Source organism: Aureococcus anophagefferens, assembly GCF_000186865.1.
Source record: "Aureococcus anophagefferens unplaced genomic scaffold AURANscaffold_5, whole genome shotgun sequence".
NCBI lineage: Eukaryota > Pelagophyceae > Pelagomonadales > Pelagomonadaceae > Aureococcus > Aureococcus anophagefferens.
The window spans coordinates 1196340-1260824 of NW_008705565.1; the positions used below are offsets into that span (position 1 = coordinate 1196340).

The 64485-nt window shown below is 71.5% G+C and overlaps 14 protein-coding genes across 14 annotated transcripts in view; 9 read left to right on the top strand and 5 right to left on the bottom strand.

Moving 5' to 3' along the window:
- Positions 1–4112, top strand: part of AURANDRAFT_71154 (hypothetical protein) — a gene marked incomplete at both ends in the record, with an annotated part of 13851 nt that extends 9739 nt beyond the window's left edge. Inside the window, 2 exons of the mRNA XM_009036659.1 lie at positions 956–2867; positions 3952–4112. Of these exons, the coding sequence (XP_009034907.1) occupies positions 956–985 (30 nt within the window). The remainder of the gene's footprint in view (positions 1–955; positions 2868–3951) is intronic.
- Positions 4113–6472: 2360 nt separating this feature from the next.
- Positions 6473–8550, bottom strand: AURANDRAFT_71155 (expressed protein; the record flags this gene model as incomplete). Its single annotated transcript, XM_009036988.1, has 4 exons — positions 6473–7225; positions 7407–7501; positions 7705–8044; positions 8091–8550. Coding segments are annotated over 4 exons (1647 nt in total), but the record flags the coding sequence as incomplete, so codon positions are not given.
- A 2487-nt stretch (positions 8551–11037) lies between these two features.
- On the top strand, positions 11038–11412 carry AURANDRAFT_16535 (hypothetical protein; the record flags this gene model as incomplete). The annotated part of the gene is made up of 1 exon (XM_009036660.1): positions 11038–11412. A coding segment is annotated over one exon (375 nt), but the record flags the coding sequence as incomplete, so codon positions are not given.
- Positions 11413–14003: 2591 nt separating this feature from the next.
- On the top strand, positions 14004–14189 carry AURANDRAFT_9460 (hypothetical protein; the record flags this gene model as incomplete). Its single annotated transcript, XM_009036548.1, has 1 exon — positions 14004–14189. A coding segment is annotated over one exon (186 nt), but the record flags the coding sequence as incomplete, so codon positions are not given.
- Positions 14190–14356: 167 nt separating this feature from the next.
- AURANDRAFT_59946 (hypothetical protein) lies at positions 14357–15500 on the top strand (the record flags this gene model as incomplete). Its single annotated transcript, XM_009036661.1, has 5 exons — positions 14357–14507; positions 14572–14648; positions 14712–15025; positions 15052–15173; positions 15237–15500. The coding sequence occupies 5 exons, from the start codon at positions 14398–14400 to the stop codon at positions 15433–15435; spliced, it is 822 nt and encodes a 273-aa protein (XP_009034909.1).
- Positions 15501–17086: 1586 nt separating this feature from the next.
- On the bottom strand, positions 17087–18016 carry AURANDRAFT_12967 (hypothetical protein; the record flags this gene model as incomplete). The annotated part of the gene is made up of 1 exon (XM_009036987.1): positions 17087–18016. A coding segment is annotated over one exon (930 nt), but the record flags the coding sequence as incomplete, so codon positions are not given.
- An 8957-nt stretch (positions 18017–26973) lies between these two features.
- Positions 26974–28541, top strand: AURANDRAFT_36732 (hypothetical protein; the record flags this gene model as incomplete). The annotated part of the gene is made up of 3 exons (XM_009036662.1): positions 26974–27012; positions 27070–27196; positions 27287–28541. The coding sequence occupies 2 exons, from the start codon at positions 27113–27115 to the stop codon at positions 28427–28429; spliced, it is 1227 nt and encodes a 408-aa protein (XP_009034910.1).
- Positions 28542–31332: 2791 nt separating this feature from the next.
- Positions 31333–32268, top strand: AURANDRAFT_62624 (hypothetical protein; the record flags this gene model as incomplete). The annotated part of the gene is made up of 1 exon (XM_009036663.1): positions 31333–32268. The coding sequence occupies one exon, from the start codon at positions 31333–31335 to the stop codon at positions 32266–32268; it is 936 nt and encodes a 311-aa protein (XP_009034911.1).
- Positions 32269–33400: 1132 nt separating this feature from the next.
- Positions 33401–38208, bottom strand: AURANDRAFT_62625 (hypothetical protein; the record flags this gene model as incomplete). Its single annotated transcript, XM_009036986.1, has 2 exons — positions 33401–37039; positions 37165–38208. 2 exons carry the CDS (start codon positions 38206–38208, stop codon positions 33401–33403), a joined length of 4683 nt encoding a protein of 1560 aa, XP_009035234.1.
- Positions 38209–47016: 8808 nt separating this feature from the next.
- Positions 47017–47292, bottom strand: AURANDRAFT_16583 (hypothetical protein; the record flags this gene model as incomplete). Its single annotated transcript, XM_009036985.1, has 1 exon — positions 47017–47292. A coding segment is annotated over one exon (276 nt), but the record flags the coding sequence as incomplete, so codon positions are not given.
- A 659-nt stretch (positions 47293–47951) lies between these two features.
- Positions 47952–48506, top strand: MsrA4 (selenoprotein; the record flags this gene model as incomplete). Its single annotated transcript, XM_009036664.1, has 1 exon — positions 47952–48506. A coding segment is annotated over one exon (555 nt), but the record flags the coding sequence as incomplete, so codon positions are not given.
- A 978-nt stretch (positions 48507–49484) lies between these two features.
- AURANDRAFT_59947 (hypothetical protein) lies at positions 49485–50084 on the bottom strand (the record flags this gene model as incomplete). The annotated part of the gene is made up of 1 exon (XM_009036984.1): positions 49485–50084. A coding segment is annotated over one exon (600 nt), but the record flags the coding sequence as incomplete, so codon positions are not given.
- A 953-nt stretch (positions 50085–51037) lies between these two features.
- On the top strand, positions 51038–52816 carry AURANDRAFT_62627 (hypothetical protein; the record flags this gene model as incomplete). Its single annotated transcript, XM_009036665.1, has 1 exon — positions 51038–52816. The coding sequence occupies one exon, from the start codon at positions 51038–51040 to the stop codon at positions 52814–52816; it is 1779 nt and encodes a 592-aa protein (XP_009034913.1).
- A 3837-nt stretch (positions 52817–56653) lies between these two features.
- Positions 56654–60118, top strand: AURANDRAFT_62628 (hypothetical protein; the record flags this gene model as incomplete). Its single annotated transcript, XM_009036666.1, has 2 exons — positions 56654–57960; positions 58231–60118. 2 exons carry the CDS (start codon positions 56654–56656, stop codon positions 60116–60118), a joined length of 3195 nt encoding a protein of 1064 aa, XP_009034914.1.
- Between the last annotated feature and the right edge of the window lie 4367 nt (positions 60119–64485).

A 64485-nucleotide genomic window follows, 5' to 3' on the forward strand; every position in this document is an offset into this window, starting at 1 on the left:
GCCATTGGTATGCGAGGAACTTGCACTTTTTATGCGCGCTACGCAACCCCTCCACACGCGTCATTGTTTATTGTGTTTATTTAATTAATCTGAGGGCTCCGCCATCCATGGTAGGAGCGCGTAGCAGCCTAAACTATTATAATTTATGCGCGGAAAGACACCCAAATCCGTGCCAAACAACAGCGGACACGAGCGCCGTAACGCTCGCGGAGGAAGCGTCGTCGAGCCGCGTAGCGCGGCGCGAGCGCCCGGCGCGCCTGTGCGGCGCCTTCAGTCTCGAGGAGGGCGCCGCACGAAAGGAGCGCGTAGTACGGCGGGCACGTGCACACTGGGTCTGCACCATGGACGGCCGCGCGTCTCGCGGCCCACCCCTTGGCGTCGCGCACGGTGTTGACGAAGACGACCCCGTCCCCGAGGCTCGCCAGCAGCTCGGGTACAAGGATCGCATACGGCACATCACCGAGGACCTCGAGACCGCGCGTTAGCACCGACGCCAACAACGCCCGGGCCTCGTCTTCGGCGCCCCGTCGTCCGAGCCGCTCCTCGTACCATCGAACGAGGCGCTGGTGCGCCTCGACGGCGGCCGGCGGCGCGTGACAGCACAGCCGAAAGTGACAAGAGGCCATGCCCAAGGAGCGCGATCTCGTGGACCGCATGCGTCGCTGTCGTGCCGAGCCCCGTGTTGACGAAGCGCACTACCGACGCGTCATTTGTCGCCGCGACACACGATGATTCTTCAGGGCCAAGACAATTTGTGAGAGCATCTCTGTTCCGTCTCGCCAATCTAACATCTGAACATAGCGCTCCATAGTATTTTGTCTGCTAGAGATTTCATTCTTTGAAATTTCTCGAAGGCGCCTCAGCGTGAGACGCGGATCGCGAGACCATTCATCCTCGGAGACCGTGATGGCAATCTCCGCGTAAGGTAAAATTTTACTACATCAGGAAATGGCAGGTCGATATTGTCGCTAATTATCACTGGTAGGCAACCAGCGATCATGGCATCAAAGAGTCTGCGGCTGTTTGGACTATCTCCGCGGGGGACAAAACACCACTTGGCGTGCATCATGGTTTCAGCATACAAGGAGGCCGTTTCGGTTCTCGGGTCTGCCCATTTGATCATAACATCTTGCTCTGATGCCAACTGCACTAGTGCACGACGCACCCGATCGGTAGAGCGGGTTTGATCCCTGCGATTCCCAATAAATGCAAAATCCACAAATTTTGGATATCGATTCCGTCGAATCTCGTGGTGAGCAGAGTAAGGAACAACGATCCCATATGCTTTGACATCGTGCCGCCAGTTAGTCCGTTTAGGATTTAATTCATTGATGAGCAATCGCGCTTTGCGCTGTTGTAAAACTCTCCATTGTTCATTTCGCAGTGCAAACCTGCATCTCCATGATCCACATATAAACGCAATGCGAGCAGTCACCTTTTTGCGTTTCAACCATTGCAAAACCTCCTGCTGTCTACTGTAGTGTTCCACGCCACGGCACTTCCCTACGGCATGGCTGAGCACAGGGAAGGTATCGAGTATGACCACATCAGCTTCGGAGAGTTCGGAAGTTCTCCAGCCGGAATCGACGATTTGCTGGTGTAGATAGTACTCGCCCAAAACTTCAGGAATATGAAGCTTGAGCCGGGGCAAATCCGCTTTCTCTGAAAACGGGCTCGTGTTCCAGCGGTCTTGAAAGCAGCCGAGCAGCGTAGCAACAGGCTGGGTAAAAGTCTTCAAATAAATCTTATGGATTCGAGACGACGTCGTGTTACATTCGATCGCGGTACTCTTATCGCTTTTGAAATTGTGGTTGTTGGAGCGCTTCACTCGAGTATAGGCGCAATCCTCATCTCCCACGAAACGAAGTAGTTCGTTGAACCGGCTCACTGAAAAATTCTCGAGAGGCAGATCAAAATGCTTGTATGTGGAGCTAGTGAGCAAGTCATTACGTAATTGCAAGTCGTGCTCTTCGATTCCTTGTTTTGCAAACATAGGCTTTGACGAGAATTCCGCATGGACATCTAATCTATAATTGTGAATGAATCGGGCACAAGGAAAAACACGGCGCAGCCATTCAAGTCTCTGCCTGCTGATTGCTGCATGCAAAGTTTTGAACCCAATCAGCCTGGTATTGGGTGGAATGGGCCCAAGAGCTACCTTCACCGCGTGCTGAATCTCGCAGAGAACGACCTCTTCTTCAACTCTCCCAAGCGTTTGGAAAGGCCCACTGCGTTGATCTTTATACGTGGCAGTCTCGTAGTAATCGAAGAGCACATCTATGACATCGTCCTCGTTTCGGGACACACGCTCGCCCGCGATGTACACGCCGGGAAGTTCGTTCAACATATCCACGATGGTAGTGCTCCCCGATCGCCCATTCGCAAGAAGAACAACCCATTCGTCCACGCATAAATCACAGCTCGCCTTGCTTGCCGCGGGCTCCGCGGTCAGCTTCTCGTCCAGCTTGACGCCCCCGCCGCCGTGGCGAAGGTGAAGGCGCAGGAAAGTACGGTCGCGCGGATGATGACGTGCATGGTCGAGATTGCGGGTGCCTGCGGGGGAATCGACGCGGTTCGGCGGCGACGATCGACGGACGAGGCGCACGAATCAGGGGTTGAAACCTTTCAGGTACGTCCGCCGACGGCCGGGAGGCCGGCCGCCGGACGCGCCGCGGAAGAGCGACTCGCTCTTCGCCGTCGTCGAGGTGCCCGCCGCGGACCACGCCGCCGGCGGGCCACGACGTCGGCGGCCGGGCTTGCATGCGCTTGGCGTGCACCGAGGACTCGAAGACGTAGCGGAGCGGGTCCCGGCGCGCCGGCCGCCGGCCGCGCCGCGCAAGAGCGAGTCGCTCTTCGCCGTCGTCGAGGTGCCCGCCGCGGACCACGCCGCCGGCGGGCCGCGACGTCGGCGGCCGGGCTTGCATGCGCTTGGCGTGCACCGAGGACTCGAAGACGAAGCGGAGCGGGTCCCGGCGCGCCGGCCGCCGGACGCGCCGAGTCGCTCTTCGCCGTCGTCGAGGTGCCCGCCGCGGACCACGCCGCCGGCGGGCCACGAGGTGGGCGGCCGGGCTTGCATGCGCTTGGCGTGCACCGAGGACTCGAAGACGTAGCGGAGCGGGTCCCGGCGCGCCGGCCGCCGGCCGCGCCGCGCAAGAGCGAGTCGCTCTTCCGCGTCGTCGAGGTGCCCGCCACGGACCACGCCGTCGGCGGGCCGCGACGTCGGCGGCCGAGCTTGCATGCGCTTGGCGTGCACCGAGGACTCGAAGACGAAGCGGAGCGGGTCCCGGCGCGCCGGCCGCCGGACGCGCCGAGTCGCTCTTCGCCGTCGTCGAGGTGCCCGCCGCGGACCACGCCGCCGGCGGGCCGCGAGGTGGGCGGCCGGGCTTGCATGCGCTTGGCGTGCACCGAGGACTCGAAGACGTAGCGGAGCGGGTCCCGGCGCGCCGGCCGCCGGCCGCGCCGCGCAAGAGCGAGTCGCTCTTCCGCGTCGTCGAGGTGCCCGCCACGGACCACGCCGTCGGCGGGCCGCGACGTCGGCGGCCGGGCTTGCATGCGCTTGGCGTGCACCGAGGACTCGAAGACGAAGCGGAGCGGGTCCCGGCGCGCCGGCCGCCGGACGCGCCGAGTCGCTCTTCGCCGTCGTCGAGGTGCCCGCCGCGGACCACGCCGCCGGCGGGCCGCGAGGTGGGCGGCCGGGCTTGCATGCGCTTGGCGTGCACCGAGGACTCGAAGACGTAGCGGAGCGGGTCCCGGCGCGCCGGCCGCCGGCCGCGCCGAGTCGCTCTTCGCCGTCGTCGAGGTGCCCGCCGCGGACCACGCCGCCGGCGGGCCGCGAGGTGGGAGGCCGGGCTTGCATGCGCTTGGCGTGCACCGAGGACTCGAAGACGTAGCGGAGCGGGTCCCGGCGCGCCGGCCGCCGGCCGCGCCGAGTCGCTCTTCGCCGTCGTCGAGGTGCCCGCCGCGGACCACGCCGCCGGCGGGCCGCGAGGTGGGAGGCCGGGCTTGCATGCGCTTGGCGTGCACCGAGGACTCGAAGACGTAGCGGAGCGGGTCCCGGCGCGCCGGCCGCCGGCCGCGCCGCGCAAGAGCGAGTCGCTCTTCGCCGTCGTCGAGGTGCCCGCCGCGGACCACGCCGCCGGCGGGCCGCGAGGTGGGAGGCCGGGCTTGCATGCGCTTGGCGTGCACCGAGGACTCGAAGACGTAGCGGAGCGGGTCCCGGCGCGCCGGCCGCCGGCCGCGCCGCGGAAGGATTTCGAGCGCGTCGGTCGTTGACGACTCGCCGGGTCCGCGGCGGGTCGGGGCGCCCGGGAGGGCGGGGGCGAGGGCGGATGCGTCCGAAGGATACGTCCACGGCCCCTCCCGGGCGCCTCGATCTCTCCCAAAAGATTACAAGCTCGGGGCGCCGATCGACGAAGCTCGGGGCGCGACCGTTTGCTAGCGCCAAGTCCGCCGCGCCCGCGACCGCGACCGGCCCCGAGCCGCGGCGATGGACGGCCGCGCCGCCCGCGCGCCGCCCGCCGGGCGCGGGCGCGTCGTCGAGTCGACGCGGCGCCCGCGGCGCGCCGCGTCGACGGGACGCGCGTCTCGCCGAGGGGCTGCCCCAACTGCCCCAACGGCGACCTCGGGCGATGGCGACGGCCCGAAGGCGCGGCGCGCGTCGCCGCGGCCCGGCGCTCGCGGCGCGTCCCCCGCGCGCCGCGCGCCGGGACCCGGATCGCATCGTCGAGGCGGCCGACCGGACCGGACCGTCGCGCGGGGCTCGGCCTCGGGGCGACCCCCGGCGCGAAGCGCCGGAAGAAAATTTTGCGCACGCGCCGGACGCCCCGCGCGTCTGGGTCTCGCCGCGAGCTCACGCAGCCCGTCGGATGACCGGTTACGGGCCGCGGACCGTCGCGCCACGGCGTCGTCCCCTCGGCGCGCCCGTGCAACCGTAAAACGGTTGTACTTTCGGACCGACGCGGGCAACAGCCCGCGGTCGAAGGCAACCACGCGGAGGACAAGGAGTCCATCGACATGCAGCTCGTGGACGTCGTCCGCGAGGAGTCCTAGCACCTCGACTACCTCCGGGCCTTCCGCGGGCCTCCGGCTCGCGCGCCGACCGTGCCCGAGGACTTCGAGACGGCCGCGTCCACGACTACAACCTCGACGAGTGCCCACGGGACTCGGAGCGATGGACTCCACGCACGCGACGGCCGGCGGGCGGCGGGAGATCGACGAAGATCCCGGCGTCGGCGTCGGCGTCGTCCCCTCGAACGTCTTCGAGACCGTCGCGCTGCTCGGCCGCGCGAAGCGCGGAGGAAAATTTTCCGCATCGCCGCCGCCACCTCGATGCTCGTGACGTGTCGCCCGGCCTCGGCGACTCGACTATCAGCGCGGAGTCTTCCTGGCTGCTACGCGGGCCGTTGCCCGGGGTGCGAAGCTCTGATCACGCCGCACCGCGCGAAGCGCGGAGCCTCTGCCACCGCGCTGGTGCTGCCCCGGCGCCTGACTTGCCCCGGCGCCTGACTTGACCGCAGCGACGAGGGCCATCGATGCCGCGGACGCGTCGCCCAGCTCGGTGGGTCGTCTGCGGAGCGGACCCGCGACCTGCCGAGGCGCGCTCGCCGGCGCTGTCGTGCTGCCGGCGCTGGGTCCCGAACCGGCCGCCTGCCCGAGCTCGCCCCGCCTCGCCATCCTCGCATTGCCCGACCCGCGGCCTGACATTCCCGTGGCGCGGGGCCGTCGCCTCCGCCGCGCCGGTCCCCCGCCCCGGTCTTCCCCGCCCGGGCCCCCCCGCCCCGGTCTTCCCTGCCCGGGGCTCCGGCCCCGGTCCTCGGGCTGGCTCGGGGCCTCTGGCTCGGGGCCTCCGGCCCCGGCCTCCGAGCGCCTCCGGCGCTCGGGGCTGCGCCCCGAGCTTCGGGGCTACCGCCCCGAGCTTGTAATTTTTCGGCTCTCCGAGAACGGGAGCGAGCGCTCGACAAGATCAAGGTTCTCGAGCGACGGACTTCGACGAAAGGGGGAGGACGCGGTTTCGGACGCTGAGTCGCGCGGGGGTATCGGTGTCGGTCTTGAGCGTCAGTGGCGGGTACCGGGGCTCGAACGGGCCGCGCGCACTCTCTCTCTAGCGCATTAGGCGACGCCCCGCCTAGAGCTACGCACAGGGGGGCCTCGCTAAAGCCGCACCGGGCCCCGGGGGGGCTCCTTTTGAGGGGCCGGTCCTCTCTCTCTCTAGCGCATTAGGCGACGCACCCCTCCTCTCTCTAGCGCATTATCTCATTTGTCGCCGCGACAAGCCTCGGACCCGCAAAGACTTCGCACGAGGCGCGCCCCCGGACGACTAGCGCAAGTAGGCACACAAACCTCGGGAAACCAGATTCTACGAGCCGTCGATCTGTCGTCATCATCGCGACTCGTCGAACGCGTACGTAGGCCTCGAGCCCGCCTCGACGTGCCGCAACGCGCACGCTCGACCGGATCGCGCCGACTTCCGCACCGCCGCCCGCCCCCCTTACTCCACGTCGACGCGGAACGCGGTCTGGAAGTAGAAGTTGTCGACGGCGTCCTCGTCCGCGTCGTCGGGCCCCCCGAAGCGCGGCGACACTTTCGCGGCGCCGTCGAAGAAGAACACGGTGCCGTGGTGGCCGCCGAGGAGCAGGTCGTCGACGCCGTCGCCCGTGAGGTCGCCGAGGGCCGGCGCGGCGCTCCCCGCGGCGTCGAGCGGGAACGACCGCGACACGGCGGCCGGGTCGACGTCCGCGAGGACCGTCGAGTTGAACGGCGGCTCGAAGAACACGAGGCCGTCGTCGACGAGCCGCGCGAAGGCGAGGCCCGCCGCGGACGCCACCACCAGCGTCTCCGCGCCCGCGACGCGCCCCGCGGCGACCTTGGCGAGCGCGAGCGAGCCGCCGCGGCCGAGGACGTCGAGGCGGAACGTCCGCGCGTAGCCCAGGCCGTCGACGGCGAAGGCCGGCGCGTCGAGCGTGCCCTCGTTGCGCACGCCCAGGGGCCGCCGAAGCTCGGACGTGAGGAGCAGGTCGAGGTCGCCGTCGCCGTCGAGGTCCGCGAGCGCCGGGCTGACGCGCCTGAGCTTTTTGAACCGCAGCGGCGGCAGCAGCGGCGAGAAGGTCTGGTCGAAGAAGGCGACGGCGCCGTCGACGCCGCCGACGGCGAGGTCCAGGGACCCGTCGCCGTCGAGGTCGCCGAGGGCCGGCGCCGCGAGCGCCGCCGCGCACGGCGCGGACGACACCTGGGTGATTCAACGTCGCTTCAACGTGAGTGTTCCGCGCGCGCGCGTTCCGGAAAAAGCATCCACGCTTCGAGACCGTTCCGAGAGATGATCGCTCGTCCAAAAATCAGCCGAAACGAGTGGAAACTGGCCGAGATCGGAGCCTTTGAAGTTGGCTCTCTTGTGCTGCCCTGGACGACACCTCCGCGAAGGCGGGCGCGGACGCGCCGCCGACGTTCTCGAAGTAGGTCACGGCGCCCGTCGCGTCGCCGACGACGAGGTCGAGGTCGCCGTCGCCTAGATGCGGCGCGTCGAGGGTCCGGCGGGGGGGTCGACGCCGGCGCGCGAGCCGTCGACGTCGCCGAGCGCCGGCGCGGCCGCGTAGCCCACGTCGAGCGCCAGCGCGCCGTAGTCCAGGTCGACGCAGCCGCTCCCCGGGACGCTCCGGCGGCCGGGCGACGTACCTAGTCGCGAGGTCGGCACGATGGCGACGTCTCGACGCCGGGCGACCGCGCAGGCCTCGTCGGCGCAGACCCGGCCCTCGACGGCGCCCGCGCGCGCGCGGAAGCCGTCGAAGCCCTCGTGGGCGCGGATGTCCGGGCAGGCCGCCAGGAGGTTCGGCGCCGGCGCCGCCGCGCCGTCGGCCTTGGCGCGGACGCCGTCCGGGCCCCAGAGCCGGGCCTCGAGGCGCTCCGCGGCCACCGCGCCCCGGAGCGTCCGGCCGTCGCCCGTCGCGACGTAGGGCACCCAGCCGCCGTAGTAGACGATGAGGTCGCCGGGCGCCGTCTCCGCCTCGAACGCGTCGACGCTCGCGTACGCGTCGCCGACGGGCACGCCGACCTAGGGACGCGCGTCGCGGACGGACGACGCGAAACGCCCCACTCACCTCGGCGGGCGACCGCCGCTCGAAGGTCCAGCGCGTCAGGCCCGTGACCTGGAGCGACCAGGACGGCACGCAGGCCGCGTCCGTGCGCGGCCGGCGCCGCGGCGTCGACCGCGCGGCGGCCACGCGGCAGCCGCCCTCGCAGCCCGCCGACTCGTTCCGCAGCGACGCGGCGCCGTCCGCGGCGACGGCGAGCTCTCCGAGCAACGCGTCGACCCAGGCCGGCGGCGCGTCCCAGCCCTCGAGGCCCGCGAGCCGCGCGACGTCGACGGCCGACGACAGGACGACGGGCACATCCCGTAACACGAACTCCTCGAGCAGCCGCGTGCCGCTCAAGGTCGCCGCGTCGACGCGCGGCACCGGCGACGTGCGGCGGCAGTCGCTCGTCGCCAGCGGCAGCGTTGCGACGAGCAAAACGATATGCGCGAGAGGGATGGACATCATGCTCTGTGCAAAGCACCTTCGGTGCACTTGGCGTCGTAATTGCACGCCAACTTCGGCTTACACGACGTAATTGCAGCAAAAACGGAGCAAGGCATGGTGATGCCAGCCTAGTTTAGGCAGTCCTCCTTGGACGATGGCGTCGGAGACGCTGGACGACGCCTACGAGGAGATCGTGGCCGGGCGCAGCGAGGTCGTCGCCGCCGCCGGCGACTTCGTGTCGCTGAGCGCTCCCGCCGTCGTCGTCGGCGCCGCCGCGGCCGCCGAGAGCGAGGACGACGAGGACGCGTACCAGGAGGAGCTCGTGCCCATCACGGAGGACGGCGACGGCGACGAGGGCGGCGGCGACACGGCGCCGGACGCGCCGCCGTCGCCGGAGCCGCCGCGGCGCCAGTCGACGCGCGGCGGGCCGCTCTCGCTCTCGAACCGGCGGCGGTCCGCGGCCATGGAGGCGCGGCGGCGGTCGTCGAACCTGCTCCTGCCGTCGCAGCGGCGGAGCAGCCAGGGCGCGGGCGGGCGGAGCTCGCTCGTGCTCGGCCCCGGCGACGCGCTCCGCCGCGCGTCCGGCGACGGCGCGGGCGGCGGCCGGAGCAGCATCGTCGGCGGCGTCCGCCGCGCGTCCGGCGACTCCATGCGGCGGTCGTCGGCGGGCGGCGGCCGGAGCAGCCTCGTCGGGAGCCACGGCGGCGGCGGCGGCGGGCTCCTGGGCCGGCGCACGTCGAAGCCGCTGCGGCGCGCGGCGGGCTTCTCCCAAATCGACCGCCGCGGGTCCGGCGGGCTCGGCCTCCGCCGCGGCTCGGACGCGGCGGCGCGCGGCGCCCAGCGCCGCGGCTCCGGCGTCGGCCGCAGCCTCGGCGAGGCCGTGGACGGCATCGAGAGCGTCGCCGCGAAGCCGCTCCGCCGGTCGTTCCACGGGGGCGCGACCCCTTTGCCCGGCTGGGCGAACCGCCGCATGTCCGTCACCGCGGCGGAGAAGGCCGAGAGCGGCGAGGCCCCCGCGACTCGGGCCGCCCTCGTCGCCAAGGTCGCCGACGAGCTCAGCAAGCTCGAGGCGCAGGTCGAGAAGAACGCGTTGCGGGGCCGCATGTCGCGCCAGCAGAGCCAGGCCTTCATCTCGCAGCTCGATTCGGCGAAAAAGGCCATGGAGTCCAAGGTCAAGGCGTCGACGCGGCGGCGGCCCGACGACAGCGAGTCCGACGCCAACGAGAGCGACTCGGACGACGGCGCCGCCGGCGACGCGGCGCCGACGATCGAGGCCGCGGCGGCCGTCGAGGCGCGCGAGGCCTCGGCGCCGGAGCCCGCGGCCGTCGCCGAGGAGACCAAGTCCGGCGAGTCGAACGAGCGCAGGGGCCGGGGCTCCTGGCGCGGCTCCGGCCGGGGGCTCCAGTCGTTCGCAGGGCAGGACAAGAGAGCGAAATTCCCAACTTCAAAGGCTCCTATCTCGGCCGTTTTCCACTCGTTTCGGCTAATTTTTGGACGAGCGATCATCCCTCGGAGCGCTCTCGAAGCGTGAATGCTTTTCCCGGAACGCGCGCGCGCGGAACACTCACGTTGAAGCGACGTTGAACCTCTCTTGCCCAGGTCGTTCGTCGCGCTGACCAAGGACAACGTCCGCGGGTCCCTGAAGGACCTGTCGAAGCTCCTGGGCGGCGCGGGCGAGCGGGACGGCGCCGTGCAGATCCAGACCGCGCTGGTCAAGCTCATGGAGGAGCTCAAGGTCGGCCTCGGCGACGAGGGCGACCCGACGGGCGCGCTCGAGGAGACGTCGAAGGCGATGAAGGCGCTGCTCCAGTCCGCGGCGACGGAGTCGCTCGAGGCCATGCCCCCGCGGCGCTGGTGGATCCTGGACGCCGACGGCCTCGTCCGGAAGACGCTCGACGTCGCGGTCTTTGGCGCCGCCGTCGCCGTCGCGATCTGGGTGCCGTACTCGGCCGCGTTCCTGCGGACGTCCGACGGCGGCGACCGCGCCTTCGACGCGCTCGTCACGGCCCTGTTCCTGGCGGACACGGCGGCGAACTGCGCGACGGCGGTCGTCGTCGACGAGTCGGGCGACGCGCGCGAGACGCGGCCGGCCGCGATCGCGCGGCGCTACTTCCTCCGGTCCACGGGCGTCGTCGACGTGCTGTCGTCCGTGCCCTGGCACTACGTCGCCTGCGGCGCGCAGCGGAGCGGCGACCGGCGCTGGGTGACCTGCGGGCGGCCCCTGCGGCTCCTCCGGCTCTTCCGCGTGCACCAGATCTCGAAGCTCCGCCACTTCTGCGAGTACCTGGAGATGGTCTTCCAGTGGCACACGGCCTGGACGACGCTCATGTCCTTCACGCTGCGCATGTGCCTCTTCAGCCACTTCGTGGGCTGCGCCTGGTACGCCATCGGCACGGTCGCGCTCGCGCACCCGGACGCGCGGTGGAACGCGTACCGCGACGACGACGGTGCCGGGCCCGGCGACCGCGCGGCCGTCGCGACCTGGGTCGACGTCTACGTCGACCCCCGCGACGACAACACGGGCCGCTACATCGCCGCCATGTACTGGAGCCTGTCGACGCTGACGACGGTCGGCTACGGCGACGTCAACTCGGGGTCGACGGTCGAGCGGCTCTTCGCGATCCTGATCATGATCGTCGGCGTGTCCTACTACACCTACATCATCTCGTCGCTGTCGTCCATCATCTCGACCTTCGACTCCCAGGCCGCGCAGGTCAACGAGAAGCTCGTCGCGGTCCGGGGCTTCGTGCGCGAGAACAAGCTGCCGGGCCCCCTCGCGGACAAGGTCACGACGTTCTTCCAGGCCTACTACGCGGCGTCGAACTGGCGCATGAATTTGTACGACGCGTCGGAGCTCCTGGCGAACCTGCCCGTGGCGCTCCGGTGCGAGATCATCATGTACATCGAGCGCGACACGATCTCGCGCATCCGCTTCCTCGACAACAAGACGACGCCGTTCATCGCGGACATCGTCATGATGCTCCAGCCGGCCTACTACCGGCCGGGCGACTTCGTCGTCAAGGAGCACTCGCCGGCGAACGAGATGTTCTTCCTGACGCGGGGCAAGGCGACGGTGCTGCAGAAGGGCAAGTCCGTCTTCGTGCTCGAGAGCGGCTCCTATTTCGGGGAGATCGGCTGCATCATCGACGCCGTGCGCAACGCGTCGATCCAGGCCATGAACGACTCGGAGGTCCAGGTGCTGCAGAAGGAGAACCTGCTCGAGCTGCTGAGCAACTACCCCCAGGTCGCGGACGAGCTCCAGGAGAAGGCCAAGGCGCACCTGACGGTGAAGAAGCGGAAATTCGCGGTGGCGTCGCCGAGCGTGACGGCCAGGGACCTCCAGGCGCTGGGCCAGAGCCTCGCGACGTCCGACGCGGAGCGGACGACGAACGCGCGCGCGGAGCGCAAGGTCGACGAGGAGATGAAGCGCATCGAGCGCGGCTTCTCGGCGATCTCGAGCCGCCACGCGGGCGCGGCCGCGCCCGACGCGGGCCGCGCGAGCGTCCAGGAGGGCGAGGCCGCCGTGTCCGCGGAGCTCCGCAGCTTCAAGGACAGCCTCTCCGAGGTCATCTCCGCGACGGTGCAGCAGGAGCTCCGCCGGGGCTCCGCGCGGCACTCGCTGCGCAACTCCATCATGCGCGACGAGCTCGACGACTCCGACTCGGACCTCGACTCGCCCGCGGCCCGCGTCGCCGACGCGCCCGCGGCGCCGTCCTAACACTCACATATCCCGCCGGCGGGGCGGCGACGGCGCGCTGAACGCGGCGTCGGGGCCCCAGGGGGATAAATCTCTCAGAGGGGGGTAAGGGAGCGGCGCGTCTGCGGCTCGCCGCGGGGCATGGGCCCGCGGCGCCGTCCGACGCGCCCCCTCCGGCCCGCGGGCGCGCGGCGGCGGGCGCCTCCGTCGGCGCGCCGCGGGGCATGGGCCCGCGGCGGCACCGTGCGGCCGGGCCGCGGATGAAGTCTCCTGAGCCGGGGCCGCGCATCGACGGGGCCGTGCAATGTGACCTCAACCGCAGGCAACGAAGCCGGCGTTCTCCCTACAACGAGTCGGTTGTGTTTCCCGCATGGGCGGCGGCCGCTAAGCGGGGGCAGCCCCGCGGAGACGGACGTCGACTTTGGCCGCCGGAGATGGACCTCGCGGGCATGGACCTGTCGCAGCAGCTCGACCGCATGAAGGAGTCGTTCCTCTGGGCGGCGGCCAAGGGGGGCCGCGAGGAGGAGGTCGAGTCGCTCCTGTCCATCGGCGCCGACGTGAACTGGGTGAGCAACGAGGGCGACACGCCGCTCATCGCCGCCTGCCGCCACGGCCACCGGGGCGTCGCCGCGCTGCTCCTCGCGCACGGCGGCGACGCGTCCGCGACGACGTCCGGCGGCGGCGAGGGCGCGCTCCACCTCTGCTGCCGCCGCGGCGACGAGGACCTGAGCGCGCTCCTCGTGGACGCGGGCGCCGACGGCGACCGGGGCCCCGCGGGGGCCACGGCCTTCGACGCGGGCGTCGAGTCCGGCCACGAGCAGATGGTCGCGCGGCTGCGAAACCTCCAGCTCCGCCACGGCGCGGCCGCGCGCGTCCACGGCGCGGCGCAGGCGCGGACGCCCCCGCGGCGCGCGAGCCCGCGGGCCCACGCGCCGCCGAGCGCCGCGCGGACGCCGCCGGCGGCGCGGTCCGCGTCCGCGCGGTCCGCGGCGAGCCCCGCGGGCCCCCCCGTGAGCCGCGCGCTGAGCCTGCCCGCGCTGCCGCGGCACGACGACGACTACGAGTCGTCGGCGGAGTCGCTGAGCCCGGACCCCGTCTCCGCGCGGCGCCTCCCCGGCGACGCGGAGCCCGCGCGGCGCGCGCGCGGCGACGCGGCGCCCCGGCGGAGCCCGCGCGCGGCCGACGAGCCCCGGCGCCGGGCGGAGGAGAAGCCCGCGGCGCCCTCCGAGGCCTTCTCCATGAGCAAGCTCTACGAGGGCGAGGGCGAGTCCAAGGCCGAGCGCGCGGCGCGCGCCGCGGAGCGGCGCATCGAGGCGGCCATGGTCGAGGCGGAGCGGCGCGGCGCGGCGGCCGCGGAGCAGGAGGCGGAGGACCGCGCGGCGCAGCGGAGCCGCCGCGAGGCCTTGCCCCTCCCCGGCGACGACATCTTGATCGCGCCGCCGGACCGGCCGCGGACCGTCGACGCGGAGCACCGGGGCTTCTTCGCGCGGCAGCTCGAGGAGGCGGAGCGCGCGCTCGCGGCGGAGCGGTCGGGCCGCGAGGCGGACAAGCGCAAGGCCGACGCCATCAAGGCCCAGAGCCACCAGCTCCTCTCGGACCTCATGCACTCGCAGTCCGCGGCCGCGCGGCTCCGGGACGAGCGCGCGCGGCTCCAGCGCGAGCTCCGGACGCTCCGGGGCCACGAGCTCGCGGGGCTATCCGCCGAGGAGCTGTCCAAGCTCGAGGCCGACGTGACGGCCGCCGCGCGGCGCATCGCGCGCTACAAGGAGAAGCGGCTCCGCGCCGCGCTCCGCGTGCCGGACGCGTACGTGTGCCCGATCACGCGCGAGCTCATGCACGACCCGGTCTTCGCATCCGACGGCCACACCTACGAGCGCGACGCCATCCAGCAGTGGCTCATCAGCCACGACACGTCGCCGAAGACGGGCCTCATCCTCGACTCGAAGCACCTCGTGCCCAACTTCGCCATCCGCTCCGCCATCGACGAGCTCAAGGCCCGCAACGACAACGCGCCCGACGAGTCGCCCGCCGCGCAGAAGCAGGGCGAGCGGGCGTAAGGGGGGATCTTGAGGTGAATTGGTTTCGACGTTGAGGTCAGTGTTTGAGAGCGATTCAGTGGCAAAAGCGGAGCCATCCGAGATCGTCACACGCGAGCTTGCCAATACCAGGACTGCGGCCCAGCGCAACGAGATGGCATCCGCGCGCTACGCACCGCTCGACATCAGCGGCTGGACCGTCATGGTGACGGGCGCGAGCTCCGGCTTCGGCCTCGCGACGGCCTGGCGCTTCGCGGAGCTCGGGCGCGGCGCGGCGCCCGGTTCTCGACTCCCGCGCGGTGCGCGCCGACGGCGCGTCGTCCCGCAGGTGCAAGCTCGTGCTCGTCGCGCGGCGCGAGGAGCGGCTCAAGGCCCTCGCCGCGGAGATCGTCGCCAAGTACCCCGGCGCGGCGCCGGCGCGGCGAGCCCGCGGCCGCGCCGCCGCGCGCGCACGCGCCTCCGCCGCAGGCGTCAAGTGCCACTGCTTCCCCCTGGACATGATGGACATCCCCAAGGTCGAGGCCGCGGCGACGCTCCTGCCCGCGGACTTCGCCGAGGTCGACATCCTCGTCAACAACGCGGGCCTGGCGCTCGGCAAGGCCACGGCGGACGAGAACGCGACGGAGGACGTCGTGCGCATGATGACGACGAACGTGAGCGCCCTCATCGTCTGCACGGCGACCTTCGCCAAGGGCATGAAGAAGCGCGGCCGCGGCCGGACGGCTGGGAACTCCGTCTCCGCGAAGCCCGGCGAGAGGCACGTCGTCGCTTGTTGGGGGGGGGCGCGTCGCGCGGCGACGCGCCCCGGCGCAGGCACGCGGTGACCGCGTTCACGTCCGCGGCGCGCCACGACTTGGTCGGCACGCCGATCCGCGTCACGTGCATCTCGCCGGGCTTCGCGGAGACGGAGTTCTCCCTCGTCCGCTTCAAGCGCGTTCCCGCGGCGTCTCGCGGGTGGCGGCCGCCGCCCCCCCGAAAAACTCCTTTCTTTAGGGCCGACGAGAAGAAGGCCGCGAGCGTCTACACGGACCTCGTGCCGCTCTACGCGGACGACATCGCGGACCAGATCGTCTACGCGGCGACGCGCCCGGCCCACGTCCAGATCGCCGACATCATCTGCTGGCCCACGAACCAGGCCGGCCCGACGAACATCGCCCGCGTCGGCGCGTCGCTCGGCGCGCCCGCCAAGTAGGCGGCCTTCGAAACGCGCGAGCCCCGCCCAACCCCCCTGCGGGCTCTAACGTTCTCCCGATTTGCAGACATGGTTGGTTTTTACGCTTCTACCGCGTAAAGAGCGGCGGACGTGCGGAGCTCGCTCACGCGTAGGGGTCGGGCGTCGACGACTTCGCGTAGGCCGGCGGCGTGCACGCGTCGATGAGTTCGGCGTCCGAGGCGGCCTTGATCGCGTTCTTCGGCCAGCGGCCCCGGTGCGCGTCGACGCGAAGGTTCGCCCATTTGTCGAGGCCCGCGTTGACGCCCGCGTCCGACGACGACGGGCACGCCATCGCCGAACAGGAGAAGAAGCAGTTCTCCTGAGCGTCCAGGGAGCCGCCCGACGCGACGCGCTTCATGTCCTTCGACGTCAGCTCGGGGCTCTTGGGGATCGAGGCCCAATCGATCTTCTTCTCCTCGAGCACGGCGTTCGGGGAGTCGGACCGCTTCTTCGACGATCGCCGGGGCGACTCCGGCGCGGCCCGCGCGTCGCGGCGCCGCCCCTTGAGCACGGCGAGCATGCCCGCGGGCGCGGCGTCGAGCACCGACATTCTTGACGAGCTGTTGCAGAAGGCGATTCTCACGACAGCGGCACCTTTAGAGATGTAGCCGCGCCGCGGAAGTCGTTGAGCCGGCCGAGGCGAGGCAGCCCACGGCCACGAGCACCGGCGCCGCCACCAGCGACGAGGTCCGCGCGCTCGCGGCGGCCGTCGAGTGCCTGGGATGATCTTCGACGCGGCGGAGGCGCGCGTGGGCGCCGTGGACGCGCTGCAGGCGGAGCACGGCCGGAGCCGGCGCTGCTTCCAGGACCGCCTCGCGCGCCGCGCCCTGCGCGCGGAGCAAAAGTCGGCGGCGGACGCCTACCGCCTCGCCGACGAGGGCGCCGAGAAAAAGGCCGCGGCGGCCGAGGAGATGAAGCAGCGGCGCGCGCGCGCGCGGAGCGAGGGCGCGGCCAGGGCGCGGCGGAGGGCCCGCGCGCGCGCGCGGCGGACCGAGGAGCGGCGGACGAAGAGCCAGGGCGACGGCGGCGGCGTCCGGTGCCGGCCGGCGACGGAGGCGCTGACGAGCGAGGAGAAGGTCGCGCTGGCGTCCTGGGAGCACCAGGCGGCGCAGATCGCCGCGGAGCAGGAGGCCGTCGCGTCGCGGATGAAGAAGCGGGGCGACGAGCTCGCGGCGCGCGAGGCGCGCGCGGCCGCCGCGCCGACGCGCGTCGCGCGGCCCGAGCTCTTCCGGCTGGACCTGCCGACGCCCGACGAGAGCGACCTCGTCGAGCCCGGCGAGATGACGAACGCGGAGTGGCACAAGGAGACGGCGAAGGAGCGGCTCGAGCTCATGAAGCGGGGGCGGCCGCAGCGCAAGGCCGCGCCCCTCTCGGAGGTCCTCGAGAACGAGATCAAGCGCGCGCCCATCCGGGCGGACCTCCTCGGCGACGCGGCCCCGGCGGCCCGGCGGAAGAAGAAGGAGCCGTCGCCGCTGTCCCTGCTCGGCGACGGCGACCTGAGCCTCAACGTGCCCGTGAAGCCCCAGATCCGGCTCCCGAAAATCAACGGCGCGACCCAGTAGTAGGCGCATCCTTAGAGGCTCGTGGCCTTGACGCCGGACCGGTGCTGGGCCGTCTCGACGCGCATCGTCGTGTCGACGAGCTGGTTGTAGAAGACGAAGGCGCAGAGCTTTTCGAGGAGGTACTTGACAACCACAAAGAGGGCGAGGTACTTGATCCACGCGTCCTTGAGCACCTCGCTCGCCGTCGGCGTGTACAGGATCTCCATCTCCGGGATGCGCATGACCATCGTGAAGTTGAACTCCTCGCGGACGCCGAAGGGCCCGTCGATGGGCGGCGGCGCCGGCGACCAGACCTTGTAGAGCTCGTGGTAGTCCATGGTGTTGTTCCGGTTGCGGTAGCCGTAGAAGATGTTCGGCATGAGCGTCTCCTCGAGCGTGAGCTCGTGGTCCGTGGGGTCGAGGAGCGGGTACTTCGTGTAGGGCAGGTAGTAGCCGCCCTTGGCGCGGAAGGGCCAGCGCTGGCGCAGGCCCACGTCGCCGTCGACGTAGAGCGCCTTGCCCGCCATGCCGCCGCCGCCGCCGGACGAGTACGCGAGCGCGTCCATGTGGACGCGCGCGCGGCGCCGGAGCTTGACGTCGTAGAAGGTGACGAGGTCCGCGTGGAGGACGCGCTCGCCCTTCCGCAGCGGGATCAGCGCCGTGAGGTGGAACTGGTCCGCCATGCCGTCGCGGTTGAGGTCGAGCTCGATGGACCGCAGCGTCGGCACGCGGAGCTCGCCGCTGTAGAGGTTCTCGACGTCGGCCATGGACGAGAAGACGATCTGGAAATTCCGGCCGTCGGCGTCGACGCCCTGGAGGTTCCCCAGCACCTTGTACTGGAAGGCGACCTTGGGCTGCTCGCGGTACGTGTTCGTCTTCAGCCAGAACGAGGGCACGTTCGTGTAGGCGAGGAAGAAGGGCACGACGATGGCCACGAGCCCGACGAGGAGGAAGAAGAAGTAGGCGCAGGAGAAGCGCGACGCGTAGTAGCGCCGCGCCAGCGGCTCGTGATAGACCTCGACCATGGTGTTTTGCGGCTGCCCCGGACGAAGGTGCCGTGCATGCACATCAAGAAGCTCCTTGAGGTGTCGATTGATTGGCTCCTCACGATGATGAGGCTTGTTGTGTTAGCGGGGCTGCTGCTCGCCGTCGACGGCCGTTCGCTGCCCGAGGGGAATCTCATCGTCGGGTACCAGAGCTGGAGCACCTGTCCACATCACCGCGTCTGATTTCGTGGGCATAGTGTGCATTGATGGGCGCGCCTTGGTCGTCGTGTCGAGGCGACCATAGTACACCCGCTCGTAGGTAATTTGACCCAAACACACACGGCCGTGCGCGGCGGCGTGAACGTCGTCATCTGGTTCGCGACGAACCTCGCGTCCAAGGACGGCGAACCCGCCGTGACCGGCGGACCCAATTACACGTGCGTCGCCGCCGTCGCCGCGGCGCTCGAGGCCGACGGCCTGGCGACGACGCACCTCGTGTCCATCGGCGGCTGGGACGCGATGCACCCGAACACGACCTGGGACGGCAAAACTTGGTTCCGGACCTGGAAGGCCTGGAACGAGCAGCTGCCCCGGCCCTTCGACGGCTTCGACTGGGACCTCGAGGGCAACGACGTCGTGTCGTCGCGGTGGAACCACTTCACGCGCGCCTGCCTGGACTTGGTCGTGGCCATGTCCGAGGCCGCCAAGGCCGACGGCTACGTCGTCTCCATGGTGCCGGCCCAGTCCTACCTCGACGAGTCGACGTCGTCGTTCAACCCGAGCCTGCTCAACGCGTACGAAGACTGGCACCCGGACTTCGCGTACCACGGCATGAACGCCTACGCGTACCTGCTCGCCGAGGCGAACCCGGATACGTTCGACATGGTCATCGTCCAGCTCTACGAGGGCTGGTCCCGCGCGGACTACGCGCTGCTGGCGTTGCGCGCGAAGCCGGCCGCGTACCTTCGGACCTGGGCCGCGAACATGATCGCCGGCTGGACCGTCGACTTTCCCGACGGGCCCGCGACGGTCAAGGTCGCGTCTCACCAGCTCGTCGTCGGCCTCTCGCGCGGCGGGAGCGACGGCAAGTCGGCCTTCTTCTGGCCCCGGGACTGCGGCGACGCGTGGGCCGCCGCGGCGCCGGCGGACCGGCCCCGGGGCTACGCGTTTTGGAACATCCCCAACGAGGGCCAGACCGTCAACGGCACGAACGAAACGCTGTCCTTCGCGCCGACGCTCAACGCGTTTTTGCACGTGCGCGGTGGGTAACGCGCCTTTCTAGGGCGCCGTGTAGTTGTCACACGGTGGCCGGGGTCCTCGAGGGGCCAGTTCACGCGCCTTTCTAGGCCGCGTAGTTGTGGCCGGGGTTCTCGAGGGGCCCGTTCACGCGCCTTTCTAGGGCGCAGTGTAGTTGTGGCCGGGGTCGTCGAGGGGCCAGACGACGAGAGTGCCGCCGGTTTGGACGGACGCGCCCGTGTTCGCCGGGCCGGGCGCCGCGTAGACGACGAGCGCCGTGCGGTTGTTGACGATGAGCTCGACGATGGAGTGGTCGACGATGGCGTGGAAGACGTAGGCGCCGTCGACGGCCGGCGGCAGCGGGCCCGCGCGGACGTCCGGGTTGCCGAGCGTCGTCGCGTCGACGAGGACGCGGCCGCCGGCGACGGAGACGCGCACGAGGCTCGCGCCGGCCTCGACGTCGAGGAGCAGGTCGAAGCCGCAGCCCGACGCGCAGGCCGCCGCGGCGAACGTCGCGACGGCCTCGGCCTGGCGCGTCGCGGGGAAGACGCCGCCCACCGGCGCGACGGGGTCGCGGCGCAGGGCCTCGAGCTCGGGCACGAAGCGCTGGAGGAGCTCGAGGCCCGAGAGCGTGAGCTCGCGGGGCAGCGACTGCGCGGAGCCGCGGCTCGACGTGTTCATCGCGTTCGGCGGAGGGCCCGTCCAGCCGATCATGACGCGGCGGCCGGGCTCGGTGACCTGGTCGACGGCCTCGCTCCCGAGCGTCCGCGCCATGGAGAAGCCGCGGCTGCCCGTGCCGTGGACGTCGCCGCCGTCGTAGACGAACGCGCCGTAGTCGACCATGCCCGTCGCGAGCTCCTCGAACGGCCCCCCGGGCGCGGTCTCGTTCATCACGCGCCAGGACGTCGTGCCGCTGCAGCACCCCACGCCGCCGCCGTTGCCGCCGACGTTGTCGAAGAAGACGCGGAGCTTCGGGTCGACCTCGGGGAAGCCCAAGAAGTCGATGGTCACGAACTCGTGCTCGAGGTGCGCGCCGGGAAGGACGGTCGTGTTGTCCGTGAACGCGGGGCCGACGTAGGTCCAGTCCGCCTCCGGGCCCCGGAGCGCGGGGCTAGACCACGCGTCGAGCTGGCCGCCGAGCGCGCAGCCCTCGCCCTCGCGCGGCGCGTCCGTCGCGTTGCAGCCGTCCATGCTCAGCAGCACGTACCACCTGCCGTCGCCGCCGACCCAGGGGCGCGCGGGGTCGTAGGGGATGTGGCGCCAGAAGGACACGTTGAAGAGGTATTCGGGCGACGCGTCGTCGAAGGCGCTCAGGTCGTCGTCGACGGCGCAGCGGAGCTCGAGCGGCACGTCCCAGGCCTGGCCGCCCGCGACGCCCTCGCTCGAGCCGCACTGGCGGAAGCCCGCGCAGACGCGGTCGCCGTCGAGCGGGTCCTTGGTCAGGAAGCCGCTGCAGGGGTCGCTCCTCGAGTCCATGCCCGCGTAGGTCTCCTCGATCGCGCTCGGCCCGTGCGGCGCGGCGGACCAGCGCACGAGGTCCGGCGACGACGCGTGGTTCCAGCCCGTGCCCTGGAAGACGTGGTGCACGCCCTTGTGCGTGATGGCGCCGGCGATGTCGTGCCAGCCCGTCCTGTCGCCCGTCGTCGCGGACGAGTAGTGGATGGCGATCGGGTCCAAATTCGCCGGGTAGGCGCGGGCTGCCCCGACCAAGAGGAATGCGAGGAGGGCCATGGCAGTCCACCTGGCGTCGAAGGGCTGCACGCAGGCCGTCGAGAGGCGAGAACAATGGGATGCTGGCAGTCCACCTGGCGTCGAAGGGCTGCACGCAGGCCGACGAGAGACGAGAACAAAGGTCTTCCTCGCGCTGGACTCGAGGCGGGCCCAGGTTCCGGGGTAAATGACGGCACCGTGAAGCCGCGTTCGGAGAGCGCGTGCAATATCTCGTGCATCTCGCGTCGCCATGTGCGGCGACCCACCAATCCCGAGAGGTCGACGTAGGAAGCCTTCTTCGCCCTAACTCGTCCGCCTCGCGCGTGCCTTCCACCAATCTATCGCTCCGGCAACTCCACGTGCAACGACGATGGCCGCGCCGCCGCCGAGCGCCGCGCCGATCCTCCTCCGCACGCTCGTCCGCAGCGCGCGCGAGCTCGCCGCCGCGCCGTCGCTCAAGCTCCTGATCGACGGCGGCGTCGTGCGCCAGACGCCGCGGTCGCGGCAGATCGCCAGCCTCCAGCGGCGCCTCGTCGAGGCGGAGGAGCGGGGCGGCCCGCGGCGCGTCGTCGCCGCGGCGGTCCGGGGCTTCGCGAGCCGGTCCGCCGAGGGGGGCTTCGAGGCCGACGCGCTCGACGAGGGCTTCCGCTGGCTCCGGCGCCTCAACGAGGCGTCGCTGCAGCTGTCGGAGCTCGGGGAGACGGGCGCCGCGGAGCCGCGGCGGCGGCGGCCCGACGTCCGCTACGGCGTCGGCAAGATCCTCTTCCACAAAAACCACGGCTCGTGCTGCGTCTACGGCTGGGAGGCGTCGTCCGCGTCCCTCTCCGAGGCGTCGCGCGACGACCTCGACGGCGACATCGTCGACAACCGCCGGTTCTTCAACGGTTTGGACCCGGGCTGCTCGTGTTCCACGAAGCCGCACTACCGGTGCCTCTTCCACGACGGCGCGGCGCGCTGCTGCTCCGAGGATTTGTTGGAGGACCCCGGCCTGCGGCCCGCGGACTGCAAGATCGCCGGCGCGTCCTACTTCTTCAAGGACGCGACGGACGAGCGGCTCGTGCCGAACGAGTCCCTCGCGCGGCTCTACCCGGACGACTGCCGCGACGAGCCCGCGGACCTCAAGGACTCCGCGTCCTACGCCGTCGCCTGGATGCGGGCCCGGCGCAACCTCTACAAGCGGTAACGTAGTTTTATCCTCCTCGTCCCGGGGGGCGCGCGTCGGGGTCTACCGGGCGGCATCGAGTTCTACCCTGTCGCGGAGGTTTACGCCGCGGTCTACAGAGCGGTACCTTAGAGTTCCACCCTACTCGTCGGGGAGCACGTCGAGGTCGACGCCGTCGAGCGTCGCGTCCTCGAGGTAGAGCTCCTCGACGCTCCGCGGGTCCGGCGGCGGCGCCTCCTCCTCCGGCTCCTCCTCCTCCTCCTCTTCTCTGTCGGCCGTGTCCGCAGTCGCGTCGTCGTCCTCCTCGTCGTCCTCGTCGTCGTCCTCCTCCTCCTCGCTGCTGTCGTCCGCGGCCATGATCTGGTCCTTGTACTCGACGTACTCCTGCATGGTGATCGCGCCCGTGTCGAAGAGCTCCTTGGCCCGGGCCAGCGCCGACGCCATGGCCGCGTCGGCCTCGGCCTTCTCCGCCGCGGACTGGACGGGCTTCGCGGCCGCGCCCTTCTTCGCCTTGAGCACGTCGGTGCCCTCGGAGAAGAGCGCGCGCTCCATCTGCTCCTCCTGCTCGCGCGCGAGGCGCTTCGCCTTTTTTTCTTCGATGTGCTTCGCGCGCGCCGCGTCCTCGTTACCCGTGATGCTCTGCTTGACGCGCTGCACGGCCTTTTGCGCCTTGGCGGAGTTCTTCTTGTTCTTGATGCCGAAGGTCTGGTCGGCGACGCGCCGCGCCTTCTCCTCGGCGATGACCTTCTTCGACTTCGTCTCCGAGGGGCCCTTCTTCTTGGACGGCATGGTGGTTTTGAATCGACGCGGCCCTCAGCGAGGAGCTCGAGGCGGCGGAGGTGCTCTCGATCGGCTCGGACAAAAAATATGCTCTGCGATGGGCGCACTCTGAGCGCGTCTGGAACTCGGTGATCGCGCGCATTGTAGCTCGTAAACTCGTTCGCGTCGACTCACAACGCCCTTCGGTTCGTCGCCATCGACCTCCATCGCAATTTGAGCGACGCCGTCGATCTCCATCGATGGCCACAACGCACAACAAACTGGGCGGCATCGCGCTGCTCGTCGGCGTCTGGTGCTTCGCGCCGGCCGTCCTGACGACGTCGACGCGCGTGCTCGTCAGCGACGTCAGCGGCGACCACAGCGACGCGGGCGTCGACCTCGACGGCGAGCTGAGCGTCGTCGACGGCGTCGAGTTCGTGTGGCAGGCGCCGCCGGCGGCCAAGGGCGTGCTCGCCGTGCTCCACGGCTGCAGCCACCGGGGCACGGACGCCTTCCCGAAATCGGCAACATGCGCCGAGTGCATCGGCCTGCCCATCGAGACGCGCGTCGTCGCCGCCGCGCTCGCCCGCGGCTGGGCCGTCGCCGCCGTGACGTCCGAGGACCGGCGGTCGGGCTGCTGGGGCCGCGGCGACGCGCCGCGCGTCGCGGCGGCCGTCGCGCACGTGCGCGCGAAATCCGGCGCGGGCGCGGCGACGGCGACGCTCGGCGCGTCCTCGGGCGGCTCCATGGCGACGGCGATTCCCGGCGTCGTCGGCGCCGTCGCGCAGATCATGCCGTCGCACGGGCCCCTCGACGGGACGCACCCGCCCGTGCGCTTCGTGCACATGGCGCGCGACGAGCGGCGGGCCGCGGCGATCGCGCGCCAGCTCCACCAGCTGCGCGCGGCGGGCGTCGACGCCGCGGAGCTCGTGGTTCATCCCGAGCCCCTGTCCGCCGAGGCGCTGCACCGGCGCGGGCCGGGGCCCGGCGGCCTCGTGCTGCCGACGGAGGAGCTCGCGGCGAAGGTCTTCGCGGCGCTGCGGCGCGGCGGCGAGCTCGACGCCGCGGGCGTGCTCACGCGCGACCCGCGCGCGTCGCGCTGGCGGGACGCGGTCCGGCCCGTCGTCCCGGCGAGCGTCGACTCGCTCGTCCCCGACGCGTCGCCGCTCTCCGAGGTCCTCAACGCCGCGTGGGCCTACCACGAGTTCACGGACGCGTTCCTCGACGAGTCCCTCGACTGGCTCGACGAGAAGGCGACGAACCACGCGCTCCATCTCCGCGCGTAAGCAGCACTTGCCTTGTTCATCGGTACAACCATCCCGTCGGGTTGTGGGTATAAAAAAAGGCTTCAACGTTGTCTTCAAGAACGATGCTGAAGAGGCTGCCCGGCACGACGATGTTTCGTCCGCCGCCACCCGCGCGCTGGCCCTACGCCGTCGCCGCGGCCTGCGCGGTCGCCGCGCTTTTCGTTTACCGAGGCCCTTCACTCGCACCAACGGACACGCCGGCGACGGCGGCGCTCCGCGAGTTCCTCGTGTCCTCCTGCGACCTAGACGCCGCCGACGACGCGCCGCCGCTCCTCGCCATGCTCGCCGCCGCCGGCGTCGACGCCGTCGAGGACCTCGCGGACCTGGACGACGACGACGTCGCCAGAGGGCTCGACGGCCAGCGGTCGCTGACGACCGTGCGGAAGAAGAAGCTCCGGCGGAAGCTCGTCGCCTGCGTCGACGCCAAGGTGCGGCCGGGCCGGCCCGCGGCGTCCTTCGCCGACGAGCTGTGGGCCATGGCGCGGGGCGTCGCCAAGAAGCACGCGGCCAAGTTCCTCGGCACGCTCGCGACGCTCGCGATCGCGTCGTTGCGGCGGCGCGCGGGCGACGTCGCCGACGCGCCGCCAGCGACGCCCGACGACGCGCCCGCGGCGCAGACTAAAGCGAATTAGGGGCTCCGCAGACTAAAGCGAATTAGGGGAGCGCACCCTCGGCCGCGAGCTTCGCCATGAGGTCGTCGAGCCGCGCCTTCCAGTTCGACCCGAAGTTCATCTGGGCCCGGAGGTCGTTGAAGGACACGTCCGTCTCGCTCGCCGGGTCGTCGGAGACCCAGAGGAACTCCGACGGGTCCGCCTTGGTCTGGGGCATGGCCTCGCCGTGGATGGGCGCGTCGAGGAAGGGCGCGAGGTAGACCGGGTCGCCCGAGCCGCGCGGCTCGCCCCAGTTGCCCGCGGCGTAGGTGACGCCGTTCTGGAAGATGGTGTAGGGCCGGTCCATGAAGCCCGTGTGGGCGCCGCCGACGAGGGCGTTGTACTCGTCCGCGACGGCCTTGCGCATCGCGTCGACGACGTCCGCGTAGTCCGGGTCGGCGATGAGGTTCGTCGACTCCGAGGGGTCGTCGACGATGTCGAAGAGGTAGCTCTCGCCGAGCCACGTCGACTCGCAGGTGTTCGTGCCCGTGCGGAGGCGCGGGTCCGAGACCGCGCAGTAGCCGCTGTTCATGACGACCTTGTACGTCGCGTCGCGGTACGCGAGCGTGATCGAGTTCGCCGCGCGGCCCCGGCCGCCCTCCTCGGGGCTGCCCGAGTCGTGGGGGCCGTTGTAGCCCGTGAGGTAGAAGACGGAGTCGCGCACCGTGGCTCCCGCGTTCGGCGCGAAGAAGAGGTCGTCGCTGAGGTCCAACCCGTAGAGGTCGCGCGGCAGCTCCGCCGCGCCGAGGAGCCCCCCCAGCACCGTCGGCATGACGTCGGAGATGTGGAACAGCGAGGCGTAGGTCGCCCCGAAGATCGAGGCATCCACGCCCGCGGCCTCGGCGAAGGCGTCGCCGAGCCAGAAGAAGGCCGGCGTGCGGCAGCCGCCCTCCCACGCCGTCGTCTTGTCGCCGCGGAACGGGTAGTTCGAGCCGCCGCCGGAGACGAGGGCGCCGTTGTCGCTCATGAAGAGGAAGACCGTGTTCGCCGTGCCCCCCTCGAGGAGCTCGTCGAAGTCGGCGAAGGTCGCCTGGATCGCGCGGTCGACGCGGAGCAGCGCGCCCGCGAGCTCCTGCCGCTCGACGATGGTCGTGTTGTCCGTGAGCGGCGCCTGGCTCTCGGCGAGCTCCGCGTCCTGGTCGCCGGGGTTCGCGAACCAGGTCTCGGGCACGCCCACGGGGTTGTGGACGGCGTTGAAGTTGAGCTGGAGGTAGAGCCGCGACCGCGTCAGCGACTCGCACGCGGCCCGCGCGTCCGCCTGCCACATGTCCGTCGCGTACTTCCCGCCGTAGTCCGTCGGGTCCGGCTGGGCGTTCGACATCAAATCCACCAATGCTAGATTCTCGTAGGGCGAGGAGCAGACGACCTGGCTCGGGTCGCACGCCGTGTGCGCGAACCAGTCGCTGTACGCGGACGCGAGCATGCCGTGGTACGTGTCGAAGCCCCGGTTCGTCGGCAGGAACCCGTCGTAGGCGTGGCCCAGGTCCCATTTGCCCACGAGCACCTTGCCGTAGACGCCCGGGAAGTTCGCCTCCAGGACGGACGGCAGAATCTGCACGGACGTGTTCAGACCGCCGACCGCGTCCCAGTCCATGGTCGTGTCCATGCCCAGGGTCGTACTGTGCCGGCCCGTCATGAGCATGGACCGCGACGGCGTGCACTGGGCCGCCGTGTAGAACGTGTCCAAGTTCAGGCCCTCGGCGCGGAGCCGCGTGACGTACGGCATCGTCGCGTCGTTGAAGTCGACGCTGTTCCAGGGCGCGTCGCCGTAGCCCATGTCGTCGACGACGGCGATGAGCAGGTGGGGCTGCGTCGCGCCGTCGCTCCTTGGTTTTTCCTGCGGCGCGGCGGCGCGCAGGGCCGCCGCCGGCGCCGCCGCCGGGCTGCCCCGCTGGGCGACGAAGCCGACGGCCGAGCACAGGAGGAGACCGCCGAGGGTCCAGCCGTAGGCCGCCTCCCGCCTGCGCGGGTCGTTGGCGGCGTCGCCGCGCGACGCGACGGCCCCGTAGGAGGTCATCGTCGGGCTTTGCTCGACGAGAAGGCTCCGAAACTTGGATATTCGATGCCGTGCTGCAAATCGGCGCGTTGACGTTTGCCGCGGCTCCTCAACTCGTCTCCGGCGAGCGCATCGATCAGCTGAGCTCCCGTCTGTGGAACTCGCGAGAGACGTCTTCAAACCTGTATATGCTAACCCCCGTACACCAGGTCCGTCCGCCCGCGCCGCCCCTCGCGCGCATCGCCGCCGACGCCCCGCGATCGCAGGACACGGTGGAAGCTCTGGCGCGCACGCTGGAACACTCTCGAGATGGCTGCCATTATGAACATCGCTGGTTTGGAACCCATCGAGGACCCAGAATACCGCTACAAGATGCATCGCATCATCGGCAAGGCGCCGCGCCGCGTCCGCGAAGACGCGCGCACCGCCCCCGGGGCGCCCCGCGCGCGCGCGCGCGGAACGCCGGAGAAACCGCAATGGCAGGTCGAGGGCCGGGGCAACGGGATTAAGACGGTGATCCCGAACATGACCCTCGTGGCGCAGACGCTCCACCGCCCCCCGGGCGAGGTCACGAAGTTCTTCGGCTGCGAGCTCGGCGCGCAGACGACGTGGAACGACGACACGGAGCGCTCGATCGTCAACGGCGCGCACGAGACCAAGGTCCTCCAGGACAAGCTGAGCATCTACATCGAGAAGTTCGTGCTCTGCCCGTCCTGCAAGCTCCCGGAGACGTCCTACAAGATCAAGCACGAGATCATCTACCACCAGTGCGTCGCGTGCGGCGCGCGCGAGGCCGTCGACATGCAGCACAAGCTCTGCACGTTCATCCTCAAGCAGCACAAGCTCGACAAGAAGGCCAAGGACAAGTCCAAGGACAAGAAGGACAAGAAGAAGGACAAGAAGGACAAGAAGGACGACGACGACGGCGACGACGAGGAGAAGGCGCGCAAGAAGGCCGAGAAGAAGGCGAAGAAGGCGGCCAAGGAGAACGAGACCGACGAGGAGAAGGCGAAGCGCAAGGCCGAGAAGAAGGCCAAGAAGGCCGCGGAGAAGGCGGCCAAGGAGGCCGGCGGCGGCGGCTCCGACGACGACGACGACGACGACGACGACGACGACGACGACGAGTCGGGCGCGATGGAGTCGGCCGTCAAGGGCATCCGCGACTACATCGCGGGCGGCAAGCAGCCCTCCGAGGTCGTCTCGGAGCTCCGCGCGGTCCAGACCTTCTGCGCCCTGCCCCGCAGCGAGCGCGGCTTCATCCTCGCCGCCGCGGCCTTCGACGACGGCCTCCTCGAGCAGCTCGACGGCAAGGCGGACCTGCTCCGCGCGTTCGTCAAGGACGCGGGCGCGCCGTCGCTCCTCGGCGGCCTCGAGAAGTTCGCCCTCGTCTCTTCGCCGGCCCTCGCGCCCAAGTTCGCCCTCGTCCTCAAGCAGCTCTACGACAGCGACGTCCTCGAGGAAGACGCGCTCGTCGCGTGGCACGACGCGGGCGCCGCGCCGCCGGACGCGGCGATCCACGTCCCCGACGCCTGCGACGTCGAGAGCCGCGCCAAGCTCCTCGCCTTCGCCGAACCCTTCATCACCTGGCTCAAGGAGGCCGAGGAGGACGAGACGGACGAGGACTAGCGCGCGACGGACGATCCCGCGCGGCCGGCGCGAAGGACCGGCCCGCGCACGAGCTCGGCGCACCCCGCCGTTGTCGAGGCCAAGGGGCGCGCGTAACCGGGCCTGCACCTGTCTCTCTTTCACCGGCGATTTGAGGCATGTTGAAGGTTCAACTTGCGGCAACTTGCGGAGGGCTCTCGGGTTGAACTTTTGAGGTGAGAGCGGCGCCGTCGACACCAACGCGCAGCAGCCGCGCGCGCAGCCGTTGAAGACTCGTGAGAGCGCCGAGCTCATCCTCGACGCCTTCGACGCCAGCGCGCAGCAGCCGCGCGCGCAGCCACGCTCGCGTTCGAGAGGCCGCGCCACTCATGCTCGCCGCCGCGTTGCTCCGCCGGTCGCTGCGGCCAGCGGCGACGCGGTCCCTGAGCGCCGCGCCGACGCTCGTGCCGCGCTGGCTGCTCTTCTACGACTACGTGCCCGACGTCCTCGAGAAGCGCCAGCCGCACCGCGCCGGCCACATCGCGCTCGTCAAAGAGTACGTCGACCGCGGCGACTGCCTCCTGGGCGGCGCCTTCGCGGACCCCGTCGACGGCGCGGTCATCGTCTTCAGCACCGAGGCCGCGGCGAACGGCTTCGCGGAGGCGGACCCCTACGTCGCCAACGGCATCGTGACGTCCTCCAAGGTCCGCGAGTGGAGCACGGTCGAATTTTAAAAGAAGCGGAAGTAGACGTAGGTCGCGAGCGCGAGGCCGACGACCGCGCGCGTCGCCGGGCGGCGGCACGTGTCGCCGAAGTGCGCGATGTAGTCGTCCTGGGTCCAGACCTTGGGCGGCCGGGGCTTGCCCGCGGCGCACTCGTAGCGGTGGCCGTGGATCCAGGCCGCCTTCTGGCAGAAGGAGCCGCAGAAGTGGGCCTCCTGGCAGCCCGAGCAGCGCTTGAGCCGCGAGCCGTCCGCGCGGCGGTAGGCGCCGCAGTTGAGGCACCGCGGCGCGTCCGGGTCGATGGGCTCGGGCTCCGGGCAGACCTCGGGCGGCGGCGGCGGCGGCCCGGCGATCGCGTCGCCCTCCTCGACGGACGCGGCGTCGAGTTTCGCGGGCTCGGGGCAGACGCGCCGCTCGTAGAAGCGCTCGTCGTCGAGCGGGTTCCGCTTCTTCGGGTCCTTGGCCTCCTTGGCGGGATCCCTCGGCTCGTCCTCGCCCGGGTTCGGCACCTTGGGCGTCTTCCCGAGGCGGCGGAAGAGGCGGTCGCGCGCGCGCGCGAGCTTGAAGGCCGTGGGCTCGCGGACGGCGTCGTCGTCCCAGTTCGCCGCGTCGCGCATGTCCTCGAGGATCTCGAGCATCTTCTCTCGGTTCCGGCCGCCGGGCGCGCCGCCCGGGTGGTAGCTCCGGAGGAACGCGGCGTAGTCCGCGGTGCCCTTGCCGCCGTCCTTCCTGCGCCCCGGCGTGTGCTCGGCCATGGGGTCGTCGGGGATGCCCGCGCCGTCCTCGGGCGGGCACGCGTTTTCGCCGCCGAGCACGTCGGGCACGTCGTAGGCCGCGTCCTCGGGCTTCTCGCCGGACACGCAGAAGAGCTCGTCGAGCACGAGCTCGTGGTCCCAGGCGCAGTCGAGGTCGTAGAGGTAGCGCAGGCGCTGGCCCGTCGTCTTGACGAGCTCGCAGAGCCGCGTCCGCGCCGCGTCGAGGTGGTAGAACCCGTGCGCGTCGACGTGCTTGAAGTCGTCGAAGCCGGAGCTGTCGCCCGGCCCGAAGAGCGCGCCGTCCGTCGGGTCCGTGAAGTAGTAGCCGTGGCGCCGCCGGCTCCAGCCCAGCGCTGCGCCCAGGACCTCGTGGAGCTCCTCGAGCGTGCACCCACCCCTCACGCGGAGCCGCCGCCACGGCGTCGGCACGACGCGCACGGCGACGCGGATCGTGTAGACGGCGTCGAAGCGCGTCCGCGCGTCCCTCAACCCCGCGGCCAGCGCCTTCTCCTTCCTCGCCGCGAGCTTCTTCACGAACTGGATCTCGGGCGTGTCGCCGTCGGCGTACAAGGAAAAGTTCGTCTGCAGCTTGCGCATCATCCAGTCCTGGGTGACCTCGAGCTCGCGGCTCGGCAGGCCCCAGCGCAGGAAGTCCGACGGCTCCCCGGGCTCGCGGCAGGGCTCGAAGGCCGTCGGGTCGGAAAGGAAGAGCTTCGGCAGGCCCGCGAGCTTGTCGTTGTCGTGGAACTTGAGGAAGTGGCGCGACGTCCGCCGCGGGCTCAGGTCGAAGGCGCCGCTCTCCGGCTCCGCGGCGCCGTCGTCGGGGTCCGGGTCCGGGGGCAGCAGCTTCGGCGGCGCCCGGCCGCACGCCTCGCGGTGCCCCTTGACCCACGCGAGCCGCTGGCACCGGGCCGAGCAGTAGGCGACGACCTTGCACTTCGAGCAGCGCACGCGCGCGACCTTGCTGCAGAGCTCGTAGCCGCAGTACTCCAGGTCCTCGTCGGCGAGCTTCGCGCGCGGCCGCCGCGGCGCCGCGGGCCGCGCCGGCGCCTCCGAGACGGTGTACTCCAGGTCGTCGTCGTCGGGCTCGACCTTCTCCGGCCGCTCGATGGGCATCGTCGTCGAGAAGCTCATGACCTCCTTGCCCGCCATGGTTGCCAGGACTCGAGAAACTAGTGGACCATGCGGGGCTGCCTCGATCGACTTCGACGGATTAGGATCGTCAACATCCCAGCACGACGCCACGCAGCGCTCGCCGAGGTGAGCCGAGATTAGCGGCCCCTCTTGAACATATGAACATATATGAACATACTCTTGAACGCGACGACTCGCCACAATGTTCACCCGGCTGCTCGTCGCGTTGTCGGTGGTCGTGGCGCAGCGGCATCCGCTCGGACGCGAGGTCGACGAACGGTTGGCGCGGCAGCGCCCTCGAGGCCGCGAAGACATGCCAAGTTTCGAAGAAGTCATGGAGAGGTGTAAGAACGGGGGCTCCGACGACGGGCACCGCGACCGCTTCGATCACCGCTTCATGATGATGCGCCACGGAAGGCGCGGAATCGGCGGGAAAGGCCTCCAGCTCCACGGCGAGCGCAACAGCGGGACGAACTACTTCGAGAAGCTCTGCCACGCGAACACGTGCGGCGCGTGCGAAACGGGCTCCAAGCACAACATGGCGGAGCCGCGCTCCCATCGCTTCGGCGGGGGTTCGACGCTGCACGTCGTCATCACGCGGAACGCCGTCGACTGGCTTTTGTCGATGTGGCGGTACCCCGTCCACTGCGGCCACCACTGCGACCTCCCGACGTTCTACGCGTTCATCTCGACCGAGTGGGGCCCGCCGCCCGACGGGTCCAAGTCCTGGGCCGGTCCCGGCGTCAAGCCGAGCTGCAGGGGCTTCGCGCACTACAAGCAGACGGACGGCACCTACCCGCGCGACCTCCTCGAGCACCGGAGCCGCTGGGTCCGGAGCTACCGCGCCGCCGCGGGCGCGCGCGGCCGCGAGTTGGCGGCGAGCGACTGGCTCTGGGTGCGGCACGAGGACCTGTCCGCCGACGGCGGCATGGGCTTCGCGCCGATTTTCCAGAAGCTCTTCGACGCGGGGCTCCTCGTGCCGAGCGCGCGGTTCCCCGAAGGGATGCGGGGGACGACGAGCCGCTCGCAGGTCGACGCGAAGGCCATGGCGAGCCACTCGGCCTACGTCAAGCTCACGGCGGGCATCTGGCCCCGGTTCACGGAGGCCCAGTTCGAGCACCGCCGGGGCATGATCCAAAAGGAGACGTTCGAGCGGTACGGCCTCGCGCCGACGTTTGACCAAAAAGTCCTCGCGCACATCCAGACCGCCGTCGACGCCGCGCTCGAGGCCGAGCTCGGCTACGACTACGCCTTCCCGAACCTAAAGTAGGGTCACGTTACGTCGCGACGACGGCGCCGGTCCCGGCGACGGCGAAGACGTCGGGGAGCCCCGCCGCGTCGAGATCCGCGGCGGACAAGCCCGGCAGGGCGCCGGGCGCCGCGGCCGCGGCGAGGAGCGAGCCGCCGACCCAGGCCGCGTCGCAGCGCGGGAAGGGCGAGTAGGCGACGGCGAAGTCGAGGCGCCCGTCGAGCGCGCGGAGCTCGTCGAGCAACCGCGCGTCGAAGCCCGGCAGCGCCGCGCCGCCGCCGACGGGCAGCACGTTCGCCGCGAGGGGCGCGCGCAGCTCGAGGGCCGCGCGGCCGAGGCAGTCCAGCACCAGGGCGCCGAGGCCGGCCTCCTCCGATGCCGCGTCCGCGTCGAAGAGCGCGTCCGCGGCCGCCCGCCGCGCGGCCCAGGGCGCCGCGCCCGCGCCGTCGCGGAAGGCGAGCGCCGGGCCCGGCGCGTCCGCGCCGTTTCGGCGCCGCGCGAAGCAGGCGCGCGCGGCCAGATCCGCGCGGGCCGCCGCCGCGCCCGTCGCGCCCAGGTCGCCGAGCCGCGCCGCGACGGCGTCCGCGCCGACGCGCGCGACGACGAGCGTGTGCGCGAGGAGGCGCCCGCGGACGACGGCGACGGCCCGGCTCTCGCGCGCGCCCACGTCCACCACGAGCGCCGTCTGGCTCGCCGCCGCCGCCGCCAGGCCGGGGCAGAACGCGACGGACCGCGCGCCCGCGAGGAAAACGCCGTCGACGAGCGCCTCGCGGAGCTCGCGCGGCGCCGTCGGGTTCTCGAGGAGCAGCGCGACGCCCCGCGGGCCGAGGAGGCCCCGCGCGAAGACGTCGCCGAGGCACGCGTCGAGCGCGCCGCGCCAGGCGTCGCGGCCGAGGCTCGCGGCGTCGCCCAGGGCGCCCAGCGGCGAGTCGCAGACGCAGCGCGGTGCCGCCTCGCCGGCGAAGCCCGCGCGCACGTATCTGGACCCGATCTCGAGCACGACGGCCGGCTTCGCAGTGGTTGACATTGGTGGTTGCGGAGCTTTTAAAATCACGACTCCATAAGCTCCTTTTCAGCTGTTGAATTCATTGAAGGGCAACGAGCCGTCCGAAGTGCCGTCCGGGGAAGCCGAATCCCGAGAGCAGTACAAGCTTTACTCGGGCTTGGCCGCGCGCGCGGAGGTCGGCGGGGGCGCGAGGACGAAGCGCGTCGACTTCGTGCCGGAGAGGCCGAGGCCGCTCGGCCGCTCGCGCGCGCCCGGCTTGCCCGGCTGGGACCGGCTCCGGCCGCGCGGCCGCGAGAGGGACACGCGGCCGACGAGCGTGCCCCGCGCGTGGCCGCTGAGGCTCAGGGGCGCGCGGAAGTCGGCCTCGCAGGGCGGCGGGCCCTCCGGCAGGGGCACGAGCGCGAAGGCGCAGCAGCGGTGGTCGCCCGGCCCCGCGCCGTCGTCGCCGCCGCCGCCCTCGCGCGTGTCGAGGGACACGAGGCAGTGGCGCGGGAAGATGCGCACGTCGTCGCCGTCCAGCCGGCAGGGCACGCGGTCCGCGCGGAGCTTGACCGCGCGCCGGTCCCAGGGCTCGCGCGCGGCGTCGCCCTCGGCCCGCTTCCGGTCCGCGAACGCCGTGGATTCGCCGTCGCCGAAGAGGTCGCGCTGCTCGAGGGCCGCGGAGACGGCCGCCTCGTGGCGCCGCGCCGCGTGGACGTCCTCCACGGGCAGCGGGAAGAAGAGGGACGCGCGGTCGATGTCGTCCTTGCCGCCGTCGACCGCGACGAGCTGCTTCACGGACCGCTGCTCCGTCTCGCCGAGGCTACTCAGCGCCGAGCTCGCGCCGCTGTGGCTCCCAAAGGGCGGCGACGCGCCGCCCGGGAGCGGCGTGTCCGACGTGCAGAAGGTCGGCGTGCCGTCGGACGTGAGGTCGTCGATGAGCTTGTCGAACGACGACAGCGACGAGAACCCCTCGACCCGTAAATTGTCGAGCGCGACCGTGACGTCGACGGCGTCGCAGCGGTCCTGCGCCGCCTTCTCCAGCAGGTCGACGCGCGCCGGGTCCGCCCTCAAGACGCAGGCGAGGCGCACGGGGTGGTGGTCGCTGCGGCCCGGGAGCTCGACGGAGTCGTACGCGCCGACGTCGAGATCCGCCTTCGCGCGCGGCAGGCTGTGGACGAGCACGCGGTCCGTCCAGGACGGCGACCGGAGCCCCGCGACGGCCGCCGCCGCCGCGGCGGCGTCCGCCAGCGCGTTCGGGTGGTCCGGCGGGTGCGTCGAGAGGCGCTGCCGCGCGCGCGCCAGCGCGGACTCGAGCGTCGCGGGCTCGCGGGCCCCGTCCTTGCCCGGCTTCGACTCGTCCTTGAAGAGCGTGTACGCCTCGCACAGCGCGTCGGCCCCGGGCGCCGCCGACGCGTCGACGACGCCCACGGGCCCCATCTTCCGCCGGAACGTCGGCGCGAACCTCAGCGGCGGCTCGTCAAAGCTCGCGAAGACGCGGCCCGCGCGCCGCTCGCGGCCGAGCTCGTCGTTGATAACCGCCCGGTCCCAGGCCCGCTCCGCACCGTCCCGATCCCCGGACGCCTCGGCGGCGAGCGCCTCGGCGACGCGGCCGAGCGTGTTCCTCCGCGCGTGCTCGAGGGACGGCGGCACGGACCGGTAGTTCAGGTCCCCGAGGAAGAACGCGTGCGTGCACGCCGCGAGGTGCGCCCCGGCGTAGGTGAAGCCGCCGTCGATCATGAAGCCCATCTGCTCGCCGGCGGACTTGAGGGACGCGCCCGCGCACGCGTTGCGGAGCTCGCGGCGCGCGTGGCCGCTCGCGTCCGCGGGGAGGTGCGCGCAGAGGAACGCGCAGTGCGCGTCGCCGACGCGGACGCGCAGCCCCGCGCAGCCCTTGTTCGCCGACCGCCCGACGACGCCCAGGTTCGTCCCCAGGGGCACGTGGGCCGCCGCGCGCTCGCAGGCCGCGCAGTCGTCGTGGAACTTGTCGTCCGGCGGCGCCTCCGCGAGCCGGTCGTCGCCGAGGCGCACGTAGCCGCCCTCGACGTCCGCGCGCCGCGCGAAGACCGCGACGCCGATGTGGCCCTTGATGCGCCGCGACCCGATGGACGTGAAGGCGAGCTGCACGTAGGGGCCCGGCGTTTCCGGTAGCGGCGCGCGGCCGCCCGACGACGACGCGCTCCGGGCCCGCTCCTTGCCCGGCTCGTCGCCGTCGCCGACGCCGTCGCCCTCGTCGGGGCCGTCGTTGAGCGCCTGGACGACGCCGCACCGGAGCTCGTCCCAGCACATGCACTCCTGGACGGCGACGGCGTAGACGTCGCGGCCCCGCGGGAGCCAGCGCTTCAGCGCGGCCAGGGTCTCCGCGTCCGCGACGTAGCGCTGGGACCCGTGCGTCTTCGCCCGGGGCCGTAACCCCGCCTTCTCGACGACGGACGTCGCGCCGGACAGCGACGCCGAGACGACGGACGACGCCGCGTTGCCCAGCGCGCCCGCGACGTCGCCGAGGTCCAGACCCGGCGCGGCCGCCGCGCGGACGGACTTCTCCTCGGCCGGCTCGCCGACCAGCAGCTCCCGGAGCGTCTTCGCCTCGGCGCAGTTCATCGTCGTCGCGACGAGGGACCGCTCCAAGACGGGCGCCGCGGGCGCGTCGCCGCCCGGCAGCGCGCGGCGCATGAAGAGGTCCAGGTCCGTGACGGCCTCGGCGCCGCGCCCCGCGGAGAACGCGAAGCCGTCCACCGACGACGCCTCGCTGAGGCCCGGCGTCGACGCGACGAGGGACGCCGTCGACATGTCCTGGCCGTCGCGGCTCCAGCGCACGCTCGACGCCGCGCGGCGCAGCGAATTCCGCAGCTCCGCCGCGGCTTCGTCGGACGCCGCGGAGAGCCGGCCCGCGCGGAAGCGCCCCCGCTCCAGGAAGGCGTCGGACGCCACCGTGAGCATGCAGTGGAAGGACCCGGCCAACGATAGGATGGCGGAGTTGGCCAGCGTCATCCAGAAGGGCGGCAGCATGGGCGACAGCACGCGGCCGCGCGTGAACGCCCACCAGATCGAGCTCGACACGTAGAAGATCCACGTCGCGAGGAAGAGGCGCCCGAAGAGGAACTGGCGGTACGTCGACGTCGTCGACATGGCGCCCAGCCCGCTCTCGCCCGCGGGCCCGCGCTCCTCGTCCGTGCCCGCCGCGTGCGCCGCGTGCCGCGCGGCGGCGCGCGACACGAGCGCGCCCGCGTAGCCTCCGTGCGCGAACGCCAGGGCCCAGAGCAGCACGAGGGGCACCTGGAAGTAGACGAGCGTCCGCGGCAGGTCCACGCAGACGTGCAGATGCCGCGACCGCAGCCCCAGCGCCACCGCGCACGCCGCGTAGCACAGCGGCGGCAGCACCGTCGCCGCGCGGCGCAGCCGCTTCGCGACGTCGCCCAACGGCCGCCGCCGGTGGACGATGAGGAGCGTGAGCCGCGGCGCGACGAAGCCGCTGAAGATGATCGTCGTCAGCAGCGACCCGGCCAGGAGCACGGCCGTCGGGTTGCAGACCTTGTCGTGGTGCCGGCTCAGGGGCACGTGCGCGACGACCGTGAGGCTGAGGAGCCAGTAGCTCAGCGACGTGAAGGCGTTGAGGCGGAGGTAGATGGGCAGGCGCCGCTCGGCCTGCTCCGCGCGCCGCTTCGCCGAGGGCACCAGCGGGGCCAGGGGCGACACGACGAGCCAGCAGACGTTGCCCCCCTTGCGCGCGATCTGGCCCAGGGTCACCGTCGTCAGGAGGAGCGACAGGCCCCCGCAGCAGACCACGGTGTAGCGGTACGTCGCCAGCTGCGCCGGGCTCATGCGGTCCATGGTCGGGACGCGGCGCGGGCAGCCCCCGCTCTTTTACAGGTACATCGCGCCCAACTTTTCACGGCAACGTTGCGACTCTTCTACGCCAACGTCTACCAGACGAGGACGTACTGCTGCGCGCGCGCGTGCTGGAGCCGCGCCTGGGCCTCGAGGACGAGGCCCGCGGCCTCGTGGGCCGGTCCGGACGCGGCCGCGGCGAGGGCCGCGAAGCCGCGGAGGTAGTTGTCGACGACCGTGAAGAAGCAGACGTCGCTGAGGAGCGCGCTGACGTCGCCGAGCGCCGGCCGGCGGCCGTGGAGGGCGGCGAGGTAGGCCTCGAGGAAGGCGCGGCGGTCGTCGAGGCCCGGCGGCTTCGCCGCGTCGGCGTTGGCGTAGTGGGCCAGGTCGAGCGCCGCGTAGTTCGGGCCCGCGCGCTCGAGGCCGCAGAACGCCGCGTCGAGGTCGTCGCCGCGGAGGAGGACGCGCTTCGCGGCGTCGTTGTGGCAGAAGGCGACGCGCGCGCCCGGCGGCGCGCGGCGCCGGAGCGTGAAGAGGCGCCGGTCGAGCTCGTCGCTGTCGAGGTCGAGGCCCGCGATCAGCGCGGCCGCGCCGTCCCAGCGCCGGGCGACGGCGCGCGCCGTCTCCGGCGCCCGCGCTGTGGCGAAGAGGTCGACGAGCCGGGGCCAGCAGCCGGGCTGCGACTTGGCGACGTCGAGGAGGTGCAGCGGCGGGCGGTACGCGTGGAACGCCGCGAATTTCGCCGCGACGGAGTCGGCCCAGGGCGCCGCGGGCGGGAAGGGCGCCTTGAGCGGCCCGTGGTAGACGAGCCAGGCCTCGAGCTGGCCGTTGGCGAAGCGGCCGAGGCACGCGGGGCCGAGCGCGGCGCCCGCGTCGCAGCGGACCTCGAAGCGGAGCCGCGGCGCGGCCGGCTCGCGGAAGACGCGCACGAAGGCGTGCTCGGCCTCCGTGAATGCGCCCCACTTGACGTAGCGCTGCGTCGAGCCGTTGGCGAACTGGACGACGAAGTTGTCGACGGCCGCCGTGCCGGGGATGAGCGCCTTGACGGCGGCGATCGCGCTGGCGTCGTCGTCCGTGACCACGAGCTCCAGCGACTGCGGCGGCAGCGCCTGGATCTCGCGCGGCGTCTGCGCGCCGAAGAGCGCCATGGCGCTTTGATCAAGGGTGGCTGCGGGGGCTGCGTCGAAGTCGTTCAAACATAGGCTGCCCCGCGCGCTTCAATAACTCTTCAACTACAACTTCTCGGCTGCCCGATGGTTCTCGGTAGCCCGATGGTGCGCTCCGAGGCTCTGCGTGTGATCTTCTCGCTCGTGCTCCTCGTCGCCGCGGGCGCGACGGCGCGAAGCGTCACGCTGAGCGTCGGGCCCGCGCCGGCCCGGAACGCGTCGCGGTGGTGGGACGTGTCGCCTCGACCTTCCAACGACGGCATGGAGCTGATCAAGGCAAACTCGCACGTCGCCAAGTCCCTGCCGCGGCCGTGGACGTCGAAGTGCGAGAAGACGGCGCTCCTGACGTCGGCCATCGCCGTCGTGCGATTGCTGGGCGGCTGGAAGGACGACGAGGGGAGCGAGAAGAAGGACCTCGCGCAGGGCGCCTGCGACGGGCTCACGAACGCTTCACTTTTATACGAGCGGCTCGACGCCGTCGTCGACGCGTGCCTCACGCCCATCGTCGTCCTGGACAACACGCCGTGGTGCTTCTCGAACACGACGAAGAAGTCGTTCTACGGCAACGGCGACGCGCCGCGGGACATGAAATCGTACTCCGAATTCCTCGACGAGATCTTCGAGGCGATCCTGGCGCGCTACGGCGACGAGGCGAAGCGGTGGTACTATCGCGTCGGCACGGAGCCGAACTACGGCGGCCACTGGACTGCCGGGTTCGACGCGGCGTCCGGAGAACGCTGGCGCGATCCTCCGACAATCTCGCAACTTAGGTTCGACGCGTACGCGGAGGTCTACGACGCCGTCGTCGCGGGCGTGCGCAAAACGCTCGGCGGCGCGCGCGTCGGACCCGGGAACATGCCGAACGGCATGAACGCCACCTTCGCGAAGCTCGTCGCGGAACATACCGCCGCGACGGACGGCCAGGTCATGGCCTTGAGTTATTACGCGAGCGGCGCCAACGGCTATTCGACGGAGAGCGCGCACCGGGCCATGGCCTGGCTCAAGAACGAGCGCGACGCCGCCTTCGGGAATTTTTCGACGCCGCCGGCGCTCCACGCGGCGGAATTCGGCACGCTGCAGCCGCCGCGCAGCTCCGAGGCCAGCCCCGAGCCCGGCGCCTTCGGGGCCGCCTTCACGGCGAGCGCCTGGATCGTCGGGTTGATGCTCTCCTACGACAAGCTCTACCACTGGACCGCGTGGGACGCGACGTCGAGGACGCCACGCTCCTGTACGGATGGACCGTGGGCATGGCCTTCGCGGAGCTGCTCTTCGAGGACGGCGCCGCGGACGCGCGGCCCGCGACGTTCCTCGACTCGTCCATGCCCATGGAGCTCAAGGACGCGAAGGCGAGCCGCAACGCGACGTCGGTCGCCGGCGTCGCGACGACGACGTCCGCGGGGCTCTCGGTCCTGGTCACCGCCTACGACCCCACGGTCTACGTGGGCGACGAGGCCGTCGACGCGACGCTCGTCGTGCCCGCGACCGGTGCCGTTTCATCGTACTACTGCCTCCACTCGGGCAATTCCGTGTACGACAAAATATGGGCCGACCTCAACGCGATGGGCGGCCTCGCGCGGACCGACGGGCACACCTACAAGCTCAAGCACATGGCCAACGACCAGGGGATGGCGATGATCAAAGCGAACGTCTCGAGCTACGTCGCACTCCAGGACGACTCCCTCAGGACGAGCCCCTTCCCGGGGACCGTCTCGCGGCTCAACGGCACGCACGCGACGCTCACCTGGAAAGTGCGCGTGCCGTCCGTCACGCTCGTCCAGATAAGCTAGGTTAGGCCTGCTTCGCGCGCTTCGCGCTCGGCGCGCCGTCGTCGTCGTCCTGGTCGTCGTCGAAGTCGTCGACGCCCGGGGCGTCGTCGCTAAACTCCCCCTGGTCGTCGTCGTCGCCGCTCACGTCGCCCTGGTCCTCGTCGTCGCCGCTCACGTCGCCGTGGTCGTCGTCGCCGCTCACGTCGCCGTGGTCCTCGTCGTCCATGACGATGAAGCCGTCGTCCTCGTCGTAGCGGTCCTCGTCGTCGTCCGACGCGTCGGACTCGTCGTCGTCCTCGTCGAAGTCGTCGAGCGTGCGCTTGACGGCGATGCGGAGCTCGAGGCCCGCGTCCTCGTCGCAGATTTCGAGCACGACCCACTCCGGGTCGTCGTCGCCGTCGCCCGGCCGCACGTCGACGCCCGGGAAGGCGCACTCGCCGCGCTCGAGCGCGGCGGCCGCGGGCTCGCGGAAGCCGACGGCGATGCTCACGTCGCGCGCGCCGTGGTCGTCGGCGACGAGCACGTCGTCCTCCTCGGTCCGCAGCACCCAGGGGAAGCCGCCGTCCGCGTCCTCGTCGTCCTCCATCCGCAGCACGGCGACGGACAGCTCGAGGGGCGTCGGCGCCTCGAGGGCCGCGTCCAGCGCGTCCGCCGAGAGCCGCGCGCCGAGGCAGACGCGCATGCCGCCGTCGAGCTCCGCGTCGCGGCCCTCGCGCCGCACGTTCCGCGTCGCCACGACGACCCGCCGGCCGAAGCCCGGGACCCGCGCCCAGCCCAGCGGCGGCGGCGCCGCGCTCGCGGCGACGAGCGCGCGGCCCACGCCGCCGTCGTCGACGGCGCCGCGGCCGGCCTCGTCGCGCTCCGCCCTCAACGCGTCGTCGCGCTCCTCCCTCGTCATCACGGCGCGCGCGGCGTTGCCGAGCGCGACGCACGTCGGCGCCTCCTCGTCCTCGCGCGCGCGGAACTTGCGCCGGCAGATGGGGCAGACCGCGCGCCGCGGGTAGCTGCCCACCAGCAGGCTCCGGCAGCAGGACCGGCAGAGCGCGTGGCCGCAGCGCAGCGCGATCGGGTCGCGGAACACCTCGACGCACACGGGGCACGTCAGCTCCTCGCGGACGACCGCGAGCGCCCGCGACGCCGCCGCCTCCTCGTGCTCCTCCTCTTCCTCGTCGTCCTCGTCGTCGTCGCGGGGCCCGCGGTAGCGGCGGCCCAGCGCGCTCCGCTTCAGCGCCTCGACGCTCTCGTACTCGCGCTCGTCGACGTCGAACTCGGCCTCCGACGAGTAGTAGGACGCGCGGCGGCGGTCCTCGTCTTCGGCCTCGCCGTCGCGGTCCGCGTCTTCTTCGTCGTAATCGTCGCCGGCGTCGTCGCCGTCGCCGTCCGAATCGAACCGCGCGTCGCGCTCCGCCTCCTCGGCGACGCGCTGCGCGTGGCGGTAGGCCTGGAACGCCGACGTCGCGCGGGCGGACGTCTCGCCGTCGGACTCGTCGCGGTGCGCGCTCGCGCCGATGATCTGGACCGAGTCGTCGTCGTCGTCGTCGCCGCCGCCGTCGGACTCGTGGTACGCGCTCGCCGCCACGATCTCTTCGTCCTCCTCCTCGTCGCTGCCGTACATCGCAGCGCGGCGCGAACGGCGGCTTCGCGTGGTCTCAAAGCGGTGTCTCAGAGCGTGGACGAGAGGACCATAAGCTCGGGGAAAGGTCCACCGAAATGTTCACCTTGCAGCGGGCAGGACGCTGAGTGGACGCTGTCGTGAAGCAAAGCCACAGCGTTCTCAGAACAGAACCAGTTTTTAGTCGGGCGCAACATCACCGTCGTCGTCGTCGTCGGAGTCCGTGTCCCCGTAGGGCACGAGCGACGCGAGCGGGCCGCCGGCGGGCGAGGCGGGCGCGGGCGAATCGGACGCGGGCGAGCCGGGCACGGGCGTCGGCGGCCGGTCGCGGTAGCTCCGCGGCGGCCGGAGCCCCGCGTCGACGTCGGCCCGGGCGTCGTCGCGGCACCAAAAGTCCTGGAGCGGCGCCGTGGGCGGCGGCGGCGCGGCCTCGACGCCGCCCGCGCGGAGCTCGCAGGAGAGCACGCGGCCGTCGAAGGAGAGCCCGCGCATGGCCGCGACGCACTCGCCGGCGCTCAGGCTCGAGACGAAGTTGACGGCGATCTCGCGGGCCTCGGCGTCGCAGACCGCGCGCGCGACCGGCCCGAACCTCGAGCACTCGACGGCGACGGCGTCCGCGACGCGCGCGACGAAGTCCGCGCCCTCGTCGCCCGCGAAGGCGTTGCCGACGAGCACCGTGCGCGGCCGCAGGGGCGCCGCCGCCGGCGCGCCGTCGTCGCCGAAGAGCGGGCCGTCGCCCGGCTCCCGCAGAAAGTCCGCGCAGAGCCGGCGGCCGCCGACGTCGCGGCCGTGGAGCGCCTTGACGCAGGCCTCGGCGGCGTCGAGCTCGACGAAGACGCAGACGACGTCGCCGGACCGCGGCTCGACCTCGAGGCGCCGCGCGAAGCCGAAGCGCGCGCCCAAAGTCCGGAGCGCGACGTCCGCGCCCTCGTCGCGCGCGCCGGCGACGTAGGGGTTGGGCCGGCGCGCCCGCGCGTCGACGAAGCCCTCGACGTAGACCGCGCGCGACGCCGCGGACGTGTTCACCGGCGGCAGCGCCGGCGCCGGCGGCGGCGGCGGCGGCGCCTCGAGCTTCCGCCGCTTGCGCGCCGCCTCGACCTTCTCGCCGTAGGCCCGCTCGTCCATCCACGCGGGACGGTTCGACGGGCGCATCGCGAACAGTGGCGGCGCGCGCCAGCGGCAGCGGCGTGCGGGAGTCAAGGCTGCGCCTTGGCCAGACCCATTGCACGCTTGGCCAGTCCCTCAAGATGAAGCGGGGTTGCACACACGGTGCACAGGCTGCCCGAAGGTGAGCTCGTTTCTTGGGTCGGCGGTGGCCGCCTCGGGATGCAAGAGAGGTGGTCGATGCGGCCCTGAGCATAGCTTCGCAGCACAGCTTCGCGGCATGTCGCATTCGTGGATCGTCCCGGCCATCGTCGGCGGGTTCTCCGGTGCCCTGGGCTACATCGGTGAGGATCTCATGGGCTGGCTGAAGATCACGGCGCCGACGACGACGGACCCCGACGACGCCGTCGCGGAGGAGGCGCTGGAGGCGAACCACAGGCTCGCGCGCGGATTCGATTGATCGCGGCGGATTCGACCGTCGACGGTCATCACCGCCGGTCCGCCCGGCGCCGACTGGGCGGCCCCGGCGGATTCGACCGATACGCCGCGTACGCGCCGCCAGTCCGCCGACGGAGCGCCCCGGAGTCTGACGCCGAACGACGACGCGAATGGGGCGTCCCCGGACGCGCGGCCCTCCCGGCGCTTGTGTGTGTCTCGCGTCGCTTAGAGACCGCCCCAGGCGAAGGCGGGGAAGGCGTCGACGTCGTTGAGCTCGATCTGCGCGACGGCCTCGCCGTCCGGGCAGCCGTCGGGGGACAGGGGGCAGCTCTTGAGGACCGCGTTCGCGGAGAACGTGTAGACGTGGTCGCCGCGCTGCAAGACGCGGTCGATCTCGAGGCCCGACTGGGCCGCGGTCTTGGCGCGCTTCGACCAGGAGCCCGAGTAGGTCGAGCCCGAGCCCTCCTCGTAGACGTACTCGGACCACCAGTCGGCGTCGTCGTCGTCGGGCAGGTCGGGCACGTAGGCGTCGTCGTCCGGGCAGCCCCAGTTGCAGACCCACTCGGGCTCGAAGTAGCCGTCCGGGAGGTGCGTGACCTCCGCGAGGAGCTCGAGGCCCGCGCCCGCGGCGCCGAAGAGCGCCACCCCCTGGAAGACCGTGGGCGCGGGCCGCCAGACGTCGATGTCGTCGTCGTCGTCCTCCGCCTTCGCGAGCGGGAACGCGACGACCTTGTCGTCGGGCCAGCACTGGAACGCGTGGTGGTCGTCGAGCGCCGGCGACTGCGTGCCCCGGTCGCCGATGATGGCCACGCCGTCGCGCTCGGGCTTGAGCTCGTCGGAGACGTCGAAGAGCGACAGCTGCAGCCCCCGCTCGACGACCCAGCCCTCCTTGGTCAGCTCCGTGTCGCGGCCGAGGCCGATCAGGTGCGTCGCGTTGAGCTGGTGGAGGTACGCGGAGTAGCCCGGCACCTTGAGCTCCCCGAGGACTCTGGGCTCCGCGGGGTCGTCGAGCGCGATGACGAAGAGCGGGTCCGTCTCCACGAAGGTCACGAGGTAGAGCCGCGTCGCCGTGAAGCGCGCGGACTTGATGGACTCGCCGGGGGCTAGGCCGCCCACGGCGCCCACTGGCGCGCCGCCGGCGTCGAAGACGTAGACGCCGCTGGAGACGTCGCTGGTCCAGTCGTCGCCGTTGATCCGCGTCGTCGTCGCGACGCGGAAGTGGCCGTCGGCCTCGGACATGGAGAACTGGTTGAGCACGCGGCCCGGCGCCTTGAAGCGCGTCTCAAAGGCCACGTCCATGCCGTCGAGCGCGAATTTCGACACGAAGGTCGTGTACGCGGCGTCGCCCGTCTGCCAGCCGTTCCAGCGCACCTGCGTGAGGTAGAGCGCCGTCGTCGACGCGTAGACGGCGGAGTCGCTCTTCGTGGCCACGGTAGTCGCTGCCAGCTCCGCGGACCGCGCCTCCTCCGGCGACGCGTGCGTGAACGCTAACACCGTCGTGTAGTCGCCGATGTCGTCGCCGAGGCCCGACGCGAAGTAGAGCTCGTCGCAGGCGCAGACGGGCACCATGGGGCCGACCTCGCCCGCGTTTGTGTGGACGCTCTCGTTCTTGGACGCGACGCCGTCGCGGAGTTCGCCGCCGACGATTCGTTCGTCGCGGTAGAGCGGCACGACGGATCTGGGCGCCTCGCCCCAGCTCGGGGTCCGCGACACGACGACGTAGGACGTGGAGCCGACGCGCCGCGCGGCGACGGGCGAGCCCTCGTGGATCTGGCGCCGGAGGAGTTTGGGCGTTGTCGGGTCCGACACGTCGAAGAGGAGCACGACGGCGCCGGCGCGCCGGAGGTCCCACCACCACCAGTAGGGAGCCGACCAGTCGCCCCAGAAGGTGTCGGCGTCGTCGACGTACTCGAGCCACGTGCGCCCGTAGACGAGGAGCACGTCGCCGTCGACGAGCATGCCGTCGGGCTCCGTCACGAGGTCCCCGAACGGCACGGACCCGACGAGCCGCGGGCCCGCGCTGGCGTCCGAGTCGTCGAGCACGGAGAGCCGCCGCTCGCAGGGCGACCGGCCGGAGGCGTCCTCGTCGCCGACGACGGGCGCGGAGATGCGGTAGACGTAGTCGCCGACCGTCTTGATGACGTCTGGCTCCTCGACGCCGGCTTCCTGCGTGTTCGTCCCCGAGAAGTCGCCCCGGTCGCCGCCCGGCGCGGGCGCGGGCGCCGGCGCCGGCGCGCCGTTCTCGGGGGCGCCCACGGCCATGGCGCCGTCGGAGAACGCGCCGCCGTCCATCTCGAGCGCGTCGCCGCCGAAGCCCTCGTCCCAGAAGAAGCCGCCGCTCGACGACCAGACGGTGCACTCGCTCTCGGCGACGCGCTCGAGCTCGCGCGACGAGTCATCCTCGTCGAGGCGGCGGCGGTCGGGCAGGACGAACTCCTCGAAGCCCCCGCCGCCGGACGACTCGCCGAACCACTTCGCGTCGCGCGCGCCGGCGACGGCGTCGCACGACCGAAACGTGTCCAGCGCGAAGGGCGCGCACGTCGTCGCGCACGCCGCGACGGCGCCCTCCGTCGCGCAGCGCTTGGGCGTCTTCTTCTTCGCGACCCAGGCGCAGCCCCGCGTCTTCTTCTTGCCCTTCGCGCGCCACGACGCGTCGTCCTCGTTGAGGGCGACGACGGCGGCGACGCCCTGGCATTTTTTCGAGCACGTCGCCTTACACTTCTTCTTCGCCGCCGTTCCGTCCTCGTCTTCTTTCTTACACCGCTTCTCCGGCTTGTCCGCGACCCAGGCGCAGTCTTGTTTCTCGGATTTGGCCGCATGCCACTTTTTGTCTTTGCATTTCTTCGCCCCGACCGCGGGGCGCGCCACGACGATCACACAGGCCACCGCGGCGACCCAGAGCGTGTGGAGGCGTCGCATGGCGCGGTGGAGGGGGCGTGTGCGAGCGACGAAGAGCGACAGCTGGGAGGTGTCACTCAGGCGCTCCACAACTAAGTAACTTAGTTACTTGCAAGTTTTTCTGCCCGGGGTCCGCTGCCCGGCCACGTGTGACGCCTCGTGTGAGCCGACCGAGGCTCGACCGTCGCATGGCCGCCTCTCCCCGCCGTTCTCCCTCCCTTCGATTCCTCCCTGTGCCGCGGCTAACTGGCACGGCCGTCGGCCTCGGACGTCGTCGGCGCGCGTCCGCGGGCGATCGACTCCAAAAATAACCTTACCTCCGAGCACGCCTCACGCGTTCCCCGCCTTGGCCGCCTGCTTCGCCAGCCCCCGCAGGCTCTTCGTCACGGAGCCGTAGCAGACGAGCCTGTCGGTCCGCGCGCACCGCGCCTTGACGTCGACCGTCACCAAACGGCCGCCGCGCTTCGCCGCCGTCGCGGTCCACCGGAGGATCGCGCCGACCTTCGCCGGCGCCGCGTAGTGGACGTCGAGCGCCACGGCGACGCCGCACTCGTAGGCGTCGCCCATGGCGACGACGGCCGAGCCCAGGACGTCGACGAGCGACGCCGCGCAGCCGCCGTGGAGCGCGCCGAAGGAGTTGCCGTGGGCCTTGGTGACCTCCATGCCCCACTCGACGGGGTGGGCGTCGTCGACGTAGGGCTTCGTGAGCGTCAGCGCCCCGGCCAGGTGGCGGTCCCAGCCCTGGAACGCGTACGTGCCGTCGCCGAAGTGCGCGAAGTAGGCGCGCTTGCCCGCGTCGTCGCGGCCGAGGCCCGTGTCCGGCTCGACGGCCGTCTTTTCGAACGCCGCGGGTTTTGTCGACAGGTCGCGGCCGGCGACCTGGCCGCGGCGCAGGGCCAGGCGGAGGCAGGCCGTCGCGACGGCCGGCCGGAGCGCGAGCGCGGCGGCGGCGATCGCCGGCGCGGCGACGTGCTTCACGTGGCACGCGCGCGCCATGACCGCGCCGTCGCGCTCGCGCCGCAGCACGCACTCCGTGAAGGCGAGCGTGCGGCCGGCCCGGAGCACCGTCGCCTCCGCGAGGACGGCGTCGCCGGGGCCGCAGCCCGCGAGGTAGGTCGCGTCGAGGCTCACGGACGCGCCGGGGAAGCCGCCGCGGCCGACGAGCGCGACGGTCGTGGCCACGTCGACGAGGGACGCGATGGCGCCGCCGTGCATGGACGCGAGGAAGTTGCTCCGGCTCGCGTCGAGCGCCGTCCGCAGCACGACGCCGTCGCGCGAGACCCGCTCGACGGTCGTGCCCGCGCCGACGTTGTAGGCCGCGCCGCCGCGCGCGACGGCGAGCGTGGCCTCGGCCCACTCGCGCCGCGTCCTCTCGTCGAAGGTTGTTCTTGCGGGCCAGAGCCAGCCCGCGAATTCGACGACCGCGGCCGCGGCGGCCCAGGCGGCCCGGGGCTCGCCGCGGAGCAGCTTGAGCGCCGCGACGGCCGCGGCGCCGTGGCGACCCAGCAGGCGCGACGCCTTCGAGAGCGCATAGGAGCCGATGATGATCGATGCGACTTGCGCTGGCTTGGACGTCGCAAACGCTGCGGAGACGCAGTCGGAGAGGGCAGAGAGGGCCTCCATTCGGAGCGAGCGTCAACAAATTTTCTTGCAGCAGGCTTATCAGCCACGTCAAGCAGGATGGCCGCTCGAGTACGACACCGCTGCGTCCGCCAACACATTCCTGAGAGCCGATGCATCGCCCAAGAGCGCCGGTAAGCTGCCGAATCGTTCGAGAAGCGAAAAAAATGTGAGAGAACCGAAATCGAGAACGCCCTGGACAACAGCATCGGAGAGCCTGCGCAGAGACGCATAGCTCTGCAAGAAGTATCAAGACGCAAAAGAGCGCATCCCTATCGCGCGCAGAGATGCATCGATCGAAAGAGTACCAAAGGAATTCGCCGCAGGTCGCGCTGCTCCTCGCGGCGGGCGCGTCGGCGCTGAAGACGCCGTGCCCGCTCTACGCGCCGACGTCGCCGCGCGTCTGCACGCTCGCCATGGGCTGATTCTGGCACCCGCAGGGCTCCTTCGACGCCCTGGCGGGCGTCGAGAAGACCCTCGTGGGCTACACGGGCGGCGACGACTTCGAGCCGACGTACCAGCGCATCGGCGACCACACGGAGGCCATGCTCGTCGAGTTCGACGAGTCGCTCGCGTTCGAGGATTTGCTGGTCAAGTTCTGGGAGGAGCACACGCCCATGGTCGGGAGCCGCCAGTACCGATCAGCGGTGTTCTTCCACGACGACGCGCAGCGGGACGCCGCGGAGTCCATGAAGGCCGCGCTCATCGCCGACGGCAAGAAATGGGTCAAGAACACGGCCGTCGAGCCGGCCAAGGACTTCTGGCAGGCCGAGGAGTACCACCAAAAGTACCTCGCGAAGATGCTCACGCCGCGGTACTACTCCGGCGAGGACCGATACGCGTAGGGCGAGGACGCGTCACCGCCGTTCGCCCGCGCAGGTTCTACTAGGCCACCGACGTCGTCCGCCCCATGACGGTCGCGCGCGTCCGAAGCGCGCGACCCGACACACACGCGGACCATCGGGGACCCTAAGTGAGAGCCAGTCGGCGATCTTGGGGCGACCCCGACACACACGCGGATCAGACGTACGTTAGAGCCAGTCGGCGATGGCCGCCTCGACGTCCGCGAGCGTCGCGACGCGGCGGAAGCGGTCGTCGCCGTAGGCCGCGAGGCGCGCGAGCAGCTCCGGCTCGTCGGCCTCCGCGGCGAGCTTCGTGACGTGGACGGCGCGGCACCCGAAGTCGAGCGCCCCCAGGACGTCGTCGTGGAGCGAGTCGCCGACGTGGACGAGGGCCTCCGGCGCGCAGCCCGCCGCGTGGCACGCGGCCACGAAGGGCGGCGTCGCCGGCTTCGACGCGCCGACGTCCGACGCCGTGAGCCAAAAGTCCAGCGCGTCGCCGAGGCGGCCCGCGCGGCCCGCGTTGCCGTTGGTCAGCGCGCCCACGCGCAGCCCGCGCGCGCGCAGCGCGGCGACGACCGGCAGCGCGTCGGCCTCGAGGAACTCGTCCGTCGCGTCCGTGCGCCGCTGCACGAAGTCGGCGACGAGCGCGTCCGCGTCCTCGTCGGCGTCGCCGTGGTGCGCCGCGAGCGCGCGGAACGCGACGCGGCGCCGCGCCGTGATGTCGTGCTTCAGCTCGGCCTCGACGTCGAGCTTGGGCCGCGCGGCCTCGAAGGCGTCCATCTTCGCCTCGACGTCCGGCGCGAGCGCTTCGAAGGTCCTGGGCAGGTACTGCTCGCAGAGCTCGGGCCGCGCGTGGCGGATCTTCATGAGCGGCGGCAGCGTCGGCCAGAACGTGTTGTCGAGGTCGAAGGACACGGCCGTCGCGACGCCCGGCGGCCCCGCCGGCCCGGACCAGAGCGCGGCGAGGATCTTCGCCGTCGCGCCGCGCGCGCGCGCCTTGTCCCAGAAGGACGTGTCGACGACGCTGTCCGCGCGGGCCAGCCGGTCGCCGTCGTCGAGCTGGCGCGCCAGGATCGCGTCGAGCTTGCCCTCGGACATGCCCGGCCGCTTGAGCGCGCGGCGCCGCTGCTCCGCGGCGGAGCCGCAGGTCACGGCGAGCACGTGGTCGATGCCGCTCGCCCGGGCGCCGTCGCCGAGCGTCTCGAAGAGCAGCGGGATGTCGACGCCGACGAGCCACGCGCGCGCCGCGCGCGCGTCGGCGACGAAGGCCGTCCGGTCCGCGGCGACGAGCGGGTGCACGATGGCCTCCAGCGCTTGAAACGCCGCGCCGCGCTCCGCGTCGTCGAGCGCCTGGAGCAGCGCGGACAGCGCCGCGCGGTCGACGGCGCCCTCGGCCGAGATGACGCCCGCGCCGAAGCGGTCGCGGATCGCGGCGACCGCGGCGCCGCCGGACGCGTAGAGCCGGTGCACGGCCGCGTCGGCGTCGTGCACGGGCACGCCGTAGATGTCCCGCAGGAACGTCGTGCAGGTGCTCTTGCCCATGGCGATGCCGCCGGTGATGCCGACGCACTTTGTGAGCGCGGCGACCGTGCCGAACTGCGCCATCGTCGCGAGGAAGGACAGGCGCATGCGCGGCTGCAGCACGCGAACGACACCGGTGGGCCGGCGTCCACTCGCGCTGGCAACCCGCTCGCCGAATCGAACCGTGGAAACAACACACAGCTCGTTCGATCTTGTCGAGCTGCCGCCTCTCGTCAACGCGCCTCGCCGCGCCTCGCCTCTCGCCGTCGCGTCCCCGCCGTAACCGGCCGTCATATCCGCTATTAATTATGCCGTCTTCGCCAGGGCGCTGGTCGCCGGCGAAGTTCGAGACGATCCCTAACTCTCCCAAAACTCCAAGTCGAGCGGAGCGCGCGCCGTCGCCCACGAACGAGCCGGAAAACACCTTCATCGCCTACGACTCCGCCGACGCGTCGTTCGCGCGCTTCGCGGCGTCGCCCTTCGCGGGCCGCGCGGGCCAGCGGCGGCTCCGCGTCGGCCGCGTGTCCGTGGACGTGATCGCGGCCGCGGAGCTCGCCGTCGCCGACAGTTTCAGCGGATCGTCGGACCCCTACGCCGTGCTCGAGATCACGGGCTACGGCCTCTCGAAGCGGCGCCGCGAGTGGCCCGACGACGTGCGCGAGTCGTACACGACGAAGATCGTGAAGAAGGACCTGAACCCGACGTGGGACGAGCGCTGCGTCTTCGAGTCGTGGCGCTACGGCGCCGTGCTGCGGGTCGTCGTCTACGACCACGACGACGACAGCGCCGACGACCTGCTGGGCGCGTTCGAGGTCCCCCTCGACGGCCTGGCGAACAAGCCCGCGGCGGCGCAGTGGTACACCTTCGCCGACGGCGCGCCGGGCGGCGTCAAGCTCAAGATCAAGTACGACGTCGACGCCGTCGGCGAGGCCGCGTCCGTGCTCTGGCTCGACCCGAAGCCGTCCAAGGTCGTGCCGCGCTTCCACGCGAACGCGTTCTACAACCACGCGATGGACATCGGCGCGGCCGCGGCGCCCGCGGCGGCCGCGGCGAACGGCGCCTTCGCCGCCGTCGCCTGGAAGGACCGGAAGACGTCCGCCGCCGCCTTCCTCGCGAGCCTCGCCGCGAGCCTCGTCGTCACGGACTACGGCGTGCTCTTGCACGCGCTCTTCGCCGTCTTCCTCTGCTGGACCTACACGCTCAAGCGCGCCATGGACGCCAAGGAGAAGGCGCTCGCGGCGCTCTTCGCGCAGATCGACGAGGACGGGAGCGGGTCCATCGACGCGGACGAGCTCGCCAAGGCGCTCGCGGTCTGCGCCGCGCGCAAGGGCCAGCCGCCGCCGACGGAGAAGGAGGTCGCGAAGCTCTTCAAGAAGCACGCGACGGGCAATCCCAAGGGCGTCCACATGGCCGAGTTCCGCGAGCTCGAGAAGCACCTCGGCGAGGCCGCGCTCGAGTTCGGCGACGAGCCCGCGCCGGAGGCGCCGCCGGACGCGTCGCCGGCCAAGGGCCGCGTCTCCCCCGGCTTCTCGTCCCTCGGCAAGCTCGTCAAGGCGCCGTCGGTGAAGAAGCGCGCGAAGAAGAAGAAGAAGGAGAAGGAGCCCGAGATCAGGGGCCCGCTCAAGGGCATGCTGCTGCGGACGTTCAACTCCGCGGCGAACGGCGCCGCGGGCAAGCAGCTGGGCAAGGCGCAGCTCGAGTGCGCGGGCGTCGCCCGCGACGTCAACTTCGCCAAGGGCGTGCTCCTCTGGAAGGACGCCACGATGACGGGGCCTCTCCTCGCGGCGAACGTCGCCTTCGCCGCGGCGCACTACGTCCTGCCGCCGAACCGCGTCGTGCCCCTCTACGTCTGCGGCGCGTTCTTCGGATTGACGGAGACGTGCGACGCGCTGCAGGTCGTCGCGGAGCGCGCGCCGCGGGCGTTGGGCCGCTACGTCGCGCTCCGCCGGGGCCTCGCCGCCGGCGCGCGGAAGACGGGCCGGCCCTCGACGGCCTTCTCCAAGCTCCTGGCCCGGACGGGCTCCAAGGCGTCCGGCGCCATGGCCGAGGCCCTCGAGCGCACGGTCCGCGCGATCTTCAAGCGCGTCGACGTCGACGGCTCCGAGAGCCTCTCGAAGGCGGAGCTCCGGGCCTTCGTCGAGGCCGCGGCGGCGGACTCCGGCGCCGACGCCGCGCACGCGCTCGCGGACCTCGACGCGGCCATCGCCAAGGTCGACCTCTGCGACGGCGAGGTCGACGTCGCGGCGTTCACGACCATCGTCTTGGACTCGAACATCGCCGAGCTCCTCCTCGCGTCCGAGCTCCGCGCGCAGGTCCTGAGCCCCGAGGGCGTCGAGTGCGTCAAGCGGCCGTCGGCGGGGTCGAGCACCCTCGGTCTCTCGCTGAGCTCGCACGCCTGCGCCGTCGCCGTCCGCGGCGACTGCTTCGCCTACGCCAAGCGGTCGGGCCACTGGGCGGAGTTCCCGCTAAGCACGGTCGCGCGCATCGCGCCGGACGCGCAGGAGCCGCGCGCGATGGTCGTCGCCTGCGGCGACAAGGTCCTCGCCTTCAACCTCGCGAACGCCTTCGTCGCCGCGACGCTCGTCGCCGTGCTCAACGACGCGCGCGACGCCGTCGGCGTCGTCGCGCGCGTCGTCGCGGAGCCCAAGGAGACGCCGAAGAAGCCGCCGAAATCCTCGAGCTCCGTCGACATCTTCTGCGGCGCCATGGACGCGAGCCAGGCGAGCAGCAGCAGCGGCAGCGTCCGGTCGTCGCCCCAGGCGACGCGCGGCGGGTCTCTACGCCTGTAGCTAGGCGCGAGGGCACCCGAAGCAAGCTAGTCTTCGCGCCAGACGCGTAACTCGCTTGCGCGCTTAAATTATGCCTACTCGTCGCGATCCGTGCGCCAGAACGACAAGACGAGCCAGAAGATCTCGTTGGGGACGGGGCGTTGGAGTTGGCGGCTCGCGAGGCGCGCGTGCTTCGGAGTCGATGGCGGCGGGGCGACGGCAAAGAGTCGCGCAAGGATCGGCGCCCGCCTCGCGGACGGCGGCCGCGCGCGGCCCTTTGCGCAGAGCGTGCGGAGCCGCACGAGCGCGACGCGCGGTGCGTTTACGTAGCTCCGCCAGCTGCCAGCGGTCTCCACGGCTTCGAGAAGGCGGGTGGTTCGACCCGTCGGCCCGGATGACCGATAACAAAAGTCGTATGCATTGTCCCCGTGCTTCGATGTTGCGGAGATGTCGGCCCCGCTTTCTAGGAGGTACCGCATGACGTCATAGTTATCATGGCTTGCGGCAAACATGAGCGCGGTATCTCCGTCATGGTCTCGAGCGTCGATCGCGGCCCCAGCTTTCAGCAGTACATCCGCCTCCTGGGGATATTTTGTCAAGAACAGGGCGACCAAACCATATACGCCGACGCCATGGACGTCTGCACCGTGCGCGAGTAAGAGGCGAAGCATGGGGGACCTGTCCTCCCTTGAAGGATCACTTAGAGAAATGAAAAGGAGTGTGAGTCCGTTCGTAGTAAGTTCGTTTGGGTCGTTATCATCCTCCAGCCATCGCCTCACCGTGTCGATGTCACCGCCGCGCACAGCGTGCGCAATTTCGGCAGGGGGGTCCATCGCGCCCGCTTTACGGGAGCGACCCGGCGGCTCCCCCTCGCACGGCGCCGGCGAGGGCTCGCTGAGGTAATTTTTGCATGCCAGCGCAGTCCTCAGACAGCTCCTCTACTAGCCTTCTACTACGCCTTCTACTTAACACTCCTCGCGAGCGCCACCATGGCGTCGCGCGCCACGGATGCGCAGGACGCCTCGACACGGTCGCGCGCGAGCGTCCGGCTCAGTTCGCCCGCGGCCGGATCGGCGGCGGCGACGAGGCGCGCGGACGCGGCCGCGGCCGCCGGCGTCGCGAAGACGGCGCTCGCCGTGCGCCGCTTGCGCCGCTTCTCCTTGAGCCCGCCGAGCCCGAACGCCGAAAAGTAGTCCTCGCGCTCCGACGCCGGCGCCTGCTTGAGGTGGCCGTAGATCGCCTTGCGCTGGGATTTCGCCGCGGCGGCGGGCGGCGGCGGCGGCGCGGCGGCCCGCCGCCGCGCGAGCGCCGCGTCAACGTTCTTGCCCATCGCGCCCCCGAGGCCGCCGCGCGGCGCCGACGAGGGCCGCCCGCCGGGGTAGCACGCCAGCTCATCCAGCATCATCGCGACCGCGAGGCCCGACGTTCGCCGCGTCGCCGCGTGGACGGCCGCGCGGCGCGAAAAGGCGGCGCCGTGGGCGTCCCAGGCGCCGAGGAGCGCCGCGTCGCAGGTGCCGTGGAGGTCCCCCAAGGCCGCGAGGAACGCCTTCCGCGCGAGGTAGCCCCGCGCGAGCGTCGCGACGGCCGTCGCGGCCGCGCGGCGCCGCCGGATCGCGCGGCGCGCGCCGCCGACGCGCGCGCGCGCCTGGCAGGCGACGACGACCCGCGCGATCTTGTCCTCGGCGACCGTCGAGGCGCGGCGCGACGTTCGCGCGCGCGGCGCGCCGCCGCCGAGGAAGACGCGGAGCGCGTCGCGGACGTCCTCTCGCAGCCGGCGCTCGTCCTCGCGCTCCTTCGCGACGAGGGTCCGCGGCGTGCGCAGGCGCGGCGGGTAGAGGTCGTCGCGCGGGAGCTCGTCGGGCCGCGGCGGGAACGCGCCGTTTCGGAGCCCCTCGCGCGACGGCGGCGGCGCGATGAACGTCTCGGTGGCCGCGAAGGTCGCGTCGAGGAACGGCGTCTCCTTGGCGGTCACGGTCAGCGTCTTCCGGTTCGCCTTGGCCCGGATCGACTCGTCGAAGAAGCGCACGGCGCAGACCGCCGGAGTCTCGTGCGCGTCCCCGGCCCAGTCTTCGGTGACCGCCTCGGCCTCGCTCAAGAAGCCGGAGAAGAGCTGGGTCCGCAGCAGTTTCGTGAAAAAGGGCCGCGAGGCCGCGTCCTTGGACTGGACCAACTTGTCCTCGCCGTCCCGGTAGGCCGCCAGCGTCGACACGAGGAACCGCGAGAAGCACGCGCGGCGCTCGAGCGCGAAGCCGTCGTTCGCCGCGAGGGGGCCGCCGTTGCCGCCGCGCTGGATGACGCCCTCCCAGTCCTCGACGGGGTCGTCCAGGCTCCGCGGGGACCCGAAGCGGCGCACGTTCTTGAGCATCTGCGAGTCCTTGGGCGCGAGGCCCGCGACCCAGGCCGACCGGTCCGCGTCGACCTGCGCGAGCTGCTTGAGGAGCTTCGCCCGGTAGTGCGCCGGCAGCTTCGGCGGGAGCTCGAGGTCGTCGAACCCCTCGTCCGGGTAGCGCGCCTCGCCGCGGTCCAAATCCACGAAGACGACGCCCGGCGGGATCCGCGCGCCGACCTCCGTCGACGCCAGGTAGTTGGCGTCGAAGCCGCCGATCAGAAAGGGCACCGGCGCGTCGACGAGCTCGACGAGGAGGTGCTCGGGGCAGACGGGCACGACGACGCCGCGCCAGTCGAAGGGGAAGAGGAGGCTCAACAGCGCCGCGGCGGCCCGCGAGAAGGTCTCCGGCCGGCTCGACACGAGCGCGACGCGCGCCTCGACGAGCAGACAGGCGACGACGTCGACGACGACCGCCGCCGGCAGCGCCGCGAAGAGCGCGTCGACGTTGCAGGCGCTGCACAACGGCAGCTCGTTCGGCGCGGGCCGCGCGAGCAGGATGCCCTCGTCGCCGACGGCGGCGGAGACGCGGCACAGGCCCCGCGGCGGCGCGGGCGTCTCGCGGACGTACCTAGGGATGCTCGGGGTGCCGGCCGAGCGCGCGCGGACGCGACGCCGCGGACGCGCGTCGCGACGAAGCGCTCCGCGGGCAGCGGCGCCGCGCTCCGCGCCACGCGCACGAGCTGCGCGAGGAAGAGGCGGTGCTGCGCGACGAGCGCGTAGCGGCTTACGACGACGTAGGCCCGCGGCGCCCAGCGCTCCGCCGCGAGTTTGACGCCCACGACGAGCGCGCAGGCCACGAGGCGCCGGCCGTCGCTCTCCGTGAGCAGGAACTCGAAGCTCAGCGGCTCCGGCGCCTCGCGCGTCACGACGCAGGGGCCCTGCTTCGGGAAGCAGAACGCGACGAGCGTCTCCACGGCGAAGGCCGGAGTTTTAGGGTAGCAGTGGAGCACGACGGGATGGAGGCTCCAGCCGGGCGCCAAGAGGTCCTCGCTCGGTCCGATGCAGCAAAAGAACTCGACGAGGTCCGCGCCCGAGGCCATGTCGCTGGGTTAAGGCGCGTCGAGCAGCATCACACGCGCGAAGGCGACTGGCCGGGGCTGCCCATGCCTTTCTGGGGTAACCATCAGCAGCCTACGCTGCACTGATCGTAGCTAGAGGAATAATACCAGGAATCATACGAGCGCTCGCAGCCACCGATTCTCAATACGAAGATATTATATCGTAGCTAGAGGAATAATACCAGGAATCATACGAGCGCTCGCAGCCACCGATTCTCAATACGAAGATACGAAAGGAACCACGAGCTTGGACATGGCAGAAGTTTTCAACCTCCCTCGCTTGAGGTCAAGACATGATCGAGGTTTTCAAGCTAGCGTCCGTTGCCGCTTCCGGTGTGCTCGACTGGCAACAGCGTGCACTGTTACAAGCTCCTCTCGACCGCCGCCCTTCGTCCCCGCTCGCGCAGCGCCATGGGTCGCATCAAACCCTGGCAGCACTACAACTGGCACGACGACCCGAAAGACCCCCTCTCGCACTGGCCCGTCTTCTCGCTCGTGCCCGACGAGGACGGCGCCGACGGCGAGACTCGCGTCCGCTTTGAGAACGGCAAGACGAAGTGCGTCCCCGTCAGCGAGCTCGTCCGGGCGTACCAGTTCCCCGACCCGGGGCGGGAGCTCTGGCAGGAGCGCCGCGGCGACTACCGCCTGGTCACCGCGACCGGCGAGCGCGACGGTCTGCTCGTCGAGGTCGAGGTCGGCGGCGACGTCAACGCGCAGGTCCACGTCGACGACCTCACGCCCAAGGTGCGCGACTTCACGCTCACACGCCCCGATTTCTACAACGAGTGCGACACACATCGTGACGGTAATCCGACACTCGTGCCCGCCGCGAGCCACCCGGACATCGTCTACGACAACCAGTTCCGCGGCAAGGTCGTCCATTCGTCCAAGACGAAGAACAAGGAGCTACAAGCGGCGCGAGCACACAAGTCGACGCTCACTTTTCTGGGCGAGGAGCTCTACGAGTCCATGGGCTTTCGTGAAGCAAAGCGGCTTCGGTACGAGCGGGAACGCGAGTACGCGCCGCAGTGCAGCGCCTGCGGCGCGGACGTCGCAACCTGGCTCTGCCGGTGCGGGGGGGCCGGGACGGCTCACGCGCTGACGGGCAATCTCGTGCGCTCGGCCGTGCGGCGGGTCCGCGACCTCGACATCGGCGACCTTCCTTCCTTCCAGTGCGAGCTCCTGACGGGCATCACGACTCCCGCACTGCTCAACAAGATCCTGGCCGCGGCGACGGGCATGCCCGACGACGAGCTCGCCGCGGCGCTGGCCGAGACGCACCGCCCGGCGTTCGCCGGCGGCTCCGAGCGGCGGCTGGTCGAGACGGACCACATCTTCGCCGTCGCCCGGCGCCTCCCGGGCCAGCGCAAGCCGTGCCTCGACCGCCTTCCCTCCTTCTTCACGCTCGACGACAAGCCCGACTGGGACGAGGACGGCCGGCCGAACGCCGCGCTCCGGCGCCTGTCTCGCATCGAGCTCCTGCAGTACATGTTCCACGCGGACAACAAGTTCAAGGGCGCCAAGGTCACGCAGGAGATAGTCGACGACGCGCGCGACTTCGAGGGCTGCTTCTACAGCATCGCGGAGCTCAAGAAGCCGGACCCGCTCGATCGAAAGTACCTCCGCGAGGCGGAGATCCTGCGCCGCGTGACCGCGTGGGGGAAGCGGCGCTACGGCATCTTCGGCCGCTGGTACCCCATCGGCGGCCGCGCCGACCCGTAGTCCTAAGTTATTACCGCTCGTGAACGCGTGAGATTTGACAACCACCGGTGCCACCGCCGCGGCGGCCCCATCGAGCACTGGCATGCCACGGTTCACTTCCACTCCGTCACGAATCCTTGCGATTGAATCCTTGCCAAATTCGAGCACGGTCAGGCTGCGATGGTCTACGGGGCATTGCCGCCGACGGCGATGCCGCCGGCGCAGCCCGCCGCGCCGCAGCCGGCCGCGCCGCGACCCGCCGCGCCGCGACGACCGCGGCAACGCAGCCCCTGGTACCTGGGCCTCGGCGCCCTCTGCCTCGCGGGCCTCAGCGTCGCGAGGCGCCAGCAGGCGCCGCCGCTCGTCGAGTCGCTCGAGGGCGGCGCCGGCGCCGGCGCGCCGCTGGACTGGATCGTGTACAACAAGTACACGCTCATGACGCCCATCCCGAGCGTCTACCCCTGGAAGCGCATCGCGGAGCCGCACCGGGACCACCGCCTCGTCGTGCTCGGCGCGGACGAGGACCGCTACGCCTACACGTGGCGCGTCGAGCGCACCAACACCTACCGGGACGTCAACGGCGCCAACGTCAGCCACGTCTTCGACGCCGTGGGCATCTGGCGCGCGCGCGTGACCGAGGCGCCGCGGTCGGGCTCGGCGTCGTCGGTCGTGTCCGCGGGCGAGATCATGGTCAAGTACGTGCGGCGCGAGATCCGCTCGCTCGACGACGAGGACCGCGAGGCCTTCTTCGGCGCTTTGCGCGTCGTCTACACCGTGCCGACGCGCGACGGCCAGCAGCAGTTCGGGAGCGACTACAGCGACATCGCCTTCTTCAGCCGCATGCACCTCCTCGGCGCCGCGGACCGGTCCTGCGACCACTGGCACGACGACGCGGGCCTGATGACGCACCACATGAGCTTTACGCTGCTGCTGGAGCGGTCGCTCCAGGCCGTGAACCCGGCGGTCTCGGTGCCGTACTGGGACTACTCGCGCGACGCGTACGAGTACGGGCCGAACTGGCGCGAGTCCGTCGTCTTCAACGAGTCCTGGTTCGGCGGCACCAAATCGCAGAACGCGTCGCTCAACGTCATCGACGCGGGCGCCTGGGCCTGGACGGGCGTCCTCGCGGACGCGCGCGACTTCTCGAACATCACGAACCCCTACGGCATCCTCCGGAGCCCCTGGAACGCGAACCCGCACCCCTACGTGACGCGCGCGGACAACGTCTTCGGGTACCAGGCCGCGGGCTACACGACGTTCCCGGGCTGCAACGAGATGCACGCGTGCTTCAAGCACGACCGGCTCAGCGACATGAACGAGTGCCTCAACGGCTACACGCACGGGCCCGTGCACATCATGCTCGGGGGCCAGTGGAACGTGGGCGCCGAGGCGTCGGCGACGATCAACGACTACCACAGCAACCGGCTGCAGTTGCTGCTGTTCAAGGTGCTCTGGCGCATGGGCTACGCGGACTGCCCGACGGACTGCTCCTCCGACGCGCAGGCGGACTGCCGCTGTTCTTGTTCCAAGGACAAGCGGGGCGACCTCGATTTGACGGAGATCATGGCGAACGTCACGGGCGTCTTCCACTGGGTCGACGCGGTGAGCGACCGCATCTTCTACGAGAACGCGTCGTGGCACATCCGCGACGAGGGCGGCGGCGCGTCGCCCAAGGCCATGGAGGACCTGTTCGACACGTTCTGCGACCCGGGCTGGGTCGGCGAGCTCTACACGTCGAACGCGCCCGCGGACCCCATCTTCTGGCCCATCCACACGACGGCCGACCGGCTCTTGTCGTGGAAGCGGATCCTGGCCCACAAGGGCAAGACCCTCTTCAACCAGACCTGGGGCTACGCGCACCCGTCGGCGACGCCGTCGGACACGGGCAAGGTCTGCGACTGGCTCGCCAAGGACGAGGCCATGGACCTGCCCGAGTGCCGCGTGGAGACGTGCGAGGGCCACAACGCGGAGGACCTCCTGCCGGGCATGCCCGAGTACACGAACGCCGAGTTCTACGACTTCATGGACCCCTACAACGACGACCTGCCCTACCTGTACGAGAATTTCGACTGGGACCACTGCGACAAGCTGAACTTCACGTTCTCCGCCGCGGACTACCCGACGTCGTTCCGCGAGCACGAGGCCGGCGGCGAGGTGTCGGGGAAGCCACACTAACACTTCTTAAACTGGAAGCGCGGCGGGGAAGCAACGCTAACACAAGTACACTTGTTTAAAGTGGAAGCGGCATGGCGGCTAGCGACAGTGCCGGCGGTCATGCGGGAGGTTTCGTCACTGACATCAATTTTGAGCCGACACGCACCAGTTGTGCGCCAGACGCTAAGTATGCGTTCACACACCTGAGCGGTTCCCTGGATTGCTCAAAGCCTCTCGCAAGCGCACGTGTGAAGAAGCTTTTGGCTTTCTCGAGGTCGATTTTGGACACTCCGTATTCTGCTTGAAAATGTGCGAGTCCAAGAGCGTGCAAAGCCTCAGCATAACCTTTCTCGGCAGAGCGGGATAAAAACAGAAGGAGTTCTTCGCCCCCAATAGCTTGCTGTTTGAAAGCCGAAGTTGCAAAATTGTACTCCGCCGTCGCGTCTCCCCGATCTGCGGCCATGCGAGACAGCTGCAGCCCCTTTTTTTTGTCCATTTTGACTCCTTCTCCGCGTTGGTACATGATGGCAAGATTCACCATCGCACGCACGCTTCCAAGCGATACGGCGCGCTTGTAGAGTTTCGCCGCCTTCTTCATAGATTTCACGAGGTCGAGAGCACCCGCGCGGTACTGAGTCGCCAAATGCTCGACCGCTTCCGGCACGTCATTCTCCGCGTGTTGGCGAACCCTTGCAAGAATCTCTGCCTTACTTTTCGCGCAGGGTGAACGACAGAGAGGGCATGACGCGCCTTGAACCTTGTCTGCGCACGAGTCGCAGATCTTCCGCGCACAGCAGGAACGAAACGCGCCCGGATCATTCACGTCCCAGTCCTCGAAGCAGACCGGGCACCGCGAGCCCCACCGCACCGACGCCGGCTCCGGCTCCGGGTTCTCCTCGCGTCGCACGCGGGCCGCCTCGTGCTCCGCGGCGATGCGCGCGCGGACCTCATCGGCGTGCGACCGCGGCGCGGGGCCGTAGACGACCTCCTCCGGCGGGGGCGTCGGCGCCTCCGCCCGCGCCGCCTCCGCCGCCCGCTCGTTTCGGATCTTCTTGCACGCCTTCCGGTGGCCGCGGTCGCGCCAATCGATGCGTTGACAGTCCGTCGAGCAGTATTGCGTCGTGCCGCACGGGCAGTTCAGCAACATCTTCGGTGTGGCACCACAAATGGTGCATGTCAGGCGGAGTTTCAGCGCTTTCGCCCGGGCCTTCTTGATCTCGTACTCCTTCTGCTTTTTCTGCCACTCCATCGTTCAAAAACCAGCCCCAGCTAACCCAGGCCAGCGCCCGGCGCACGCCTCCGGGGCCTACGCCTCCAGAAGCCTTCCAGACTCGCGACTCGGACATAACACTACCCTTACGTACTCGAGAATCGCAGGCTCCGCCGCGCGGGCGGGCAGACGACCTCGTCGTCGTTTCGCCCGGCCTCCTCGATGACCGCGCGGATCGACGCCATGGCCTCCCGCGTCTCCGCGAGCTCCTTGAGGAGCTCCGCGAGCTCGAGCTCCGACTCGGCGAGGCGCCGGAGCTGCGCGTCGAGGAGGTCCCGCTGGCCCTTGAGCGACGCGCGGGCGCGGCCGCTGGCCCCGCGGGAAGTCGCGCCGAAGCCCGCGCCGACGCCGATGGAGCCCGTCGCGGCGGCGGGCGGCGCCCCCGAGTCGACGGCGGGCGACGCCGCCGCGGAGCTCCGCGCGTCGGCGGCGGGCGACGCTCCCGCGGGGCTCCGCGCGTCGGCGGCGCCGACGCGGCCGCGCGAGACCTCCCAGTCGCGCGCGCCGTCCCGGGCGAGGCGCCGGAGCGACGACGGCGGCGACGCGCGCGGCGCGCGCGGGTTCGTCACCTCCTCGAGGTCGAAGATGGAGCCGCCGCGCCGCTGCGGCGGCGACCTCGGCGCCTCGAGGGGGATCGCCTCCCAGGCGTCGTCGTCGTCGTCGTCGTCGTCGAGGAGCACCGGCGGCATCTCCGGCGCCGCGGCGCGCGCGCGCTCCGCCTCGGCGGCCCGCGCCTCGGCCTCGGCTTTCGCCCGCGCGTCGGCCTCGGCTTTCGCCCGCGCGTCGGCCTCGGCTTTCGCCCGCGCGTCGGCCTCGGCTTTCGCCCGCGCCTCGGCCTCGACGCGCGCCAGCGTCTCCGCCTCGACCCTGGCGCGCGCCTCGGCCTCGACGGCCTCGACCCTCGCGCGCGCCTCGGCCTCGATGCTCGCGCGCGTCTCCGCCTCGACCCTCGCGCGCGCCTCGGCCTCGATGGCCGCGATGCGCGCGCGCGCCTCGGCTTCGACCCTCGCGGGGTCCACGGGTGCGTGGAGCGGCATGCGCAAGGGCAGGAGCGGCGGATCCTCGCCGTCGCTCTCGGCCGCGTCCGCCGCCGCCGCCTCGCGGGCCCCGGCATCGTCCTCGAGGCCGCTGAGCGCGGAGCGGCCGTCGCTCTCCGTCCACCCCTCGCCGTCGGCGTCGTAGACGCGCCCGGCGGCCTCGGGCTCGGGCTCCGGCGCGGGGATGCTCGCGGTGTGGAAGCTCGCGAGGCCCGGCAGGCGGCGGCCCTTGGACGGGCTCGGCGGCTGCCGCGGCGGCGGCGGCGGCTTCGCCTTTGGGGGCGCGGCGACGCGCGGCGGCGGCGGCGGCGGGCGCCAGCTCGGGTCGCGCGCCGGCGCCGGCGCCGGCGCGGCCGGCGGCGGCGAGGGCGGCGGCGGCGCGGCCCGGGCGTCGCGGAGCGCGAGGACCGCGGTCTTGATGACTTCGAGGTCTCCGCGGAGCTCGCGGACGGCGTCGGCCGCCGCGGGCGAGGTGGGCGCCGCGGGCGACGGCGGCGCCGCGTCCGAGTCGGGCGTCGGCGGCGGCGGCGGGTCCGCGGCGGCCTCGAGGCGCTGGAGCACCGTCGGGTCGAGGAGCGCGTCGGGCCGCGCGCGCGGCGCCGCGCGGCGCGCGAGCGCGTCGAGGCACCTCAGGACGCCCCTGTTCGCGCGCTTCGTCGCCTTGGCCGAGCCGGGCGCGTCGTCGGGGTTGAGCCAGCGCGACTCGATGTACTCGTGGACGCACTTGTCCGTCGCAGTGTCGACGTCCGCGGCGCGCGCGGCCGCGTCGTCGCCCGCGCCGGCGCCGGCGACGACGAGGTCGAGGGCCGGCGGCGGCAGGGGGACGAGGTCCAAGCCCGGCGGCGGCGCCGGCGCGGCGGCGGCGACGAGCGCGGCGGCGGGCCGCGGCGACATCGCGGCGGACGTCGGCGACAGCGACGCGGACGCGGACTCCCACTCGGACGCGGACCGCTCGGAGACGTTCGCGGCCTCGACGAGCTTGTCCCACGCGGAGCCGCCGGCGTCGGCGCCGCGCGGCGGCGACGCGGCCGGCTTCGCCCGGGCGCTACGGCTCGCGGCGCGGGGCGGCGGCGACGCGGCCTTGCGCGGCGGCGGCGGCGACGCGGCGACGAGCACGGGCGCCGGGCGGGGGACGAGCGCCGACGAGAGGCTCGTGTGGCCGTTGAGGTCGCGGAGGGACACGGCGGCGCGCGGCATCGCCGGCGACGGCGGCGCGGCGATCGGCGGGACCCCGCTCGTCGCGGCCGAAGCGCCGGCGATCCCGGCCGAGAGCCTGCTCGCCAGCCCGCCGGCGGCCGCGCGGGATGCCCCGCCGGACGACGCGCCACCGCGCCCATTCGGCGGCGGGGCCAGCACGACGGTGCGGCCGCCGGCGGAGGGCAGCACGGCGACGCCGCCCGCGACCGGCGGCGCCGCGGCCGGCTCCGCGGCGTCCGCGGGCGGCGCGAGGGCCGAGAGCACCGTCGACGGCGAATCGCCGCGGAGCCCGGGCACGGCGCTTTCGAGGTCCGCCGGCGACAGGGGGCTCGGCTCGGCGCCGCGGCAGCTGACGAGCGGCGGCGGCGACGACGGCGCGGCGCCGAGGGGCTCGGCGCGCGCGGCCGCGGACGACGCCCGCAGCGTCGGGGCCTCGTACTGGAAGAGCGCGTCCTTGGGCGTCGGCGGCGGCGCCGGCGGCGGCTCGTGGACCTCGCCGAAGAAGTCGCGCGGCGGCTCGTCGCCGTCGAGGACCTCGACGTAGACGTCGTCCATCCGTTCCTGCGGCGGGAAGACGTGGCGCGCGGGCGACCGCAGGGGCAGCGGCGACTCCGTGCGGCTCATGGGCGGCGACGGGATCACGGACGTGCGCGTCGGCGCCGCGCCGTTCTCTCCGTGCTCGGCGACGGCGCGGCCGTCCGCGCGGCCGTCGGCGTCGGCGCGGCCGTTCGCGGCCCCGGCGTCGTGGCCGTTGGCCTCCCCGGCGCCGTCCCCGGCGGCGTTGTCGTCGTCGGCGCCCTCCGAGGCGGCCTCCTCGTCGCGGGCCCGGGCCCGCGCGGCGTGCGTGGACTTGCGGCGCCGGCTCGCCGTCGCGCGGTCCGCGC